This window comes from Erinaceus europaeus, chromosome 7, assembly GCF_950295315.1.
Source record: "Erinaceus europaeus chromosome 7, mEriEur2.1, whole genome shotgun sequence".
NCBI classification, from domain to species: domain Eukaryota; kingdom Metazoa; phylum Chordata; class Mammalia; order Eulipotyphla; family Erinaceidae; genus Erinaceus; species Erinaceus europaeus.
In genome coordinates this window covers 47,618,335-47,690,423 of record NC_080168.1, presented here as the reverse complement: position 1 = coordinate 47,690,423, position 72,089 = coordinate 47,618,335, and the positions used below count along the sequence as shown (strand labels likewise).

The following is a 72,089-nucleotide window of genomic DNA, read 5'->3' as shown; positions in this document are numbered from 1 at the left end:
AAAGGAGCAAAATCATGAAGTAAAATTCAAATACATAAAATTTTTCCATGAATTTGATGAGAGCTGATAAAATTAACAACTCACCAAATACACACTACTCAACTAGTTTTGTCTGCTTTAAAATAGAAACTTTAAATTGAGAGCTGGTCTATTTGTGCTAACTAAAACAATATTAAAGCTGCAAGTCCTAGGTCATATTTTTCTATTCTTGCTAACGTTGATATTAGTAATATTTATGAGTGAAAATAGTAGTTTAAATTATGGGAAAATACTTTTGAATCCTCCGTTAAATTTTTACTCATTTCACTTACTTTAGAATGTGTAAATTAAGTATTCAATAATATTTTTAAAGAATCTGATTGGATTTAGCATTTAATTCAGAAAATATGTTTTCTCTTGCCTTAGCTATTCAGTTCATATCTACAAGGCATGCACGTATGGATAATGAGTCAAAACAGAAATACTATGCTGGAAAAAATTAAATCTGGGGCAATTACATAAATAGATAACATTGTTTTATATTGATTCATTCCTGAGTAACCAAGGTTGGACAGTGGAACTGATTTTTCTTGAGTATATTTAAAAAGAGAAGAGATTCCTCTAACCCTATAGAAAGGTAGTTTAGATCTCTGCTGTTTAAGTACCTATTACAGTCCATGGGAAAATATTCAAAGACCCATGGCAAATGAGAAAATTTTGATTTTTTAAATTATTTTTTCATGAATATAAAGTATTGCTTTTTAAATTTTTAATATTTATTTATTTCCCTTTTGTTGCACTTGTTGTTTTTAATTGTTGTAGCTATTATTGTTGTTGTTACTGATGTCATTGACAGAGAGAAATGGAAAGAGGAGGGGAAGACAGAGAGATGTGGAGAAAGACACCTGCAGACCTGTTTCACCATCTGTGAAGTGACTCCCCTGCAGGTGGGGAGCTGGGAGCTTGAACCAGGATCCTTACACCAATCCTTGCACTTCACTCCACGTGAGCTTAACCTGCTGCATTACTTCCCAACTCCCAATATAAATTATTTCTTTGAAGCAACTGCATTTTGTTGGAAGGAAGGGCTAGTGTGCACATGGTTGCAATTTCATTATTTCTTTTTTTTTTTTCCAAATCTGCCAAGGAGAAAAACAAATAATTTTGACAAAGAAAGCTAAGACCATTTAGTAAACAGATTTATTTTAGTCAGCATATACTATTAAGGATATTGTTCTGAGTTTCTTTTTCATTGTTTATCCTTTCCTTTCCTCTCAGTTTCTTCCAATTCTTCTACTGCTCAGAAACTGTGCCCCTCCATGGACTGGAAGCTTCATGGAGGAAAATGTTACTGGGTCGCTGAAAATAAGAAATCGTGGAATGAAAGTATAAAAGACTGTGCCATGAAAAATTCACACCTTATAGTGATTGAAGACTCCATTGATATGGTGAGTTATTAAACTTAGAGGTTACAACAGAGGCCTCAACATTTGTAATGTGTTCTTTGTGCCTCAAATTCTAAAATGTCCATGACATTTTAAGACGACTGGACATTGGTTGAATGAATCCTTAAGGTACGTGTCTATTTCAGGCCTACTTTTGCTAAAGACAGGGAAAGTTCATTTGGCATTATTCACCTAAGATAGTCCTTACAAACAAAAAGAACCTTCATCAAGACAGAGATCAATTTTAAGACAGGGCAAGCATGTATCAACTTGGAATCTCCCAGCTAGAATGCTCTGATTAATAAAACATCACTGCAAAGGAGGACTGGAAGGAAATACCTCATGAAGTCATGAAGAACTTCAGATATTTCCTCTTTACCATCAAAGCGAAGAATGTTGAGATGCAGAAAGACATGTTCCCTGTGGTAATCAACAAATCAGTCTTGGAGATCAGTGAACTAGACAACATATCTCAATGAAATATTATACGAGATTATATAAATGTTTGTATATATGTACATTATGATATGAGGTTATACCTTATATTATTCCCTAACAAATCAATGAACCAAACATAAATTACCAAAAATAAGTAATAACCTAAAAGAAATCAGCAGAAGATTTATAGTGGATCATCTCTGTTAAATCTTATCTCAAAAAAAAAAAAACAAGGAACAGTCAAACAAAATACATATTACATAATAGCATAACAGTGATTGACCACAAGAAACAGGAAATAATATTTGAACCAGTTGATTTTAAACTCTCAAGTACTTAAATATAAAATTATCAAAAATATAATAACTTTAGTGTAATTGTAATACTTATGTGTAGTCACTGGGCAAATAAGAGTGAGGGTGGGGAATAGGCATTTATTTTCTATGCAGCACGTGGGAATAAACCTAGAGACTTGCAGCATCTCACTACTGCTAAGAGATCTCATCACCCCGATTATTCTATGCATATATTTTGAAAGTGTGTGCGCGCGCGCGAGCACGAAAGAGAGAGAGAGAGAGAGAGAGAGAGAGAGAAACCACAGCACAACTCCACTGTCCATGGAGCTCATATATGGTACCTGGGATCAAATCCAGGAATTTGTGCACAAAAAGAACTCATTCAATGGAGATACACTAACTCCTGCCCCCACAAAGCACATATATATTAAGAGACAGAGAAGATTTATAGTTTTCACTCTATGATACAAAGAGTTCAGAGAAATATAGCTCTCAATTTTGCAATGAAAAAATAATTCAATTAGCTTCAAGCTGCTAGCATTTTTCTTTTTTTCATTCTAAAAGTACTATTTTTATTTTAATTTTTTTATTTATTTAAGAAAGGAGACATTAACAGAATCATAGGATGGGGGCTACAAATCCACACAATTCCCACCACCCAATCTCCATATCCCATACCCTCCCCAATAGCTTTCCCATTCTCTATCCATCTGGGAGCATGGACCCAGGGTCCTTCTGTAATTGCTTCCCTGCTGAACATGGGCGTTGACTGGTCGATCCATACTCCCAGATCCATACTCTGCCTCTTTCTTTCCCTAGAAGGGTGAGTCTCTGGGGAAGCGGAGCTCCAGGACACATTGGTGGGGTCTTCAGTCCAGGGAAGCCTGGCCAGCATCCTGATGGCATCTGGAACCTGGTGTCTGAAAAGAGAGTTAACATACAAAGCCAAAAAAATTGTTGAAGAATCATGGACCCAAATGTTGGAATAGTGGAGATGAAGTGTTGGGGGATACTCACTGCAAACTCTAGTGTACTACTGCTTTCAAGTATATATTTGCCCTAGTTTATGGATACCTGTGAACATATGCTCTATATCCTGGAACCTGGTCTATATCTAGGTTTTGTGACTTTGTTAGGAAGTGCACCACCTGGGATGGAATTAGAGAATATTATGAAAGGAAAGATCTCACTTGAGTGATGAAGCTGAAGGTTGTCGTTCCACACCTGAAGTCTCTGGACACAGTCTGAAGTGAAGCATGCTGGGTGGCACTCGTCGCATTGATTAGGTTGCAATCAGCAGATGCAATATTATTTGATAAGAATTGGGAGAAGCATATGGGAAAGTGGGCCCTACCTTAGGGTCCCGGGACTAGGGGAAGTTTAGGCTCTATAGTGGAAATGTGAGGTTCCTGCTGTCATAGGGTTCAAAAAGACAATGGATAGTTACTGTTATCATTACATTATTTGGTAATTGGTTTAACTTTAAAAAAATCCCTTTGTTAGACATACAATCAATTTTTCCCCTCTTATATTAATTAAATAGTGATTTATATGACTACAATTTAATAGCTGCTAGCATTTTTCAAAGCCACTGGATAGCTGAGATTGCATGGTAAAGTCCATGGTAAAGTGAGTACCTGTGGGAGAGAGGGGACACAGCCTCACTTACCTGGGAAGATGAAACAAGCACCATAATCAGTAAGAGTCTCTACAGAATTATTGAAGATGGAGTTAAGCCTGAATGTAAGGTGGCAAAAAACCTTGGAGACTCCAGAATGTGATCCAAGAAATCTTATAATCGCTTGACGGTTATTTCTCTACAAAGTCATCTTAGATTCTTACCAAAAAAAAAAAAGAAAAAAAAAGAATCAGGGAGGTATCTCAGTCTGTCAGAGCATAGGGCCTGCATACATGAGATCCCAGAGGCTCCAGGTTCAGTCTCTGACATGGCTGTATATCAGCTCAGAGGTGCTATGATCTCTCATTAAAAAAAAAAAAAAACTATAGAGGAGAGAAAATATTTGAAAGAACAGTAAGAAAGTTTTCATTGTGGTGTAGGCTTGGGATAAAATAATAAAACAGCAGTGTTGCAGAAGTGGCAGGAAGTCTACCTAGGTTTTCCTCTACCAGTGTTGTTCACACTACGGAACAGAGCTTTTACACTGGGCTTCCTGTTTGTAAAAAGTGAGGCAATAGACAGACACAGCTGCCCTTAAGGAACTAGTGGTGAGAATGAATATCTGGAAAAATAGTCTTGTGGGAGGGCCAAGAATGCACACAGTGAGAAAACAGCTATTACTTAAAAGAACAGTAACTCCATTGTACTTATCTTAAAAATATACGTGCAACAAAATGGTCAGTTCTTACCACTCTGTCAAAATTATTTCATGTAATTACTGTCAATGAAAACTTGTGACCTGTTTTATTCTTTATGTGAATGCTTCAGCAGGTACTAATATTCTGTTAAGCCTATGTTTTAAGACTAAGATTACCTTTTACTTGTTACTGAAATGTACACACAGGGACAACCTTTTCCTGAGCTGAGGCAGTGCAACTAAGAGTCCTATGTTGTTGATGCAAGACTTAAGTGCCTGCTTCAAAATGAGGCATTATCAGAATGACACCACATATGTGCAATCACACACACACATCTTTTAATATCAAGCTAACAAGTGTTGGGAGAGGGATATGAATTTGTGAAGAGCAATCAAAGATAAAGCACAGGACTTTCATGATCTAAGTCCTAGGGTTTATCTCAGCCTAGGTGAAAGGTATTCTAATTTCTCTCTCCACCTCCTTTCTGTCTCTCTCTTGTAAAATAAATAAATCAGCCCCCAGCTCCCCGCCTACAGGGAAGTGGCTTCACAGGCAGTGAAGCAGGTCTGCAAGTGTCTTTCTCTCTCCCTCTCTGTCTTCCCCTCCTCTCTCCATTTCTCTCTGTCCTATCCAACAACGATGACGTCAATAACTACAACCACAAAATAACAAGGGCAACAAAGGGAAATAAATAAAGATTAAAAATAAATTAATAAATAAATCAACAAATCTTAAGAAAGAATGTATAAAGAGTTATCCAAAGCTCAGTGTGAAGGGAATCCTTAAATGTTAAATGCTAAAGGTTAAGAAGAGGTTTTTCTGACCAAAAAAAAAAAAAAAAAAAAAAACCAAAAAAACACTAACCACATGAAACACCAGATGTCGTTACAGGAATTTGAAACTTGTGAAGCACTGAGGCTAACCAGGACAACAACAAAGCATAAACCCAGGGTTACTTTTAGTTAGTATTAAACAAGGCTACTGGTTGTTTCGATTTGGTTTGTTTTATTGGGGAGTGTGTATATGTGTGTGTATGTGTATAGAACTGGGGTCTTATACATGCATTGTTGTTGGGGGATTAATGTTTTTCAGTCAACAGTAAATACATTAGTTTGCACATGCATAACATTTCCCGGTTTTCCACATAACAATACAACCCCTACTAGTTCCTCTGTCATCCTTTTTGGACCTGGATCCCCCCCCTCACCACCCCCAGGGTCTTTTACTTTAGTGCAATATATGAACTCTTTGAATGTTTTCTCTTTTGAGCTTGTTTTTCAACTTTTGCCTATGAGTGAGATTATCCCGTCATTTTTTACTTTTCTTTTGATAGACGAAACAGAGAGAGATAGAAAGGAAAAGAGCCACAATGAAAGAAAGACACCTGAAACAGTACACTCACAGCACTCATGAAGCTTCCGCCCCCACCCCTGCAGGTGGGAACTAGAGGCTTGATCCAGGATCCTTATGAATAGTAAAGTGTGTGCTCTACCTGATGTGCACTCCTGACCCAGCCAGCTTTTTCTTTCTTTTTAAATTCCACTGAGCTATTGCTGAAGCTCCATGATTGCAAGATTCCATTATTCCCAGTGCACTCTTACTATTTATTTGGTTTTTTGCTTATTTGCTTGTTTTGCTGTTGTTAAGATAGATATTGAGTTCCACCTTCTGCATCCCATAATGACTCTGGGCCCATACTCCCAGAGGGATAAAGAATAGGAAAGCTATCAGGGGAAGGTATGAGCTGAGGAGTTCTGATGGTGGGAACTATGTGGAGTTGTACCCCTCTTATCCTATGGTTTTGTCAATGTTTATTTTTTATAAGTAAAAAAATAATAAATCTATTTTTTAAATTATAAAAAGATAGATTGAGAGACAGAGACACAGAGAGAAAGAGAGATACCAAAGCACTGTTCCACTTCTAATAAGGCTTCCCCTACACAGGTGCTCACGTGTGGCAGTCTGCTAGGTGAGCTAACTCCCTTCCCAAAGGGCTAAATTTTGATTTATTAGCCCCCACATTAAAGACCTAGGACAAGGAACACTATGTTCATATTCAAGCTCAAACTTTGTTGACCTAGACAAAATGTCCAGCTTCCAACAATCAAATATCAGGTACATTAAAGATAAAAACCAAAATTCTCCAATAGGAAAAAGAGAAATATAATGATAAAGGTGTTTAATGAGTGTGTTATGATTTCCATGTTAACAGCAAATGACCCACAAACTTGGTCTTTTAATCCAAAGAAATTCCTCATAGTGCTCAATAGTCAGAAGTGCTAGCTGATGTGTTTTCTTCTGAGGTTTCTCTCCTTGACACCTTCATGCTCTACCTCATATGATTTTCTCTGTGTCCAAACTCCTTATACCAGTCAGATTGATTTAAGACCCACACTATGAGCTTTGTTTATGTTAATCACCTCTTTGAAGGCCATATCTCCAAATGCAATCACATTTTGAGGTACTGAGAACTAAGGGCTGCAATAGATGAGATCTGAAGATAATTTTTTTTCAGCTAGTATATACACCTTCTGACCACTGAAGTCCACATATGTGTATGTGAGGAAGACGTGGTGGGACTAAAGAGGCAGTGAATACATCTACAATTCTTTTTTAGTATATGTGCTGCCAAAGTGAGCACAACAATTCTTTAAATATTTGTTTTATTTTATTTATTATTGGATAGAGACAGAGAGAAATTGAGGCGGGAGAGAAGATAGAGAAGGGAAGAGACAGAGAGACACCTGCAACCCTACTTCACCGCTTGTGAAACTTCCACTCTACAGGTGGGGATAAGGGACTTGAACCTGGGTTCTTGCACACTGTAACATGAGCGCTTAACCAGGTCCTAAACCACCTGGTTACTAAATCCACAATTCTAGGTGGAGATGAAAACTCTTTTCTGAGTAAATAAGTGATAATATTAGTAGGGGAAAAACAGAGAATAACCCAAAAATTAAAGCTATAGAAAACATTCACTTCACTACTACATCAAAAACCTAATTTAAAAAATTAGTGGAATAAGTGCCAACAAAATGGGTTACTTGGATATTGCACTACTTTGCAACATGCATAACCCAAGTTCTAGCCCACCCTCCACCATATTGAAGGAAACATTGGTCAGTGCTGTGGACTCTCATTCACTTTTCATCTCTCTGACTCTATCCGAAAGCAAGACAAAACAAAACCAGATTAAGTCAGGAATTTAAAATAAAAAAAAAGTCAGTGGAATAGTTGAATAAAAATGGGTTCTTTTGGAGAAGATAATATATACTAGTTGAGAAGCTTGTCTAAACTAACACAAACTGTAGAGCAAGTTTCAGAAAGAGAAGGTGTGTGTGGGGGGGGGCTTCCTGTTTGCAGTGAGTAGAATTAGGGAAGCTCAGTTTTAGATGAAATCAGAAATACTTAAAAGGGAGAAGGTAAACATGTGCAGTTGTGAACAATACATCATATGTACAGAAACGGGCAAAAGAATGTCCTCAGAGGTGATTGCAAGAATGATAAGGAGAAAGGTGTTTATAGATTGAGGGGACCTTCATTGTGAAGCCTCTACTGACTAGTTCTGTCCAATCCAGAGTCTGGGATCCTGACCAGCACTGAAGTATTCATTCAAAAGGTTTTGTCTTGGGAATGTCAAAGCCAAAAGAATATAACACTGGCTGCTCCCAGGGAGAGGTTGTCATATCTACCAAACTACAAGTTTAGACCTATGTATTTATTTTTGCTTGTGTAATTCTAGAGAGAGAGGGAGAAGGGCTATACAAAATTTCGATTATATGATTACACATGTCATCATAATCACTAAGTTATGTAGTGAGCATTAGATGAGGCAGTCTAAAAATGCTATGTACAAACTGTTGTATTCATTGTCTACTGTAAAACATTAATCTCCTCGTAAAAAAATAAATAATAAAAAAGAACAACAACAACAGAAAAAAAAAGTCTCTGAGCTCTACTGAACCAGATTATCTGGAAACTAACTTCTGGATAATATGTCATTGTAAAAGATTCTTAGGTAATTCACTTGCTCACTAGAGTCGGAGAATGACCATTTCTCACTAGACTTTATCTCTCTCAAACTGAAGATCACTGTCTCTCCCTTAGAAATTCTCACAATTGATTTCCCACTAACAACTGCTCTAATAAATGCTACTCCCAGGGGAAAAATGCTATTTAACAAAATAACAGGGGCTTGACCTGTTGAGTGCACATGTTACAATACACAAGGACCCAGGTTCAACCCCCTGGTCCTGTCTGTAAGGGGAAAGCTTCACGAGCTCTAAAGCAGTGCTACAGGTGTCTTTCTTTCTCTTTCTCTGTTTCTACATTCCCTATTTCTCTCTATCTCTATCCAATGAATAACAAATAGTTTAAAAAGCCTCTTTAAAAACAACAATAACTTTGACATAAGCACTGTTATAATCTGCATTTTAGAAACTGGGTAAAACAGAAGCAAAAGGATTTACAAGGAATCCTATTAGGTCGTCTGCCTCTATAGTTAGTATCTACTACCGCTGAGCCTATTGCTTTCTTTCTTTTTAAAAAATTTTTTATTTATAAAAAGGAAACATTGACAAAACCAAAGGATAGGAGGGGTACAGCTTTACATAATTCCCACCACCAAAACTCTGTATCCCATCCCCTCTCCTGATAGCTTTCTTATTCTTCAACCCTCTGGGAGTATGGACCCAAGGTCATTGTGGGATGCAGAAGGTGGAAGGTCTAGCTTCTATAATTGCTTCCCCACTGAACATGGGTGTGGGCATTGACAGGTCGATCCATACTCTCAACCTGTCTCTCTCTTTCCCTAGTGGGGAAGAGCTCTGGGGAAGCAGAGCTCTAGGACACATTAGTGGGGTTGTCTGTCCAGGGAAGTCTGGTTGCCATCATGCTAGCATCTGGAACCTGGTGGTTGAAAAGAGAATTAACAATCAAAGCCAAGCAAATTGTTAAATAATCATGGACCTAGGGCTGAAATAGTGCAGATGAAGAGTTAAATTCCAAAGGGCCTGTGGCTATATGAGTTTTTTTTTTTTTCCTTTTTCTTTTTGCCCCTGAGCCTGAAATATGATATGCCAGTGGATTCAAGTTATTTTCTGGGGAGATGGTGTCATGGCTAGAAAAAGGAATAGAAAGCTCTATCAGGGAAGTGAGTATATCCCTAATATGGGAAAGTGTATAAATATTGTTGACTGTAAACCCCATCGATTTGATGTGATTTGGGGTCCATAATTAGTTTAGTAGCCTATGGGATCTCTGCATCCCTGTAGATCTGAGCTCACAATATGTGGTCATGAGTAGGAACATTCCAAGCTTCCCCAATATCAACTCATCTTCCTCAGTTGTAGCATAGAACATGTTGTCCATCCTCTGAATGGAGGATGAAACATTCTCTACCACTGTTGATGCAGGTTGAGGGCAAGGCTCTATGGGGGCCCACAAAGGGGTCTATTTTGTTGTTCCAGACATAAATGACTGGTAACAGTGGAGAAAGGGATTTGAGGTCTAGGACCATTATGTCTGTTTGGGAATCTCAGGACACCCTGAATATGGCCCCAGCTGATGGGGTGGCCTGATGGTGACAGAATCATCGTTAAAGTATGCCAGTCTCTTGCCCTTATTCAACTTTTGCAGTCCTTGCAAAAATAGTAATAGGAAGTAGATCAGGAGGGTATCCAAGTCTAAGTAGACAATATTTCATTATGAACTTGATGCTGACTCACTCCAGACTGTTGTGTACTTTTATTTTGCCCTAATTTATGGATACAAGTGAACATATGCTCTATCTTATGGAACCTGGTCTATATCTAGGTTTTGGACTTTGTTAGGAAGTGAACCTCCTGGAACGGAATTAGAAAATACCATGAAAGGAAAAGTCTCACCTAAGTAATGAGGGTGAAGGGTTGGCATTCTATGCCTGACGTCTCTGGACACGGTCTGAAGTGAAGCATGCTGAGGTGGTACTTGTTGCATTGATCAGTTTGGTATGACTTGAGAGAAGCATGCAGGAAAGTGAGCTTCACCCCAGAGGTTCCAGGACTAGGGGAAATATAGTCTATACAGTGGAAGCAGTAGGTTCCTGTTGTCTTCGGGTTTAAAAAGACAATATATTATATTATATTTAATATATTATTGTTATAATCACATTGTTTGGCAATTGGGTTAACTTTGAAAAACACCTTTTTAAGGAGTTGCTGTATCCTACACACCATCACCATATTTTATGTCCTTTGACATTATTTGCATATAGCTATACCACCGGTTGCTTCTGTTCTCCTTGGACAAAGCTTTTAAGAGAGTCAACATAAAAAAGACTCAGCCTATGTATTAAAAAGACTCAGTCTGTGCTTTAAAAACTTTGAGACATTCAATCAGTTTTTCTCCTCTCATATTATTTAAATAGTGATTTATATAACTACAAATTAGTAGGATTGTACATAAACACCATTCCCACCACCTAAAGACTGTGTCCCATCCCATCCTCCCTCCCCTTTCTCCCCCTCCTGCCCCAGGAAGCTGAACATCAACCCTCACCCTCAACCCAGGGTTTTCACTTTGGTGCCCTACTATAAATTTAGTCAGACACTGCTTTGAGTTTCCCTTTCTGTTATTCTTTCTCAACTTCTGTTTATGAGTGGGATTGTCACATTCTCATCTTCATCTTTCGAATTTAGCTCACTTAACATAATTCCTTCTAGATCCATCCAAGTTGGGTCAGAGAAGGTGAGTTTATTGTTCTTAATACCTGCATAGTATTCCACTGTGTATATATACCACAGCTTTCTCAGGATATTGTTTAATATTTTTGCATCTATGTTCATCTGAGATATTTGTCTGTAGTTTTCTTTTGGTATCAGGGTGATGTTGGCTTCATAGAAGGTGGAAGGGAGTGTTCCTGTTTCTTCGATCTTGTGTAAAAGCTTTAGAAGTATAGGAATTAACTGTTTTCTGAAGGTTTTGTAGAATTTCCTTGTGAATCCCTCTGGTTCAGGACTTTTGTTGTTGGGAAAATTCTTAATAACTGTTTTGATTTCTTTGTCTGTGATTGGTGCATTTAGGTTTTTTAGTTCTTCTTGGTTCAGTTTTGGAAGGGCATATACTTCTAGGAATTCTTCCATTTCTTCCAGGTTCTCTAGCTTGGTGGTGTATAGGTCTTCATAGAAGTTTCATATGATTTTCTGGATTTCTGTGGTGTCAGTTGTGATATCTCCTCTATCATTTACAGTTCTATTTATTTGAGTCTTTTCCCTTTATTTATAATGAGTCTGGCTAGAGGTTTGTCAATCTTGTTTAATTTTTCAAAGAACCAACATTTGGCTTCATTGATCTTTTGTATGGTTCTCTTATTTTCAATGTTGTTTATTTCTGCTTTAATTTTAGTGATTTCTGTCCTTCTGGTTGCTTTATTCCTCTTCCTCTAAGTCCTTAACGTGTGAAGTAAGGTAATTTATTTGAGCTTTTTCTTGTTGCTTAATATGTGGTTGTATGGCTATGAATTTCCCTCTCAATACTGCTTTAGCGGTGGCTCAAATATTTTGATAACTTGTGTCTTCATTTTCATGTGTTTCCAGGAACATTTGAATTTCTTGTTGAGTGTCTCTCTGACCCAGCGGTTCTTAAGCAGTATATTATTTAGTTTACAAATTCTGTGTCTTTTAATAATTTTCTGTTTGTTGTTAAATGTTAGTTTTACTCCACTGTGGTCTGAGAAGGTACTTGGGATGCTTTGAATGCTCTTGAATTTGTTGATGCTGTCTTTGTGGCCTAACATGTGGTCTATCCTTGAATATGTGCTGTGTGCATTTGAAAAGAATGTGTATTCTAGTTTTTTGGGGTGAAGAACTCTGAAAATGCCCAGGAGGTCTAGCCTGTCCATCTCTTCATTTAATTCTCTTGTTTCTTTGTTGATTCTCTGCTTCATTGATCTAAGTGTGAGAGTGAAGTTTTAAAGTCTCCCACTACTATTATATTACTATTGATGTATTTATGTAGTTCTTTCAGTAGGTGTTTGATGTATTTAGATGGTCCCTCATTGGGTGCATAGATGTTAATAATTGTTAAAACTCCTTGGTTGATTGATACTCTAATAAGTAATGGCCTTTCCTATCTTTTATTACTTTATTTAATTTAAAGTCTATTGTGTCAGAGATGAGAATGGTTGTTCCTGCCTTTTTTTTGTGGTCCATTAGCCTTTATGATAGTTTTCCATCCTTTCACTTTAAGTCTGTGTTTGTCTAGTTGGGTCAGATGGGATTCTTGCAAGCAGCATATGTTTGGGTTGTGTTTTCTGATCCATCCTCCCACTCTGTGCCTTTTAATGGGTGAGTTTAAGCCATTGACATTTATTGATGTTATGGATTTAATGTATTGTAGTGCCATTATTCAACAATTTTTTTTACTTGCTCTGATATATGGCAAGTATTATGGTGATGTTCTTGTTTATAACAGGTCTTTCAGAACCTCTTTCAGGGCACGCTTGGTGATGGTTGCCTTCTTTAACTGTTGTTTGTCTGAGAAGGTTTTGATGCCTCCATCTAGTCTGAATGAAAGTCTAGCAGAATATATTATTCTTGGTTGAAACCCTTTTTCATTCAGGGCTCGATAGATATCTTGCCATTCTCTTCTGGCTTTTAGAGTTTGAGTGGAGAAGTCTGCTGATAGTCTTATGGGTTTTGCCCTGTTTGTTACTTTTTATTTCTCTCTTTCAGCCTTTAGGATCCTTTCTTTATCCTTCTTTTCATTGTGACTATGATGTGTCTTGGTGTCTTCAGGTCTGGGTTGATTCTGTTTGGGACTCTCTGGGACTCTTGAATCTTAATGCCTTTTTCTGTTCTTTAGGTCTGGAAAGTTTTCTTTTATTATTTCCTCTAGAAAGTTTACTTCCCCTTCCTCTCTTTCTTCCTCTGGTAGGCCAATTATATGAATGTTACTCCTTTTGATATCATCTCATATGTCTCTGTTGTTGTTTTCAATGTCTCTCAATCTCTTTTTGAGCTCTTTCAGCTCTTTCTTAGTTTTCTCTAGGTCATCCTCTGTCTGGCTAATTCTGTTTTCTGCTTCTGTTAATTTGATTTCCCTTCCCTCAGCTTCTTTCTTCATTTCAGTTATAATATTATCTTGTTCTTCTAGTTTACCTTTTAGTTCAGCTATTTCATCTTTCATTTCTCTAATTACCTTGTGGTAGCTAGTATTTTCCTTGAGGGTCTCATCTGTTGTTTCCCTAATTCTGATAACCATTTACTCCATAGTTGTCTTCATTTCTGTGATTATTAGGTTTACTATTGCTTGTATACTTTTCTTATCTATGGTTACTTCTTGCTGATTTGGAGTTTCTTCTGGGATTGTATCTTGATTCATTAGGGTAGCAGTTTTATTTGCTCTTGATTTAACCATTTTTATTGTGTTTTTTTATTTTCCTGTTTTTTTAATATTTATTTATTTATTCCCTTTTGTTGCCCTTGTTGTTTTTTTATTGTTGTTAATGTCATCATTGTTGGATAGGACAGAGAGAAATGGAGAGGGGAGGGGAAGACAGAGAGGAGAAGATAAAGACAGACACCTGCAGACCTGCTTCACAGACTTTGAAGTGACCCCCCTGCAGGTGGGGAGCCAGTGGCTTGAACCAGGATCCTTATGCAGGTCCTTGCGCTTTGTGCCACCTGCGCTTAACCTGCTGCACTACCACCTGACTCCCTTTTCTGTTCTTTTGTTCTTTAGTTGTTGTGTTTTGAGTACTAGCCATACTATACTAAATACCTTTATGACAAATGCAGTCACCAACCTCAGAAATTACAACAATAGTAACTGAAGCAAGGATTGATGCAATTTAACCAATACCAGTTAGCCAAACAACACCTCCAGTCCAAGAAAAAACAACAACTAAATCCAAAAAAAAAAAAAAAAAGAGAAAGGAGAAATGAGAAATCAGGAATAGAAAATTATGCAAATCTACTGTCCATGGAATATTCTAGGGATAGCAAGAGGATGAAGGGAAATAGAGAAGAAAGAAACACACAAACAGCCACTCTGAGCCAGGTTTCTTCCCCAAAATAATTCACAAATGAGTATCAGTGAATTCAGAAAGCAAAAGAATGGGGAAGGAAGAAAAGAAAAAAAAGAGCTGTGAAAGGAAAGAGGGTTTATTTATTTATTTATTTATTTATTTATTTCAATTAGATAAGAGGAGGGGAAAAGGAGAGGAGAGTGGAGGGAAGAGGTAGAGTGAAACAAGATCTTCTCACAATGCATAGGACACCCAGTCACTTTGCAATGGAAAAAAAAATAACAGTTAATTTTGGTCAACCTGAAGAAGGAGAGGGAAAAGGGACACGTGCACATAACACACACACACACACACACACATTAATATAATATATATTACTACTAATATATATATATATATAATAAAATAGAATAGAGTAAAAAACACTAGCAGTCAGTTTGCAGCTTGGAAGGTTCTGGATTGGCTCAGGCAGCTTGAGCAAAGAGAGCCAATTGTAAGAAGTATCCAAAAAAAAAGTGTTTAGGCAGGGATGAGGCTCTGATTGTTCAGATATTTTGTCACTCAAATAGAACTTCAGCCACTTAGAAAAAAAAGAGAGATCGAAATCAAAAAGGGAAAGGATTAGAATGACATTCCTGGTGATCCAGAAATATTGGTAAAGAAAATAGCTCAGCAGGAAGCTTGCTAACCCCTAAGGTCTGGTTCTGGGGTCAGGGGTGGTGAGGTGAGCTTCAGAAATAATCAAAAGATTTCCTTTCTTTTCCCTTCATTTTCTAACCCAAGAGTGAGCTATAGGACCCCTCCTTGGTGTCGCACATAGGGCCCCTTATTCACCCTCCTGCTGACGGCCCAGTATCCTACCCTATCCTGAGAATCCTAGGTCACAAGCTGCTGCTTGTTGGAGCTCACACCAGCAGATGAGTCCAAGTCTGAGCCTATTTCTTTCACAGTCACAATGGTTTGTCAGTCTCCTGTGATCCATTAGACAACATGAAACTTAACTATTCTTTCAGGGTTCTGGGATAGTTCCAAACACGTGGAAAGGATTCTCAAGGATATTTTACTGGCAGCTATAAAAATCAGTGAGTTGTTTCTCATAACACTTTGCTGTTTTCTTTAGAGTTTCCTGTGGCTGCATCTAGAGAGAAATCATGTTCCTTGATGGGCAACAGTTCTTTTGACCCCACTCTGTAAGTTTATTATATTTTAGTTGTTGTTGTTGTCGTTGTTTTTGTTGCTGTGTGTGTGTGTGTGTGTGTGTGTGTTTGTAGTATTTAATCCCACAACTGTGTGGCAAGAAAATTTTGTTGGATGCTGTCAGCTTTGCACTAAGTGAAAGGATATATATTTCTTGACTTTTATAGCCTGCTAAGTATATAGAATGGTCCACTCAAAAAACTGATCAACAAACAAAATATTGCTCCACCCATTCAGATTTTTTGTGTAAAAAAAATTAACAGTTTTAACAGTTAACTTTGTTTGTCTTATTGTTTTATTTAAGAGGTAAACTGGCAAGCACACTCTTGTAAGAGTGCAAGTTGGGTCAAAAAAATCTAAATTTCTACTTATTTCTAAAATTGGTCAAAATTTTAAATAAATCAGAGGTGGTATTTTAGATTATGTGTAGCAATTCCTACTTAGTAACTATTAATTTTTTCTTGAGTGGTCTTGGGGAACTTAAGATACGTGTTGTTTAAATTGTTTTAGTGCCATATATTCATTAGACAGTGTTTTCTCAGCTCCTCTTTAGTTTCTGGGCATATATATATTTTTGTGGATAACTGTGTATTTTTCTTTCTGTAGGCTTAAAATAAGATTTAACAAATTCAATTTCAAGCACATGAATCATATCTTGCTGTCTGAAGTTATGATAATTGCAAAGAAAGAATTTATCAAGAAGCATCAGTGGGTTTGTCAACTGTAGTTCATTCTGCTGAAAACCACCCTCATTTCTCTGACTGAAAAACAGTATATAAATCTTAAATTCACGTCACAGGGACATCCAGAAGAATTGTTTGTACTTGAAAGTTCCATATATATATTGTGTACACTCTGCATTTGTGTTCACTTGTGATCTGTGTGAGAATAGTACTGTTTTTCGAAGGTATACATAAGGTGGTAGGGAAAAATAAATGTTACAGATATTTAGTAGGTATGATAAATATAGTTTACATTTGAATTCACAGTTTATTAATTCAATAACTAGTTTCATTACTCTTTATTTTTTCAATATCTATCTCTGTCATCTCTATATCCTCCATCTACAAAATCCTCATCTCTTTGCAATCTCACAGTTTCAAATACCATCTGTAAAGCAATGTGTATCAGATGTGTATATCTACTGCAGATTTTTCCTGATCATCTGACCCATGTGTCAAAGTGATTATTTAGTACACTGAATCGAAGTTCTCAATGCACTCCACCTATAAATATAATTTATTAGTTTTTCCTCACAAAAAGTACTACCTTCCAGTACCCTAAATCTCAGTGAATGTCAGGCCATACAAGATCTCCTCTCCCAAACAAATCTCAGCTGGCATCTGGATTCTACTCTTCACCTGAACATACCTTCTCTTGGGATATTACTGTCTCTCCTATTTGGGGAAACAGAGTCCTGTATCTACATGTTCCTCAGTAAAAGAGTGACAATGACAACTGGAGGAAACAAGAAACATTACAAGAACATGAAATCCAGTCGCCGAAAGGACTCTGTGACAGAAAGAAGCACAGTGATGAAAAAGAATCAGAGAAAATGACAGAAACTAGGATTAGTGGCTCAGAACAACCTGGTGACTTTATTTCAAAGGCATTCCCAGGATATTTTCCAGATGTGTGTAGACTGGTTAAGCTTGTCCAAGCAAATGAGCCTTGTAATAAAGCCAAGCAGTGTTGACATCTTCGAGCAGATGGAGCCATTAAACAAAGATGGTAAGAGTCATTTGTTGTCTGGGAACTTCTGCAATGGGCTGAGAAAATTATATAAATAACTGATTTATCCACTGTTGCATACTGAGGAAGAGGAGAGGAGGGGAGAGAAGAGGAGAGGAGGAGAGGAGGAGGGAAGGGCGGAGGGAGGGGAGGGGAGGGAACGGAAAAAGAGATGAAGGAGAGGAGAAGGGGAGGCATTAAGAGGGGAGGGGAGGGGAAGGGAGGAGAGGAGGACAGGCAGAGGAACAGCTGGTTAAGCACACATACAATACAGTGCTCAAGGACCCAAGATCAAGCTCCTGGTCCCTATCTGCAGGGCGGAACTTCACAAGTGGTAAAACAGGACTGCAGGTATCTCTCTGTCTCTCTCATCTCCTCCCCTCTCAATTTCTCTCTATGTTCAATAATAAACAAAAATATTTTTTAAAAAGAAAGCTTAAAAGTAATTATATATATATATATATATATATATATATATATATATGAAGAAGAAGGAAGGGGAGAAAAGGAGAGGGAGAATGAGTGGGTGGGGCAAGGGAAAGGGAGTGGTGGAGGGGTGGGGTATAACACCATACCATATAAGAAGGATGGGGGATGAAAAAAGACTTGTTTCCAAAATTCTAATCTTAGCAGAGACAATTTAATATGAAAGATAACGTAAACTCATGGCCTTATCTGTCACTGGAGCTTGCTAACTTATTGTGGTCTCCTTGGATTCCCAGAAAAAGTGGGTGCGAGGTATATATGTTCATGTACTGGCAGTAGGACGGTTTAAGCATGTCCTGGCAGTAGGACGTTTTCAGTGGACGTTTTAAGATCCCTTTGGGGCAGCTTTAATTATGGACTTTTTCTCACATATCTTCTCATGGTTCCAGAGTTACCCCACCTCCACCCACCCTTATTGTAATACCTTCTTCTGGGCATGCCCCCAGCACTCACAGACCAGATCTGATGATTTCTGTTGACACAGCACCTTAATTAACCCTTCCATCATCTTTGGAGCCATGTGGGAGCCATCTGTATTGAGGTTTGTATTTCAGTTCACACTATAATAGAGGCTGAGGTTTCTTCCTTGAACATTTTGTCTTAATCCAAGGGATTGTGGCCCCTTCCTGTGTCTGGTATTATTGTATTCTTTAGAATTTTCTTGCCTTCTCTTAGCAAATGCATGGTGATTCCAGGCCCTTTTTGATATTTTCATATGCAACTTTCCCTGTTCAAATTATTGTGATATTTAATCTCTCAATAAGAAGGGCCCAGGTTGATTAAGAAATGTACTTAATTCACTTTAGTTACTGCTAGTGCTTATAGAACGTCTTCCTAATTTTATTGTACTTCCAAAAGAACTTGATGTGTAGACAAAATCCCATATGAAACAGAAGCTGGTATGAAAGACAGGAGTGCTTTGTGTAAACAGATTGTCTTAATTTTTTTATTTTAATGTATTTATTTATAAAATGGAAACATTGACAAGACCATAGGATAAGAGGGGTACAATTCCTACCATGAGAGCTCTGTATCCCATCCCCTCCCCTGATAGCTTTCCTATACTTTAATCCTCTGGGAGTATGGGTCTAAGACCATTATGGGGTGCAGAAGGTGGAAGATCTGGCTTCTTTAATTGCTTTCCAGCTGAACATGGGCATTGCCAGGTTCATCCATACTCTCAGCCTGTCTCTCTCTTTCCCTAGTGGGGCAGGGGTCTGAGGAAGTGGAGCTCCAGGGCACATTGGTGGGGTCATCTGTCCAGAAAAGTCTGATTGGCATCATGTTAGCATCTGGAACCTGGTGGCCGAAAGAGAAAAGAGAGTTAACATATAAAGCCATACAAGTTGTTGATTAATCATGAATAAGGCTGGAATATTACAGATGAAGATTTGGGGTCTCTGTTTTGGAAATAGCTACTATGTCTATTTTAGGTATATTCCAAAGGGCCCATGACTTTATTAGTTATTGCCTGAACCTGAAATCTGATATGCAAGTGGACCCAGGTTATTATTTGGGGAGATTATGTCATGGCTGGAAAAAGGGCTAGAAAGCTGGATCAGGGAAGAGAGTATCTCTCAAATATGGTAAATGTGTATAAATATCATTGACTATAAACACCATCGATTTGATCTGGGGTTCATATTCAGCATAGGAGCCTATGTAACCTCTACATACCTGTAAACAGCTTTAAGTGACTGCATATCCCATGTAGACTTCCTTTTTCTTGTTCTTTATCCATGATGGTCTAGAGATAATCACACCCTGTCTTCCTTGGCTCAGACTGCCATACAAAAAATAGACATAAGTAAACATCTTCACTATAATAGAATTGTATTTCACACAGTCCTGGAAGTGGGAAGTCTCAGGTCAGGTTACCAGTCTGGTGGGATTAACCTTTTTTATGGGTCATAGGCACTTGGTTGTCCCCTCAGATGTTTGAAAGAAGGAGGGGACTCTGTGAGAACTCTTTTACAGAACACTATCCCCATTCATGAGGACCGCCACTACATAACCTAAACACCTCACTATCTAATAGCATAATATTTGATATTAAGGTCTCAGCACAGGAATGTGAGCTAACACAATCAGACCATATAGCAAATGGCTTGAGAAATAGTTCTGAAACTGTGTTTTAATGAAAAACAATGAAGAATCTCCAAATTTTACAGATAATTCATATGATAGGAGACAGCTAGATTCTACTTCTTGTGTTATTGTTGCTCTCAGGTAGTACTGGACATCAAACTAAGAACCTCACCAGTGTAAGGCAAATAATCTAATACTGAGCCACAATCTTTTATGAATCTTTTATGAATATTCATTGTGAACACTGGATGGATACCCAGTTCCTGTTTTATTCAAGAAACTAATTAATGCCCACTTTGATTTGGTATTAGAACAATAGGCTAGCTAGAGAAACGGGAACATAGAGATCTCTGAAAGAAACACCCCTGTTCCCATTAAACTAGAGAGTTAACATAAGAAAGGAGATACAGGGATGTGGCTGGAGGTTTAATGATTTCTAGTCTCAGTTTTCAGTATTAAAAAATATAAACATCTGGCTTCATTTCTTACAGGCAAGACCAGGAAACTGCCAGTGTCTCTTAGGAAAGTCCTTGCTCTTACTAGGCATCAGGAAATAAAAAGAGGGGCAGCTTCTCCTTTTTTGCAGAAGACTAAACAGTTGTTTCAATAGTTAACCACTTTCCCAGCAGAGTGCTTAGCTTGAAAATCCTTGACTTGGTGATTAAATATTACCCAGATTTTAGGTCAGAGAATGATGAAGTCTGAGATAAATCCATTAATATTCTAAATTTCTTTTTTACAATTACCTGACTTTCAGAATGGCTTATGTACAGCTCAAGATATAGTGACTATAGAGTACAGAGTAAGAGAGTATAAAATGAATAAAGAATGTCAAAAAAGTAAGACATCATTCTTCTGAGTCTTCCATGATTTCTGTGCCCAAGATGTAACTGTGTATCATTCTGCTATTAGTAGATCTATTGCTTATATAACAAAGCAGTCATGTACAAATACAGAAATACTTCTCTCCAGTTTCCATCACAAAGGAAACATAAGGAGGGTTGTATAATGTATAACTGGTTATTTGCATTTTGAGATCCCATGTCTGAAAGGGTAATGAATGACACAGTTTTCTGAATACAAACTAGTAAAATTAGGTAAAACTAGAATTAATTAGCATCGGTTTTGTTCTGACGCTGTACCACTTGGGAATGACTTTTTTCCAGAGAGAGAGAGAAGAACCACAACACTGAAGCTCTCTCCAAGGAGGTAAGGGCCAGACTTAAACCTAGGTAATGCACACCTAATACACACAACAAAGCAAATGTCTTTTTGACTGCTGAACACTGAAGTCTATATTGTCAGCTCAGTTGCTGTGTTGACACTGTGACAACTGAGAAACACAATGTTTTTCTGCAAAGGTCAGGAAGACACGTGAGTGAAGAGGACTTAGGGGAAATTGTGACAGTCTAAAGATATCCCCCATTGCAGAGGTTACACACGTGATAGAGTTTTTCTCCAGAGTTTATACTCTAATGGGTCACAGGTAGGGCCAAGGCATGTGTGTGTTTTAAAATCACACTATTTAGGGTCAGGTGGTGGCACACTTAATTGCGAACACAAGCTACAATGCAACAATGCACAAAGACCCAGCTTCAAGTCTCCAGTCCCCACCTGGTGGGGGAAAGCTTTACGAGCAGTGAAGTAGTGTTGCAGTTGTCTCTATCTTTCCTTCTCTATCACCTCCTTCCCTCTCAGTTTCTGGCTCTCTCTATCCAGTAAATAAAGATAATAATAAAAAAATTAAAATAAGCCAGACTTTAAAATAGTAATAATAAAATAAAACTGTTCCTAATATACTTGGAGTTATTAACTTAATGAACACTGAACAAACAGTTTCAAAGGTTGAGGACTCTTGTCTTCTAATATTCCAGCCCTTGGTCTCCACAGAAATCAGTTTAAGGGACAATTACAAACTCAATGATGTTCTATCTAGCATTTTCAGAAATGCAAATTTTTGTGCAACAGCTTTTTGATTTTCAAAAATTAAAGTATTGTTTAAACAAACAAAAAAGCATAAAGACTGAATTTATTTCAGAGACTACTTGATTAGAACTTGTGATTGGGAGAGTTGGTCAATAGCACAGTAGGTTAAGCACAGGTAGTGCAAAGCACATGGACTGCTGTAAGGATTTCGGTTCGAGCCCCCGGCTCCCCACCTGCAGGGGAGTCGCTTCACAAGCTGTGAAGCAGGTCTGCAGGTGTCTATCTTTCTCTCCTCCTGTCTCTCTTCCCCTCCTCTCTCTATTTCTCTCTCTGTCCTACCCAACAATGATGACATCAATAAGAACAACAATTAAAAAAACAATAATGGGAACAAAAGGGAATAAATAAATAAATAAAAAGAACTTCTGATTGGACATCTCCCCCAAATATAAGATATTCAAAGGTGAATTTGGCTTTTGAAGATAAGTGCAGTAGCTAACAATCATGAATTTTGGAATCAGACAACATGATGAACTCTGTGAAATGGAATGGTTTGATCCTTTAATTCCTTATTTGAAAGATGAATATAATAAAATAAAGCCTATAAACAGAACTTCCCTAAGGACCAATTATGCACACACACAGGAGAGCATAAATAAATCAACTCTGACTTCAGACTGGATGAAGGGACTCATCTGATTACTTCAGGGAGCCTGTATTTGTCTCTGCCCTTTTTTTTTTTCTTTTTCTGTGGGTCTGGGCTTCATTTGTATCAATAGCTACTTTCTTCATGAGGCAGAAAATAAATCCTATATAAGAATTCTTTACTTTTCCTAATCCTAGAGGAAGAGTGATATCTCCTTTCTACCTCCCAACATCCATATGTTAAATATCAGGTGAGATACTTTGTTTTAGGATACCATCTATGCAATAGTTGTGGATAAACGGTATTGTGGACATGGAAATGGTAATGCACATTGGTTTATGAGCACACCTTTTGGTTCATTTGGTAAAAAAGCAACACCATACATGACAGTCCCAATGAGTCCAGCTTAGAGGTTCAAATGAGTTCTGTGAACACTGTAAGAAGAGTTACAACTATCTTAAAAGGAATTGAAAATGAGAATTAAGGGAAGAGAGGATAATTGCATCCCCTAAAGAGTGAATGACTGTTAAAATTTGTGTTTTACTGACAAGGACTCAGAGGTTACACAGGCCCCTGTGCTCTGTGTCAGATCAATGGGGTAAAACATTTACTTGTGTTTATATATTTTTTCAATTTTGGGAGCTACCCTCTGCCCCCTAATTCAGCTTTCTCGTTCTATTCTCAACTTTGACACCGTCTTCCCAGACAATATTTTTAGCCTACTTGCTAGTTCTGTCAAGCTAAGACAAAAAGTTTCTATAGTTATGGCCCCCTTGGGACATACCTCTAATAGACTTCCCAGCTTCTTTTTCACCCCAAGATCCAAAAATATCATCTCTATTCATACTTTTTGGTTCCTGTTAATTAAGCACTTTGCCCTGCTTTATGTCTTAGTACCTTTCAGCCGCCAAGATGAACATGCTGCTATGATTCCATCCTGACCTCTCTGAGCAGACAACTACATTAGCCTTTCCTGGAAACTCTCCTTTCCAGACACCTATACAACTAGATAAAGATAGAAACAGGCTGGGAATATGGATGAACCTTCCAATGTCCATGTTCAGCATGGAGAAGCAATTACAGAAGCCACACCTTCCAACTTCTACACCCCCCAAAAGAATTTGTATTAAGCACACAGAGTGCTAAGCTCAAGAATCCATCCAAGGATGTGGATTCAAGCACCTGGTCCCCACCTGCAGGGGGGATGCTTCACAAGCAGTGAAGCAGGTCTTTAGGTGTCTGTATATCTATCTCCCTCTCTATCTGCCCCTCCCTTGTCAATTTCTCTCTGTCCTATCCATTTTTTTTTTTAAATGCCATCAGGAACAGTTATCATTGAGCCTCAGCATTAACTCTGGAGGCAGAAAGAAAGAAAGAAAGAAAGAAAAGAAAGAATGAAAGAAAGAAAGAAAACAAAGGAAGGAAGAAGGGAGGAAGGAAGGAAGGGAGGGAGGAAGGAAAGAAGGAAGGAAGGAAGGAAGGCAGGAAGGAAGGAAGGAAGGAAGGGAGGGAAGAAAAGAAAAAGGGGAGAGGAAAAATGGCCCCACAAAACTTGGTGGATTTGTAGTAGTGGCATCAATGCCAGAGCACTACTCAGTTCTGACTTATGATGGTTCTGGGACCTTTGCAACCTCTGCATGAAAATCTTGTGCTCTAACACACTGAGCAATCTCTCTAGCTCAACAAGACTCGTTAGTCAACTTAGCTTTCTTTCAGACATGATTATTCTATATTCTTTGTTTTTAATACAAATTTTAGAAACAATTTGGCAATGACCACAAGAACATAACCTGCTGAGATTTACGATATAGGATTATAACAAATCTATAATTTAATCATGCTAGACCTGACATTTTAGTAAGTCTGTGTCTTCTGATTAATGGAAACAGTATATTTATTTTAATCTGTAATGTTAACAATATTTTCTAGACTTCAGCATAAAAGTTTAGCATGTCAGATTCTTCTGTCAGATTTATACTGATGTATTTTATTTTTTAATTTACTTTTTATTGGGGGACTAATGGTTTACAGTAAATACAACTGTTGATACATGTGTAAATTTTTTCAGTTTTCTTAAAAACACTCTCACCCTCAGCTTTGGTCCTCCTGAACCATCATGCACCAAGACTTGAACTCTTTGTATGTGGTGGTCAGAAGTCCTAAAACTTTCTAAAGTTACATGTTATTAATGAAGAATTGCTTAATTTTTTTGTAGGAGCTGTTATCTTTTTCAGCTTAAACAGAGAGTCACAAGGTCATGCAAATGGGAATAAAAAGAAACATATCATCATCATCATCATCATCATCACCATCATCCTTTTAATGATTCTAACAACGTTTGCCATACATTTTTCACGTAAGTCTCCCATTACATCTCCAAATATACTCCTATTAACCTTCCTATAATTCACTAGATGTGTGGTTTTGCACTTTGGCTTATGATTAAAGGTAATTCTATGCAGTATTTTATATTTACATGGAGATAATATGTTTCCTGTCATATAAAATAAGAATTAAGAGCTATTAGGCATAAAATTATGATTTTTGTTCCATGACCTCAAGAGGAGTGACTGGGTGCTAATTTTTATGTATATGTATATATTAATTAATTAATTAATTAATTAAAGAAAAAAGACATTAACAAAATCATAGGGTGGGTGGGTACAACTCCACACAATTCTTGCCACCCAATCTCCATATCACATCCCCTCCCCAATAGCTTTCCCATTCTCTATCCCTCTGGGAGCATGGACCCAGGGTCCTTGTGGGTTGCAGAAGGTAGAAGGTCTGGCTTCTGTAATTGCTTCCCTGCTGAACATGGGCATTGACTGGTCGATCCATACTCCCAGTCTGCCTCTTTCTTTCCCTAGAAGGGTGAGTCTCTGGGGAAGCGGAGCTCCAGGACACATTGGTGGGGTCTTCAGTCCAGGGAAGCCTGGCCGGCATCCAGATGGCATCAGGAACCTGGTAGCTGAACAGAGAGTTAATATACAAAGTCAAACAAATTATTGAAGAATCATGGACCCAAAGGCTGGAATAGTGGAGAGGAAGTGTTGGGGGGGGGGTACTCACTGCAAATTCTAGTGTACTACTGCTTTCAGGTATATATTTGCCCTAGTTTATGGATACCTGTGAAATGTAAATATCCTCAGTGTTGTGAGGATAAAATTCACTTTATGTATGGAATTTTCATCTTTTTACACATTTAATAATGAGAGAGATTAGAAACATTACTCTGACATATGCAGTGCTGGGGATGGAACTCATGACCTGATACTGGCAAATTACCTAAAATCTTTACAAAGTAGAAAGACTACGTTGGAAAATGTGAAGCACCACTTTGTTTTCTTTCTCAAGAAAGTTTCATCACAGAGGATATCGAAACTACACCTCATATTTGTTGAAATCATTAAATTCAGACTCAGATTATTCTCCAAGTAGAGGTATAAATGATAGCTTCCAGTCCAATAAAGGAAGTAAATACTACTGCCAATCTTCCTATCTTAAATTATAGTATTTGAGAAAATTTAGTCATGTATTGATTCCAAAGAAAATAATAAATAGCAGTAAGAAGAAGAGGAAGAGGAGGAGAAAGGGAGATGGAGCAGTAAATTTCCTTTATAAAACAGAAGGATTTTATGCTTAAAATATTTCATATACAATGTCATTGGTATTTTTGATTAAGCTATAGGGGTTTTAAAAAGTAGTACATTTTGGGGCCAGGTGGTGGTGCACCTGGTTAAGTGCACATTAAAATGCTTAAGGACCTGGGTTCAAGTCCCCAGTCCCCACCTGCAGGGGGAAGGCTTCACGAGTGGTGAAGCATTGCTGCAGGCGTTTCTCTGTCTCTCTTCCTCCCTACCCCTCCCTTTCCTTCTGATTTCTGGCTGTTTCCATCCAATAAATAAATAATGATAATTTTTTAAAAACTGTAGTACATTGGGAGCCGGGTGGTGGTGCACCTGGCTGAGCACACAGGTTACAATGTGCAAGAACCCTTGGTGCCCACCTAGAGGGGGAAAGCTTTGCAAGTGGTGAAGCAGGGCTGCAGGTGTCTCTGTTTCTCTCCCTATCTCTCTTTTCCTTCTTGATGGCTAGATGTCTCTATCCAATAAATAAATAAATACAACAAAAAATCAGTAAAAAAAAAAAAAGTAGTATACTGTTGTGTCCTGGTAGGTGATGCAGTGAATAAAGCACTGAACCGTCAAGGACTTTGATGCCTGGCAGTGACGCTCCGGGTCATTGTTTCTTTTTTCATCTTTCATTAATTTAGAAGTAAATCTTTGTTTTTTTAAACAGTATTTATTTATTTATTTATTTATTTATTATTGGATAGAGACAGAGAGAAATTGAATAAGGAGGGGAAGACAGAGAGGAAGAGACACTTGCAGCCATGCTTCACTACTGCAGGTGGAGACCAGGGTCTTAAACCTGGGTCCTTGCACACTTTGATGTGTGTGCTTAACCGGGTGCACCACTGCCTGGCCCCAATCTTTTTTTTTTTTTAAGTAGTGCATTATTTTTTTTCTTTTGCTATATGTAATATAAGGTCATGAGAATGAGGGTAGTCACCTAGGTGGAATATCACTTGGCAAGAGTAGCAAGTCTTGAATTTAAGCAACAAGTATTTACAGGGTATCCATTAAGGAATTTATTTCAATCTACAAGAATAATATTTCAAAAGTGTAACAGCTGTCCCTTTGGGGAGAAAGCCAAAAACAGTGATTAATGAGATCCAAACCCTTCAGGCTAATAAATCAAAGCTCCTCTATAGAGATAGATGGATAGATGTTTTAAATTAAATTCTCCTTGGTTGCAGGAAAAGGCACTCAGGACTTTCCACTTGTATATCATTGACTCTTTTCTAGTTGGAAAATCTTCTACTGAACACACATCATGTCTGAATGACTGCATTGGCTATCAAGGAAAATGTTTCTATTTTTCTGAAAATACAACCAGCTGGGAATCAAGTCAGAACTTCTGTACCTCTCATGTTGCAAATCTTGTTGTATTCAACTCCACCAAAGAGCTGGTAAGATAGTTCTTTTAAGTATATTGATGCTTTCCATGGTTTCAGCTGACATGGAAAATTCACACTGAAAATGAAAATGGCTCAGAAAAGTCATAACCCAAAGTAGCAGAAGTCCAATTTCCAAATGAAAAAGCCAGAGAAAGAGTTCAAATGAAGGCTAGATGTCATTTCACATCCTTGTGACAGGTCAGGCAACTTGGACCTCCAGGGTAGGAATCATTAGCAGTACTTATAAGTGACTTCCTGCACTTTTTTTTCAACTAGAAGTGTGGATATTTAGAAAACATTTTGTGAGAGAAGAGAAATTTGCTTACTGTTGCCCACCAGGAATTTTAAGGAAATTATGGTGCATATACATAGTGGAGTACTATGCAGCTGTTAAAATGATAAGATCATCTCCTTTGCGATAAGTATCATGGTCAAAACTTAAAGGCATTATGTTGTGTGATAGAAGACAGAACGAAAAAGAGTAAGATCCAATAATCTCCCTTATAGGTGGAACTGGGATGCATTGGATCGACCTTCTCGTGGTGCATCCCGTGAGTACCTATTCATTGGGGAAACTGACGATCCTTCCTAGCCAACTGAATCCACATGGATCCCAGTCACTTTCAAAGCCAGCAACAAGCAGCTCCTGAAAGCTTTCAACCTGACCTGTTGACTGGCTACTGAAAAAGGGCAAACGCTAGAAGAAGAAGAAGAAGAAGAAGAATAGGTGGAACTTAAGAACAAAGAAAAGTAAGGGAAAATATAAGGTAGAACTTGGACTGGTGTGGTGTATTGCATCGAAAACAAACAAATAAAAAACACTGAAAAAGGAAGGAGAGGGACAGGATTAGGGTCAAAAGATATTGGGATTTTTGTTATATTTTTTAAACACCAATCAATTGGGACCTGAGATCTAGTGCCTATGTTTTAAAGATTAAACTGCAAACCATTAACCCCTCAACAAAATTTAAAATAAATAAATAAGAATGAAAGAGGAGGGAGTCGGGCAGTAGCACAGCAGTTATGTGCAGGCGGCACAAGGACCAGTTTAAGGATCTTGGTTTGAGCCACCGGCTCCCTACCTTCAGGGGAGTTGCTTCACAAGCGGTGAGCAGGTCTGCAGGTGTCTTTCTCTTCTCTCTGTCTTCTCTCCTCTCTAGATTTCTCTCTGTCCTATCCAACAAAGATGACATCAATAACAATAATAACTACAACAATGAAACATCAGGGACAACAAAAAAGAATAAATAAATATTTTTATAAAAGAATGAAAGAGGGCAGAAGTAAATAGCATAATGGTTATGCAAACAGACTCTGATGCCTGAGACTCTGAAATCTCAGGTTCAGTTTCCTGCACCACCATAAGCCGGAGCTGAGCAGTGCTCTGGTAAAAAAAAATAAATAAAAATAAAAAAATTTAAAAAAAAGGAAGGAAGGAGGGAAAGAAGGAGAAATTTAGCCAGATAGTTATGAACATCACAGTTTTTCATGTGAAAATCCACCTCCCAAGTCCAGGACAAGCCAATAGCTAACTTGGGAAGCTATGTTCAAGTTTCCAATAATGAAATGCTCACTTACATATTTTACACTAAATAAAAGTTAACTTTTGTAGGACTAGAAGAGATTAATTCTAAATATACTAGCAAATTTTACTAAGATTCCACAGATAGTTTATCCCTCATTTAAAAAAAAATGTACATCCTAGGAAACAAACAAGATTGAAAACTACTCAGTGCAATGTACTAGAGAACCCACAAATTAACCTATGAACCAAGTTAAACAATGTCTTCTCTAAGATAATTGCCAAATATCAAGCTCTTTATTTTTATATAATGTGACAAATTTAGTGAAAAAGTTCCAAGAGAAAGAAGCATTTACCATTCCTACTGTTTAAGGTCTTCCTGAAGTGATATTCTGACGGCTCTCAATACTGGATAGGACTGAATCAAAAATCAGGACAGGATTGGAAATGGGTGGATGGAACCATATTCACTGGTTGTTAAGTCCCCAACATGGAGTAAGATCAAAATTGTAATCAATACATACCATGTCTTATGGTGGAAACTCAAAAGAACCAGAGAAAATGTGGTAGACAAAACTTCAGTGCCTATATTTGTCTCAATACATTTATCTTTTCATCTCCACAATTGTTGGAGGTGGATCTTGATTTTATAGATGAGAAAGATGTGTGTTCAAGATGCTGATTAGTTACAATACTTATTAACATGTAGATAAGATATTTTTGGCATAGAATTTTGACTTTGGAGCATCAGACTTGAAAATCTCTTTGCATAACCACTATGTGATCTCCCTCACTTAGTCATAGAATTTTTGAATTTACAGAGTGGCAGTTTGAACCTGATAAGGCATATAAATTCGGTTTGCCTCATAATTAAACAAGATGATGTTGGTGTAAAGAAAAATTTTGAAGCAAATGATTTATTTTTCTATAACCCTTCCAATCAGTATCCACTCATTCTGTCATCTTTTCTTTCTGTCTTTTCTTTCAGGTTTAAAATAATTGTAGTTGGATAGTGTGCCTTTATACACAAAACTAGGATTAGCAGTGCTAGTACCCACTTGCTTAGAAAATGGATTTGCAGCAAGCCAAACACCTATACATTAAGAAGCTAATATGGCATAGATCTATGACAATTTATATAAAGGGCAGTTTTTATTCCTCTTGAAGGAAATACATTCACATCAAAGTATATGACATTCATGTTTTTTAATATTAATCAATTTTTCACTCCACACATCTAAGACCATTTTAATAAGTTAATTAAATTCTTGACATTCAGTAAGTATATGTGCCAATAAATTTTAAAATTTTCTTAAAAATAGCTTTTCTGATACTTCACACATTAAAATATGAATCAAAATATTTAATAATATTTAAAGGTATCTCATCATAAATTCAGATTATGATGAGATATTATGAAAAGTACTATTTTTCTAAAACCGATAATTTTGCAGTGTCTTAACTTTTAACATACGTACTTCCAGTTCCACTATATAGAAATTAATTTGAGAAATTCAGTGTGTTCCATACCTAAGAATAATATCTCCATATGTGGATTTATTGATAGATCTTTTTTTACAAAGCAATCTCAAAGCAACTAAAAAATAATAACAAATATTTCATGTTCAGACTGTCATAGAAAAGATCTTTAAGGTTATCAGTAAATATTCTGAACTCATAATATTCTGTTTGTGAATGCTAATGTGAGGAAGAGATGGGTGAAGTTCAGGCTTAGAACTGAACCAGTGCATTTGATTCTATGCAGATTTGAACAAATGTAAATTTGTTCAGAGATGTCTTCACACTTTCTCAAAGTTAGCAATATCTTTGTCTAAAAATCATATCCTTCTCATGAAGTTATTATGAAATCTGTGGTATACATCCTATAGATGTTCAATGTTTAATTCTCTGATAGAATTGAAACTGTTGTAAATAGAAAAGTGCATTTTGAGAATGTCTCTAATAAGAAATTAGGAAAATAGCTCAGCCAAATCTCATTCTTACATCTTCTTTCTAGAAGATGGACACCAAATTCTCCTTCTTTTAACCCTTCTCTAAATTTTCATCTTTTAATCTTACGTTATTCCCATTTCTTATAAAAGCCTATTTGATTATTTTAATCACAATAGGAATAGAGGAAATAAATGTTCATAGTCAAAATATTCTAAGTTAGGAAGAGACTATAAGAAGAAATTCCCATAGTTAAAATCTACTTTTTATGCTTTTTATGAAGATGAAGAAAACGTGGGACTTTTGTTATTAAGGTTTGCATTTTGTCACATTGTATTACATCACTTCATTGTTCTCCTGTACCAAAAATGAACTGTTTTAACTCAAAGTTAGAATGCACAAAACAGTGAAAAGAGACTTAGTATTAAATCTACAATGACCTTGGAAATTCAGACGTTGGGTAGATGGACTTTGATAGCCTGACTACCAAGCAGTGTAAAGACTGCAAATATAAATGTATGAGACATATGCAAAGGTTCAGAGATAGCACAAGATAGAAAGTCTTAAAAACGTATATAAGAGGCACCTAGCAAAAGTATTACAGGAAAATATTTATAAAACAACCATTAAAGAAAGTAGGTGTTTTTTTTTTCCAGGAAGATATTTCTCAGAAAGAAAATTGCCAGCTGAGTGAAAGTTGCACAAATAAGAAATTAAGGCAGTCTGAAAGCATTTGAATGAGAGGTGTAAACTTGGTAAAGAGGGAAAAATGAGGGCTGGGAGTAAGATGAGGAGGGAGATCAGGGTCACATCTGGGAGGTGAGGGAGTTATATTTACTATACTGCTAGCTTAGCATTGATATTCTGTGCTATATCTCTGATAGTTATAAATAGGACAGTGGTATATTCAAATAAGATAATTTAGAATAAATCTCATAATAGAATAGATAATTTGCCCAATAGATTAAGGACCTGATTAGAAATACTTTCAATTAACTAGAAGTTAGAGAGCAGCAACAGGGGCTGGGTGGTGGCACAACTTGTTGGGTGTACGTTACAGCATGCAAGGACCCGGGTTCGAGCCCCTGGTCCCCACCTGCAAGGGGAAAGCTTTGAAAGTGGTGAAGCAGGGCTGCAGGTATTTCTCTCTGTCTCTCTCCCTTCATATCACCCCCTTACCTTTCAATTTCTGGCTGTATCTATCCAATAAATAAATAAAGATAAAAAATTAAACCTAAAAAAAAAAAACGAGCAGCAACAGAAACAGTGGCCAGAAATGGGGTGGGAGGAGAGGATGGATTCAGGAACTGTTTCAGAGATAAATTCTCAGATAGGAAAATCGATAAACAGTGGTATTATAAATTAATTTAGAGAGTAAGATCCTTTTGAATGACTGAGTTATAGGAGTTTCTAGGAAATGCAGGCCAAATCATAAGCAGGAAGTAGAATAAACAGTTTTGGAATATAAGAACAAGACTGAATTGGAGATCAGAGCAGCAGAGATCTGAGGTGCTAACTTAATTGGATTAGGAGACAAGTGGGCAATTTCAAAGGAGAGGCAAATATTTCAAGAGCAAATTACCTTTAGACAATATGCTTATTCTTGATTTTTCTTTTTATAAAAAGTTTAGAGGACTTCTAAATTAAGGTCACTTAGGTTTAGTTACAGAACTGAGACTGTCTGTAAGAGGATGAACAAAATAATAGTTCAATGTCAAACGAACAAATGAATTCATGTGTATGTATAGAAGTGCTGAATTGAGAGAAGTGCATATTTGTCACAAGACAACACTGTCATACTAAAATTATTGTACTTACAAAGCTTCATATATTAGTGTCCAAGATCCAGTAGGAAAATGTACAATCTTTTTTGTTTGTTTAAATTAGAGTTTTTTAAAACCCTGCCATAGAATAATGCTAAGAATTCCTTTGTATGATTCATTGATTTTTTTTGTACTTAATACAGCTTCATGTACACATTGATTTTAAAAAGTGTCTCTTCATTCATTCATACTGAAATAAAGTTGTAACTTTAAAGAATAATTGTTGAATTTGGATATTGTTTTAAAAATAAAATCACAAATAATATCATGGTTCTATTTGGGTTATAAATTGATAATTTTTATGAATTAAAACATTTCTATGGTTGAGTATAATTTTTGTTACACTTTCGCATAGAATCTATATGTGTCTACGTATAAACACTTACTTATGTTGGTGAATATACATATATAAGTATATTATAAATTAGATTCATATGAATGTGTTGATATTAAAATAATTATTTTATTAAATTAAAATAATTTAATAAAATTATTAAAATAAGCACTATTAAAATAATCCCCAGTTCCCCCGGCTCCCCACCAGCAGGGGAGTTGCTTCACAGGCGGTGAAGCAGGTCTGCAGGTGTCTATCTTTCTCTCCTCCTCTCTGTCTTCCCCTCCTCTCTCCATTTTTCTCTGTCCTATAGAAGAATGAAGACATCAATAACAGCAACAATAACTACAAAAACAATAAAAAACAAGAGCAACAAAAGGGAAGATAAATAATTATTTTAAAAAATCCCAAATTGTCTTAGTTGTTAGAAAAGCAATCAAACTATTTTCTGCAAATACATAGATGAAATGAATGAGAAAATAACAATGACAGAAAGAATAACCAAAGGAGAGCAGAAAAGAAAAGGAGTATACAAATTTCCTCCGCTTTAGTCAAGGATGTTCAAACACTCTAAGAAAATTAGTGTTGTGAGAGGTAGCATTCAATAAGATTCACCTTATCCTGCAATGTAATGGTAGAGAGACCTGTGTGTAGGATTCCAAGATGGTTAGCAAAGGCCCATATTGGGATTTCACCAATTAGTGCTCTATTATATGGGGATTTTCCCATTTTACTTTAGAATCTACAACCATGTAAATGTTCCTTAAATGTGTTATTAAATTCTGGATTTTTCCAACTTATCTGTCTTAGGCAAACTTATTTGTTCATCTAACCTCAGAAGAACCCAAATGGGATAAAGGGATTCCCCACCTCCCCACCTGCAAATATACCTTGGAAGCGGCAAGAGTGCTGGCATGATGTATGTTTTCCTTAGTTTCACACTTCAGTCTATCTAGTGTTAGATTTGGCTGTTAATAGCGATACATTAGATAAGGTGAAATTTAGTATCATATAAATCTTTTTAAAGAAAGGAACAAGAGTGAGGGTGCAGTAGGAAGAAGAAATAATAGAAAAATGAATATTTCACTTGGCTCAGGTGGTGGCACTAGAAGTAAGTTTGCATGAATGAAGTTCCAAGTTGGATATTCCTATACAAACTCTTTCTGCCTCTTTTTTTTTTCAGAAATGCAAATGTTGATATTTTATTTTTTTGCCTCCAGATTTATCACTGGGGCTCTATGCCTGCTCTATGTACTGCTTCTGGAGGCCATTTTTCCCATTTTGTTGCCCTTGTTGTTTATTGATGTTGTTGTTGCTGTAAACAAGCTATCACACTGATATAAGAATTTTTCTTTTTTTTCAATTAATGCATTACTTAAGTCTTATTCTTAATGGACTTAATGGACTTATTCTTATTTCCTTAATGCAATTGTCTAAATTCTGTTCTCAAAATCGAACAATAGCCTACTAATAGTCACTCTTCTAAGGATGGCTTCCAGAGCAGAGAGAAGTATAAATAATTAAAAAAAAAGATTAACCAATTAGGGTATTGAATGTATGGGGAACACAAAGGCCCATATAAAATCCATATAGATTAATCTGTAATGGAAACTGGTCAAGGAAGTATCCTCCTCCAATTTATAGTTAACTAGCCACCTAAAAAGAAGGGAGAGATAAACAACTAAGTCATAAAGGGAAGAATATTTGTTAAATGAGGAAAGCAATATGTGACTATTTTAGAGGTCAGAGAAATGATGAAACATTTGAGGAACCATGCAAAAATTTAGTATGTTTACATCATTACAAATGGAGAAGTAAGAAGCAAACAAAGAGGAACAAAGACAACACATTTGGAAGAGGATGGTGAAAGCTTTGAGTCCAGCACCCAATGCATTGAAGGAATCCTCAGTGCTATGTTTTTTTTTTTTCACTATCTCTGCCTCTGTCTCTGTCTCTATGAGAGAAAGGAAGAAAGGAAGGAAAGAAGAAAGGAAGGAAGGCAAGAAGGAAGGAAGGAAGGAAGGAAAGAAGGAAGGAAGGAAGGAAGGAAAGAAAGAAGGAGAAAGTTAAAGAAGGAAAGAAAATATTGTATGAAAAGTCACTGTGGTATGAAAAGCCACTGAGGTAACAACTACTGTGACTATGTGTGTTTAAAGAGTCATTATAGTTACTATATGGATAATAGGCTTCAGTAGGAAAACTAGAAATAAGTAAAGAGGCTATTATAACCCAAGAGGATAGTAAGACCTAAAGATAAAAACAAGAATTCCAGAAATTTTTGTGTGGTTGATTTGACATGATTTAAGTGAGTATTTGAATATTAACGGGAAAAAAGAAAGGGGCCTTAGCAATGACACAGCTGGTAGAACACACATGTTACTATGCACAAAGACTTAGGTTCAAGCTTCTGGCCCCCACCTGCAGGGAGGAAGGTTCCTGAGAGGTGAAACTGCTGTAGGTAACTCTCTTTGGGGGCTGGTTTGTAGCGCACCTGGTTGAGCACACATGTTACAGTGCCCAAGGACCTACAAGGGGAAAGCTTCATCAGTGGTGAAGCAGGACTGCAGATGTCTCTCTATTTTTCTCTCCCCTCTCCATTTCTGACAATATCTATGCAATAAATAAATAAAGATAATAAAAATATTTTTTAAAAGTTAACCCTCTTTCCCTCTTTATCTCCCCCTTCTATCTCAGTTTGTCTCTATCAACAAAAAATATTTTAAATTAAAAAAATAGTCATGGTTTACTCCAAGATTCTGACTTGTACTAGTGTGAGCATACCACTCTTGTTCATTAATTTAATGGGCTTAATTTTTACTATGTAGAAATTGGGATGTCTATATAGAGTTATCAATGGGAAAATAATTTTAATTAGATCTGAGGTTAAAAATGGGTTTGGGAATTGTCAATTGCTTGATGACAGTCACAGATAATAAACAGATGAGTTTAGCCAATAATTATGTATAATCTAGGACCCCCATAAAAGTCTAAGACAGGGAGTCAGGTGGTAGCACAGCAGGTTAAGCACAAGTGGCATGAAGCATGAGGACCAGCATAAGGATCCTGGTTCGAGCCCCAGGCTCCCCACCTGCAGGGGAGTCGCTTCACAGGTGGTAAGCAGGTCTGCATTGTCTGTCTTTCTCTCTCCTTCTCTGTCTTCCCCTCCTCTTTCCATTTCTCTCCGTCCTATCTAGCAATAATGACAACATCAATAACAACAATAACTACAACAATAAAAAGCAATAATGGCAACAAAAGGAAAAATAAACATTAAAGAAAAATTTTAAAGTCTAAAATAATCAGTATGTAGGAGATCAGAAGAAGAAAGAAAAGCGAGGGAAAAGAAGACTAAGAACAAATGATGGAAGAGTTAGATAGAACTTTAAGAGGGCTTTATATCTTAAAGAACATTTCAGGAAAAACAGACAGGTCAATAATAATCAACATTCCACTGAGTTTAAGACAGTGGGAAAGTGGCATAATGGTTATGCCAAAAGACTTCCTGACTTTGTTGCCTGAGGCAACAAAGGTGCCAGGGTCAGTGCCCAGCACCACCACAAGCCTGAGCTCATCAGTGCTCTGAGGGGAAGAAAAGAAATTCCTTTTTATGTTTAGTCAGAAAAAATTATTGGTGGCATAGTGAGAACTATTTGTGAAGCAAGTAGGAAAAGCAGAAGTTAAATTTTAGAAATTGGATATGGGAAACAGAAAGAGGAAAAGCCAACTAGTAACAGTTTTTAGGAAGTCAGACATAAATGTCTTGGGAGAAATTGGACAGAAACTAGAAGTCACATGTGATGTAAGCGGATTTTTCTTGTGATTTTTGTTTAATTGTTGGCATAAATAGAGGCTTAAGAAAAGAAAAGATAGCGAGGAGATGATCAAGGAAAGAAACTTCTAGGGAAAAATTAAAAGGGATTCAGTGTCAACACAGATTCACAGATTTGGTCTAGGGATCAAGAGGGACTCCCTATTTCTAGAAACATGAGAAAAGGAAACCTTAATGAGCAGGATGCAATGTGTTGACTTAGTAGTAGAAAGTTTAGGAGTACATCCTGCTTTTTCTCTCCCAAAATATAAACAGATCAACAAAAGAAAAATTCCTTGGCTAGTCATGACTAAGAAATATACTGAGAGATTTGTTGAGGAGATGAAGAATAGTTTCTGTCTGAGGGGCACACCTTGTTGAGCACATATGTCACAATGTGCAAGGATTCTAGTTCAAGCCCCTTGCCCCCACTTGTAGGGAGAACGCTTTGCGAGTGGTGAAGCAGTGTTCCAAGTGTCTCTCTCCCTCTCTATCAACTCCTTCTCTCTTTATATCTGGTTGTCTCTATCCAATAAATAAATTAATTTAAAAATCTTTGAAAAAAATTAGTTTCTGTCTGAAACAGCCACTATTGTGAACAGGAAATGATTATGAAAATACAGTGTAATTAGCCAAGTAGAGCTAAAGTCATCTGAATTTGAATGCCTGCAGACACAGTATTACCATTATAACTTTGATATTTATTGTAGAATGCTTGCAGACACAGTATTACCATTGTAACTTTGATATTTATTGTAGAAATAGTGATTCTTAATGGGAAATATACCTATGGTCTATTCAGAGGTCATCATCTACAGATGAAGGAATCACACCCTGACAGATCCAGTAATTTGAAACAAGACACTTTTCAGAGGAAAATGCCCTTCTTTGTTATAAAAGCACAGGTGTTATCTTCCACATGACTCTGAACTTGAAATCTGTAAAAGAAAAGATCACCTGTTAGTGACTCTTACGAAAACTGCACCTGTTCTTATTCTAATAAAAGCACACACGTGTATATTATGTGTTATTTCTTGTCTTTTTTATGGAAAATATACTGTTCAACATTGTGGTCTATTATAATATTGGGTTGTTGAAAAAGTCATGAAGTTTTTTTTTCTGTTTTTCAAAGGTCATTTATTAAAATAAAGATCAATCAATGGTAAGATATGGTGAAAATGTACAGTGTGGTTTTCCATCTTCAATGTGCTGTAAAATAACCAAAACTCAACAAAATTATTCTATTTTCATTTTAGAAAGAGGCTAGAACTGTCAGTTGGCAAGTGTCAAAGTGATAATATAGATACAAAGGACTAGCTCTTCCAAAAATGAACTAGTGCCATTTGTTGCAAATACGCATCATGATATTTCCAACAACCCAATATTTAGAGAGGAAAAACACATTAATAACAATTTACTTATAGGAGAAACCATAAACATTTTATTAACTAAAAATTATCACCTGTAAATAGAAATATTTTACAGAAGTAAAATGAAAACTGTATTTTGGGACTGGGTGGTAGTGCACCTGGTTGAGTGCACATGTTACAGAAGTAAAATAAAAATGTAAATACAAAATTCTGGTTTCCAAAGTCTACAAAAAATTAAGTCCTTAGAGGAGTACTGTGTTTATGTCTCCCTAAAATGCTGCTCCTTAAAGTGATGATGTTAAGAACACTCATGAATAAGATCAATTATTTATTTATAAATGAGATTCCAGAAACATCACTAGCCACTTCCACTATGTGAAGACAATATGAAATGCTTCAAGTACAAACCAGGGTGAAAAAAGTTAAATATTTATTTAGTTATTTTCTTTTTGTTCCCCTTGTTTTATTTTCTAATATTTTTTAAATATTTATGTACTCACTTTTGTCAGGCTAGTGACATGAGAAAGAGATGACCCAGGAACCAAGCTAGTGGCAGTGAGGCCGTTCAAATCTTTATTCGTCAGAGCACCCCAGAGCGGTAGCACACAGGGTCAAGACACATGGTGCAAATAGCAAAGGTCTGCAGCAGCCTCCTGGTCCACACATGAGTGCTCCTCGAGGCTGGAAAACGGAAGACCCAAGTTGGAAATGGAAGTGGCTTGACAATACCATACATGGTTAGGAAAGGGGCTGCGGATAAAGGTAAAAGGAGGCTGGGAAAGGTAGGGATTTCCTTCTTCTTCTTCTAGTGATTTCCTAAGCAACTGTTACTAGGGGTTTAACTGGTAAGATTAATAATACCCTGTGGGGAAATAGGGAGCAGATCTTAAGTCACTTGTTAGACAAAGCAGAACATTGATATGTAGATAATAAAAGAGCAGGCCATTGTATCAAGGAATGCAGGGTGAAGCAGGGGAGCTGGCTTAATGTTCTAAGGAATGTGGAGCCCCTGGAGGCAGAAACATGCAGGGTTTCTGGAGACCACGAGTGGCTGACAGGGAAGCAAAAACTAGGACTTGTATTTTCTCCCCAGCTTAACAAGAGGTAGTCTGACAGGGAGATTCCTTTCCTCAGTTCTCCATTTTTCAATGGGAAAAGCCTCACTACACTCAACCTGTATTCCTAGCACCTTTTGTTTCCTTTTGTTGTTTTATTGTTGTAGTTATTACTGTTGTTGTTATTGGATAGGACAGAGAGAAATGGAGAGAGAAGAGGAAGACAAAGAGGGGGAGAGAAAGATAGACACCTAAAGACTTGCTTCACTGCTTGTGAAGCAACTTCCCTTCAGGTGGGGAGCTGGGGCTCGAACCAGGATCCTTACACCAGTCCTTGCACTCTGCGTCACTTGTGCTTAACCTGCTGTGCTACCACCCGACTCCCCTCCTTTGTTGTATTTATTGTTGTAATTATTATTGTTGTTGATGTCATCATAGAAAGGACAGAAAGAAATGGAGAGAGGAGGGGAAGACAGAGAGGGGGAGAAAAAGATAGACACCTGCAGACCTGCTTCACCACTTGTGGTGCGACTCTCCTGCAGGTGGGGAGCTGGGGACTCGAACCAGGATTCTTACGCTGGTCCTTATGCTTTGTGCCACGTGCGCTTAACCCAATGCACTACCGCCCAACTCTCGGGGTGAAAAAAAATTTTTAATCCTTTAAAAACATGATGATAACAGAGTTTTAATATAAGAATTGTAGCCTCCAGAACAATGGGAAACAAATTCCCATTTTTAAGCAATCAGCCTATGATATTTTTGTTTTTTAAAAGCAACTTAATTTTAATTTTGTCTCAGAGTGAGCAAAATAACACAATACCCGTTTCTGTGGTACCAGTGATCAAAACCCAGGTCTCATGCACATAAGGCATGTACTCTGCCACTGGTTCAGCTACCCTGAGTCCTAAATCTGTTATATTTTGTTATAGCAACCTAGATAAACTAAGACAGGTAGATTGTTCTACAGTTTTAGAAAAAAAAATTCAATTTTATACCAATAGCTCCTGACTCAAACTTTTTGAATCTCTACAGTCACTGAGTGATAACAACACCCTAAAAGACAACCCATAATTATCCTTTAGGAGTGCCAACATGCCCCAAAATATCTGGTTTTAAGAAATTATTAAGCCAATTTTCTGTGCAGGTTAAATCAAACCAGCCTTTTCATATTTCAAAGCTAATAGTCAAATATCACATTTTTGAAAAACTTGCCTGACTGTAATGCCGAGCTACATTACTTCTACAAAATTTACTAAGCAAGGACATGGGTCCATCTAGATGACACACACTAAACCTTACAGGAATGGACAAAGCAATCAGAGTCAAGAGTGAGGACAAAGAACATCTCCATACCTTAAAAAATTTAAGTGCACACAGAATTAACTAGAGAATTTCTGTGCATATGTTGAAATCTACGTCTTACCCATAACAAAAAAAGAGAAAACTTCCTTTAAATTCTGCTTTTTTCATGATGTTTGAATCAACTATTTTTTCTTAGATAAATAAGCAATAATGTATCAAGCATCAAACCCCAGAGATAATCCTGGAGGCAAAAATAAATAAATAAATAAATATAAATAAATAAATAAATGAAAATATCTAATTAAAATGAGCATATTATGGCAGCAAGTAGGTCACTTTAAAAACATAGTAAGAGATTCTGGTGGTGATAAAAATGTACATTAATTTTAATGTGTGATAGAAAATAGGACACAGCTAAATATACTACCCATTTTAACAGAATGTGTAAATAATCTCTAGGTATGAGAACTCATTTATAGTATGATTCAGTTTCAAAGTGATTTTTATTAATCCTCACCGTCAGAGTGCCAGGAGTGTTGTCTCAGTCCACAGCTATTTTGCTTAACCTCTGATAACCTCATGAAACATTGCAAAATAAGAAATTTCCAAGAACTGGAATCCAAACATTGATACTGAAAGTAGAAGTTTTTATCCCAAACTCCCAGAACCTTCTGCTTATGTTTTAGGGGTTACCATTCTCTAGCCATGGAATTTAAATAGAAAGAAATAAGGTACCTAGAGATAGATACAGATGTTGGCTAGTGAGGTGACGATTAAAAAGGTTCGAAAGGTTATTTTGGCATAAATATAACTTGCTCCTTAATGTGACTTAATAATTGAAGTGCTACTAATCCAGATGAATGTTATTCTATAGATCTTAAGAAAGGCTTCATGATAATTTAGACAGCTTTTCAACTGATTGCAATTTTCGACTTAGACGCTATAACTAAATGTAAAGAAGCTCAAATACAAAAATTAACTAGCTCTGCTTTTTTTCTCTAAAGGAAATTTACCAATCATTCACACATTTATAAGGATCAACCTATGGGAATGAACTGGCTGCCAGCAATACTGGCAGTTCTGGTTAGGGAACAGATGCTGAGTTCATATTGTACCAGTGAAATTCAAATACCAAGCACTCACAACTGTAGATTTAGTGGTGTGCCATCCAGCCAGGTCCATGTCTTTGGTGGATGTGTAATATTCAATCCAATCCAAAAATAAATTCCATCTTGCTTATTACTCTGAATGAAATCCTGTGAAAGGGACCCAGAAGAGATTAACTCTTCAACAAATTGAGATAATTTCTTTGACTTGCGTCCTGACTTGAAAAGGTTTTAATCCTTAATCAGACTGAAATGGTTTTCTACCTTTAGGGAAGGAAATTAATGCAGAAGGCATATGAAAACACCTGATTTCTGTATACATTACACAATGTCATGTACTGCTTAGTGGAATTCATGAGGATTACAATGTAAACAAGAACTAATAAGAGACTCAAAGATCAACAACTAGCCATTGGTGACTTTGTCTACCAATGTGTCATCTTGAATAAAATTGGTACTTGTGGTGAAGCTATGAACAAATGAAACTACAAAGCCTCATCTTCCCTGCCCAAGAGACTAGAGATGTCAGATATTTAGAACACTTGTTAAATGCACTTCAAAGGTCTTTTATCTTTTTTTTTTAACTTTAATGTTCCCGTTTTAATTTTATTTTATTTTATTTGTTTTGGCTAGAGACAGAAAAAATTGAGAGGGAGGAGGAAGATAGAAAGAGAGACATCTGTATCACTGTGTCACCACTTCCAAAGCTTCCCTCCTGCAGGTGGGGACAAGGGGCTTGAACCTTGGTGCTTGTGCACTGCAACATGTGCACTCAGCCAGGTTCATCACCACCTGATCTCAGGTCCTCAGGTCTTCCCTCTTTCTAAGAAGTAATAAGAACAGAGGTGGCATTCCTGCTTAGCAATTTATTTCTGGAGTGAAACAGAAAAGTTATACAACCTGTCAAGTTTTTCCAATTCCTAATATGAAAACTATGAGAGATACTGTCCTATCTTATGGGATATTGTAAGCACTTAAATAACACTTAGGATATGCCTCCCCGGCATATGGTGGGAATTCAATAAATGATAATAATTGTTAGTGTGATATTTTTATTAGAAAATAAAACTTTTATTCCCCATTTTGAAAAGGCTAATTTTAATAGCAAATTAGATGTTACCAGTTCAGAATGGTCTTGAATCATCAAGAGATGTAATTTCAATTTTGAACAGGAGTTTTGACTGTCAGTCCATGATTTAAAGGTTTTGAAGTTATAGCATTTTCCTTGCCTTTGCAGCCCATCACTACGATATAAGTTTAGCCCAGGCTTTGCTGTAATAGAAAATAATTTGGAAGAAATAACAATATAAACAGGATTTCAATAGTGAAAACAAATTTGTATTAATTTTGTAAACCATTTCCTTAAAAGTAAACCTCAAGATATGAAGACCTGAAATTGTTAAACTTGAAAGATGACAACAGTTAGAGGGAATAATACAGTGGCATGCCTGGTTAAGCACACACATTACCATGCAGAAACATGGGTTCAAACCCCCACTCCCCACCTTCTATGGGGGAACACTTCCTGAACAGTGAGGCAGTTCTACAGGTGTCTTTCTCCCTCTCTAGCTTCCCAGGTCTTCAGGTGATTATCATTCTCTCCCTCTTTCAATTTATCTCTGTCCTATAGAATAAAATAAATAAAGGGGAGGGTGGAGAAGAAGAAAATGGCTGCCAGGGGCTGTGAATTTGAAGTGCAAGCACCAAGCCCCAGCAACAACTCAGGTAACAGGAAAGAAAAAATAGAAAATGATAACTGTTAGTGCTCTGTTAATCATTAATAAGCTAAAGCTGAACTCAGAAAACAAAAGGATAATAATTATGGCTGTATCTCTCACCCATTCCTGTTACCTTGCTTTGCTCTAGGAGGAAGTTCAAGGAGGAATCATCTGAATCTATGATAACAGAAGGCCATGACTGAGAAGGCTGGAGGGAAGATCTGAAGAAGATCTCAAATCCTTCCCTGCTTGCACTTGAACCTACCTCCTGGGATCTCAGACTCCCCTTTACCTGTGTAAATGTTCCCTGAAAAGAAATGGAAGAAGAAATAGATTGCCACATTAGTCCATCCTCCACTGTGTGTTGGAGCTTTAATAAACGAGCATATTTTTTGTCCTCCACATAAAAACTGATGTGACAGTGTCTGGCTTTCTGAGCCACTGGGCAGTAGGTCCTCCTTCAGCCGCATAAGGGAAATAGGTAGACAATTAAATGTAGTCCCAGAAGTGTGCCTGAACAAAGAGGAACCTGAATTAGATTTGGAATTCAAAAGCCATCCTCAAAATACTAGACAGGAACTGAATATGTCAGGCATAAACTATTTTGAGGAAAGGATTATTTTCAGTTGAACGTGTTAATATTCAGCAAGTCAGGAAGAAGCATCCTGAAAAATTCCTTTGTCTGCCTAAAAAGAGGGGGGGAGGAAGAAACCCAGAAATAAGATTTATCTCAAGTTAAAAAAAGAGAATAAATTTATAGTAAATTCCTTCGTTGGGGAGAGTTGATGGCCAGTGAAAAGGGAAAGAAAGACTACTTAGATATATATAGACTACTTAGATATCATTCTCACAAATGTTCCTATTCTGAAAGAATTCTTTTGCCTCTCCTTAAAGATTTATTTATTTTTCTTTCTTTATTTATTGGATAGACACAGCCAGAAATCAAGAAGGAAGGAAGTGACGGAGAAAAAGAGAAAGAGAGAGACACCCACAGCAGTACTTCACCGTGACTAGCAAAGTTTGCCCCTTACGGGTGGGGACTAGGGGCTCGAATTCCTTGTGTATTGTAACATATGTGCTCAACCAGGTGCACCAATACCTGTCCCCTTAAGAAATTTATTTTCATAAATAAAATTATTTATTTTCATAATTAGAGCTTTTTCTCCTGTTAAAGTCTTTCTTGTTGATTTAAGTCATAATCCCCCAGTTACTTAAGTAAATAGGGTAAAAGGAAAAAAAAATTGCCATTCTATACAAAGAAACAAAATCACTTACTGCTGAAGTTTATGTTGTTCTGTTGATGCCCCGGAGGAATAGCCACACAATTACAATCTTTAGTTTTATTCTCACTGCCCAACATTTTCTCTGTCTTCTCACTATGCTTATCACAGGAGGAATATGTACTTAGATGATGTGCTGAGAAGTAAAGAAAAGTAGTGGTGCTGATTATATTCCTATAAATTGGAGATTCTGCCTTTTAAAATTATTCTGTAAAATGAAACAGGACAAATGCACATACTGCTGGTTTAGAGAAGGACTGTTTATGGCACTTAAACCCTCTAATCATGGGAGGATGAATAAACTTAAGAGACTCTACTTATTTTAAAAAAATGGCTAGAAAGAAACAGTAAAACCAGATTAGATAGATAATTAAAATGTGGGGGGCCAGACAGTGGTGCACCTGGTTAAGCACACACATTACAATGCACAAGGACCTGAGTTCAAAACCCTGGTCCCCATCTACAGGGGAAAGCAAGAAAACAGGTGTCTCTCTGTTTCTTTCCTTCTCTATTTCCCCCTTTCCTTTCAATTTCTCTCTGTCTCTATTCAATAATAAATAAAAATATTTTTTAAATGTTAAAATAATTAAAATGTGTTTAAATTTGCATCATTTTACAGGTTAAAATTATCTTGAAATATGAGGCAGTCTGTCATGTTTGGCATACTCATTAGGAAATGAGTATAAAATGGGAAATGCTGGACTTCTGGAGGCATGTTTATGGAGTAGGAGACATTTCAGATTGCTCTCCTGATAAAGTAGGGGGGGGGGAAATCACCTGAAAACTCAACAAAATACAGCCAGGATCTCTCCAGAAACTCACTAAGCCACAGTCACCATGTTGTGAATGCAATTACCTTTTCATCCTTAACTCCCTGGGCAGATGACCTCATCAATGTGTCCTAGAACCCCACCTCTCTAGGGTTTGACCCCACTAGGGAAAGATAGAAATAGGCTTGGGGTAAGGATCGACCTGCAAACGCTCATGCCCAGTGGAGAAGCAATTACAGAAGCCAGACCTTCCACTTTCTGAACCCCATAAAGACCTTTGGTCCATACTCCTCAAAGGATAAATTTAGGGGAAGATGACCAGAGGACTCTGAACTCCAATTCTGTCAGGACCCAGAGAGAAAAGAAGGGGGGGGGGGGAAGTGGCAGAAGAGGACACTCAGAAATAGTAGGTGTAAGATATAAAAGAAAGCAGGGCAGTAGAAAAAAAAGGCAAATATATAAAAATATAGATCATTATAGAAATAACAGTCAAGCCATATCTGATATTGGGAAAACTAATGAAGTTTCCAGTGGAGGGAATGGGAACACAGAACTCTGGTGGTAGGAAAGGTGTAGAATTATACCCCTGTTATTTTGTAAATTATTAAATCAAAATTTTTTAAAAATGAAAAAAAGAAAATGCTTAACAAACTTAGTGCTGTTATAAAGCTAATGGTAATTTACATAAAATGTTCATCATCAACTAGGGCAATAAGCGCTGACAGATAGCACTTAAGAATGACATTGAGAGGTCCTGGGTTCAGTCCCTGGGACTACCAACAGTCACAGCAGAACAGTGCTTTGGTAAAAAATTAAATTAAATTAAATTAAATTAAATTAAAGTCCGGGAGGTAGGTCAGTCCATAAAGCACTGGGCTTGTGAGCATGAAGGGTCAAGTTCAGTTCTTGGCTTTGCATCTGACAGAGTGATGCTCTGGTTTTCTCTCTTTTTCATGTATATATATAAGTCTCTAATAAATAAAATGTTTGTTGTGGCTCTTAACTTATAGTAGGTCACAAGCAGAGCAGCATATAGCTATAACAGAAAAAACTGACTATAGCTCCTTTGTTGAAGTAAAACTCATTTGAAGAACAGACCTTAAAAGTAGCTTCACCTAGATTTCCAAGCAGTTAATACAGTTCTTTGAAGCATCAAACTATCAAGTCACCTGTAACAGCCAACAATTTTATTTAAAGGGTCAAATCAGTTTCCACAAAATGGAATACTCTCACCAAAATATAAAACTTCAATTAAAATAAGCATATCAAACCCAAAATGGCTCATCTAGACAGTACACTGTTCTGCCATGCATATGTACCAAGTTCGAGCCTCAGTCTTCATGGCAGTAGGGGAAAGATCAGTGCTCTGGTATCTCGCTCTTGTGTTTCTCTCACTTTCACTCCCTGTCTCAGTCTCTCCCTCTCTTTCTCTCTCTTATCATACAAAGTCAACCAAGAGTGGTGAAGCCCCAACAATGACAAAAACAAAGAAGGAAAAGAGAGAGGAAGAAAAGAAATAAAACGAGGAAATACAGGGTGGAACTTTAATGAACAGGGATACATTTCAGAGGATCAAAGGACTAAAGGACTCAAACTGGGGAAGATAAAGGAAGCTAAGTGTGGTTGAAAACCCTGTGTCAGATGGAGGAGGAGCATGACAGTTAGGTGGTGGGAGAAGTGTACTAACACCTACTTGGGAGAGATGTAAACCCATCCCTCTGAGACAATGACAGTCTTGTAAATCAACATTTTCTCAATACAGCAGTTTAAATAAAGAATTCTTCTTCTTCTTATTATTATTTAGAAAGTGTAACTTTGAATTTACTCACCCCAAATCTTAAGTCCTAACACTGCCAAGGAGGAAAACTAGTACAATAATGCTCAGTCTCAGGGCAGCCTGATGCCACCTGGGACATTCAAGGAAATCTGTAATGAATGATTATTTCTTTTAGAAACATTAGACATTTTTCATGAGCTTAAAACTATTTTATTGATATTTAAAATTATGAGGGTACATGTTTTTCAGGGTAGCAGATAAACATCTCTGTTTCATTTATCTTTATAAGAACACAGATTCAAATAATTTGTTAAAGTTACACTTATTGAACCAAAGAAGTCGGTATATTCTATCTTCTATTGGCTAAATAAAATTCTTTGATTTTTCTTATTTTATTTATTTATTTATATTTAAATTTTTATTTATTCCCTTTCGTTGTCCTTGTTGTTTTATTGTTGTAGTTATTATTGCTGTCATCATTGTTAGATAGGACAGAGAGAAATGGAGAGAGGAGGGGAAGGCAGAGAGGGAGAGAAAGATAAACACCTGCAGACCTGCTTCACCACCTGTGAAGCGACTCCCCTGCAGGTGGGGAACCGGGGGGCTCGAACCGGGATCCTTACACCAGTCCTTGATCTTTGTGCCACATGTGCTTAACCTGTTGAGCTACCGCCCGACCCCTCTAAATAAAATTCTTATGCTGACACTTATTTTTCAAAACTATAATTCATATAACAATATAACATAAGGATATTAATAGATTAACTGACTTGTCAAAATATTATCACTAAAGCACTTGATTTATTTTCATTTGTATCTTGACTGAATTTCATAGGCATTATTCAGTGGAATAGAAACTCCAAGAAGAAAAAAAAAACTTGTGTTACCAAACTGAGTGATAGTAAAATTGAATTTCTAAAGGAAGAATGTAAAGAAGATGAAAAATTGCAGTTATCTTCCCAAATGTTGTGCATTCATATCAATTCTTAAAATAAAGCCCCAATGTTAATCTTTGTAATTACACACTTTGCTTCAATAATGTAACCATCATCTTAAATTCAGGCAGGACTGCAAAGATCAAAAACAATACAACTACGCTGGGGGGGGGGGGCATATATGTAAACATATTAATTAAAAATAAGATACCAAATTTTCTGAAGAACAGTGGACTTTAATTTCAGTTCTTAAATGTTCTTATTAGTTTTCTTTTGTGGGTTGTACTTTTTAATTTTTTTTTTTTTACCAGTGCACTTCTCAGTTTTGGTTTATGATGATGCAGGGGATTGAACCTGGGACTTTGAAGCCTCAGGCATGAGGGTCTCTTTGCATAACAATTATGCTATCTATTGGTATGAGTTATACTTTTAATATCACCTAAATTAGTATTTTGATATTATTCAGATATTTTCTTCCTGTTATATTTTAGAAGATTTGAAAGTCTTGCACTAATTTAGTACTGTAATTATTTTAGTTCTATAGTTGCATTTGTTAAAAAATGTAAAGTTATTGTATAGATCATTTTCTTGTATATGTACAGCCAATTTTTTTTAAATTTATTTTTTATTTAAGAAGGGATAAATTAACAAAACCATAGGGTAGGAGGGGTAAAATTCCACACAATTCCCACCATCCAATCTCCATATCCCATCCCCTCCCCTGATAGCTTTCCCATTCTCTATCCCTCTGGGAGCATGGACCCAGGGTGGTTGTGGGTTGCAGAAGGTGGGAGGTCTGGCTTCTGTAATTGCTTCCCCGCTGAACATGGACTTTGACTGGTCGGTCAATACTCCGAGTCTGCCTCTCTCTTTCCCTAGTAGGGTGGGGCTCTGGGGAAGCAGAGCTCCAGGACACATTGGTGGGGTCTTCAGTCCAGGGAAGCCTGGCCGGCATCCAGATGGCATCTGGAACCTGGTGACAGCCAATTTTCTATCACCATTTGGAGATACAGACAGATAGATAATTTCCATTTTCTTTTGAATTACTTCTTTGTGTCTCTCAAAAATAAATTGATTATACTTAAAGACGAATTAACTTTTTGGGTCTCCATTTTGTTCTGCATATGGGTCTATTTGTTCACCAATACCCTGCAGGCCTGGTTACTTCACTATATTTTATGTAGTGTGAATCTTATTCCTACTCTGCATTAAATTGGCCTAGATGTGTTGTTTTTCTTATGTTTTATATACAATTAACAACACTTAAAAATTGTTTGAAGAGATTTGAGATTGGACACAATAGGCGAAGTGAAAAATAAATCAGTATCTGTACAATAAGCCCTCCAATCTATGAGCATGGGAGCTTCTTTCATCTTATCAGTGTTTTTCATAAATAAATGAATCATTTATTAGATTGATACTTAAGTATTTCAGTTTTATATACTGTTCAAAATTATATATTTTTGTCAATTAGAATTTAAATGATAAGTCCCAGTTTTTCACTGCTTGTATAAATAAGTATGTATGGCACTTTATGCTAACTTTGAAATTTTACTAGTTTTCTTTAGTCATTTTGTTTGATTTTTGTATGCATTATCTGGGAATAAACTCATAACCTCCCACATGTGTGACACTGCTCAACTGACTGCTGGCTTGACTTTTCATTCTTTAAATTTGTATATAGAAGAGGGAAAGACACCCAAGTACCACTCCTCTATCCACAAACTTCCACTAGTATTGTTGCTGATAATCTCATAAGAACTCAAACCCAGCACCTGAAGCATGAGAACACATATGCTATAACTACTGAGTTAAATCTAACTACTTATTCATTTCTTAAGGTTCAAAAATATTTTGATGTTGACTCACTGGGGGCTGTGCAGGCAATCATGTCATCTGATAAAAGAAAGATTTTCTTCATTGTAATGATATATGGCACTGTGAGTAGAAATTTTTGTAGGTGTTTTTATCAAGCTGAGAAAATTCCCTTCCGTTTGCTCACTATGATCAGTAGGTATTTGATTTTATCGTATTTTGTTCTGTAGTGGGAATGACTTTTTTTTCTTTCATTTTTATTCTATACTATTCTATCTTTGGCCACTTAAGATAGTGATTGTACTATTGATTTTTGAATTTTGTACATATGATAGTATGTATTTTTGCATAGTTTGAATTTTAGTACATATGACAGACTTCATTATATACTTCTTTTGTTCATTTTAACGTTTCATTTTCTAGCATCTTGTTGAGGAGTTTATTAGTATATTCATGAGAGATATTGATCCATGGTTTTACTTTTAATGTTTACAGTAGTATAGAAAGGCTGGTTTCGCAGCATGGGTTGAGATGTTTTCTATTTAATTTAAAAGATTCCAGAGCATAGTTATATTTTTCCTTTTTTAAATATTTGTTTATTTTCCCTTTTGCTGTCCTTGTTGTTTTATCGTTGTTGTGATTATTATTGTTGTTGTTATTAATGTTGTTGTTGTTAGATAGGACAGAGAGAAATCAAGAGAGATGGGGAAGTCAGAGAGGGAGAGAAAAGGATAGACACCTGCAGACCTTCTTCACTGCTTGTGAGGCAAACCCCCTGCATAGGACAGACAGAATTGGAAAGAGGAGGGGAAGACAGAGAGGGGGAGAGAAAAACACCTACGGACCTGCTTCACCACCTCTGAAGCGACTCCCCTGCAGGTGGGGATCCAGGGACTCGAACCAGGATCTTTATGCCACATGTGCTTAACCTGCTGCGCTACCAACCAACTCCCTTGAACCGGGATCTTTACCCGGGTCCTTGCACTTTGCAAAATGTGTGCTTAACCCTCTGCACTACAGCCTGACCCCGTGTTATATTTTTCTTACATTTTGGTTAGAATTTGTCAGTGAATCCATTTGTTTTTTTTTGGAAGTTTAATTATTATTTATTTAATTACTATAGGAGATGTGAGATGTTCAATTTCTCTATTTCACCTTGAAATGAGATTTCATGGGGCCCTAGTCAGGGAGTTCTGAGATTCCCAAACAGACATGACAGGCCTCGACCTAGAATAAACCCCTCTCTCCTTTGTTCCTGGTCATCTTTATCAGGAACAACACAATAGACCCCTTTGTGGGCTCCCATAGGACCTTGCCCTCAACATGGATCAACAATGGGAGAGAATGTTCCATCCTCTGAAGGAAGGCTGGACAAGATACACTATTTGACACCTGAGGAAGATGGGTCAGCTGAAAGTGGGGCAGCTTGGAACTTTCTTACTCATGACCACAGATTGTGAGGTCAGATCTACAGGGATGCAGAGGTCACAGAGGCTCCTAAACTGAATATGAGCCCCAGATCACATCAAATAGATGGGGTTTACAGTCAACAACATTTATACACCTTTCCCACATTTGAGAGCTACTCTCTTCCCTGATCCAACTTTCTGGTCCTTTTTCCAGCCATGACATCATCACCCCAGACAATAACTTAGACCCACCTGTATATCAGAAGTCAGGCTCAGGAAAAAAAACAAGAAATTAATATAGTCATGGGCCCTTTGGAATATAACTAAAATAGGCCTACTAACTATCTACAATACGGAGACCCCACAACTCATCATCTGAACATATTACAGCCTTTAGGTTCATTTTAAGTACACAATGTGTATGGTTTTACATGTTAACTCTTTTTTCAGCCACCAGGTTCCAGATGCTAACCAGACTTCCCTGGTAGAGGACCCCACCAATGTGTCCTGGACCCCTGCTTCCCCAGAGCCCTGCCCCACTAGGGAAAGAGAGAGACAGGCTGGGAGTATGGATCCACCTGTCAACACCCATGTTCAACAGGAAAGCAATTAGAGAAGCCAGATCTTCCACTTTCTGCACCCCATAACGACCCTGGGTCCATACTCCCAGGTGGATAAAGAACAGGAAAACTATCAGGGGGAGGAAGGGATATGGAGTTCTGGTGGTTGGGATTGTGTGGATTTGTACCCCTCTTATCCTATGGTTTTGTCAGTGTTTCCTTTTTATAAATACAAATTTAAAAAAATAAATAAAAGGAAAAAAAAGAAATGAGATTTCAGTAGTTTGTGTATTTCTAGGAATTGGTTTCTCTGTCACCAAATGCATGGGAATAAAATTTTCTTTTATTTTCCAATGTTATCTGTGAATGCCATGAAGTATACTATGTCTAATATTAGTCATTTCTCCTGATTAGTGTTTGATAAATTCTATTAATATTTTTTAAAAAAAACTATTTTGGTTTTCTTCTCTCTCTCTTACTCTGCCTCCCCTCCCCCCAATCCAGGTTTATTTCTGGGGCTTGGTGCCTGGATTTATGAATCCATTGCTCCTGGAGGCTGTTTTTTTTTTTTTTTTTTCGGATAGGGCAGAGAAATTGAGAAGGGAGGGGAAGACAGAGAGAGAGAAAATAGACACCTGAAGACCTGCTTCATAACTTGTGAAGTGACTCCCTGCAGGGGTGGGGGTGAAGCTTGAACTGGAATCCTTCATACTCTGTGTGCTTAATCAGGTGTACCACCCATCCCCACCCTCTCTTATTTTTCTTTATTACTTTCAGTGTCACTGATTCCTGCCTAATGTTTATTATTACATTTTTCTACCTCTTTTAAATTTAAATTATACTTCTTTTATGCTTACATTTTAAACTTAAAAATTTACTCTAGTTCTCTAAGAGGAATTTAAGATTGTTGATTTTTCAATATTACTTTTTTATTATAATAGATTTATTCAATGGTATGCTTGTTCAACCTTACTGCATGATAAAAAAGATATAAGCTGAATTTACATTTTCATTTAAAGTTATTTTTAGTTTTATCTATATCTGTGGGTTACACATAAATATTATTTAGTTCTAAATATTTGGAAATACTCCACTAATTATTCTAGTATTGATATATGACTTAACTTTGCATCACAAGATGTGAAGTAGAGGTAAAGGATTTAAATATTCTGGGAATCAGGCAGTGGCGCACTGGGTTAAGTGCACATAGTACTAACAGCAAGGACCCATGTAAGGATCCCAGTTCAAACCCCCAGATCCCCATCTGCAGGAGGGTTTGCTTCACAAGCGGTGAAGCATGTCTGCAGGTGCCTATCTTTCTCTCTCCCTCTCTATCTTCCCCTCCCCTCACAGATTCTCTCTGACCTCTCCAATAAAATGAAAAAAAAAAAAAAAGGCCTCCAGAAGCAGTGGATTTATAGTGCAGGCTCTGAGCCCTAGTGATAACCTTGGATAAAAATATATATAAAATATTGTTAGGATAAATGTTATGCTATATTTTAAAACATATTTGCTTCAATCTTCCAAGAGATATGCGTACATTTTTGATTAAATTATTTTTGTACTTCAAAGAAAAGTAGTCATGTCAGGACAACCAGAATCTTTTGCTTTACCATTAGTTGATTTCCTCTTGGTAGTGGTTACACATTTATTGGTCATATTTTGAAAATAATCTTACCTAAAATAATTTTATCATATATTTGCTATTCTGAATTCTTTTGTAATTTTTCACAAAAATAATAATAGATGAGGTCAGAATGTATCTAAGTAGATACAAAGCAGCAAACTTCGTAGGAAACAGTTATGATATGGAAGCATACAAAAAAGACAAAGTATGGAATTTAAAGCAGTTTCTTCAGCAATATCTTTAATGAGTATCTATATTTGAAGAAACTGCTCCAAGTGTCTCTAGTAGAGTGTGGGAATGCCATACTATACCACGTAAGTGAAAACTACGCCATGTTAAGTGAAGAACATAATTAAATAGATTAAATTAAATTAAGTGATAGCAACATCACAACAGAATTTAGAGTAATTGAAAGGGCAGAGTTAAAAGCCAAAGTTGACCTTAACTTTCCCTTTATACTATATCATTTTTAAGAACTACCTTAGTCTTACAATGTTTTGACTTATACAGTGAACCTAATGACAATGACTGTTGTCATTTGAAAGATTTCCACATAGGGAAAATTCTCATACATTTAAACAGAGACCTAGAATATTACATCTGTTATAGGCTAAATAATTTTCTTGCTAACTATAGCTATAAAGGTGAAAATGGTGCTTCTTGTCTTAAATAAATATCAGATTTTCAGAGTGAAGCTAAAACCAAATTGTTCTCTATATGACAGTGTTCCCGTGAGGACATGACTTAAAACATGATTAGAACCTAGGGGAACTCCTTCGTCCCTGGCACCTCTGAATATGTTATCTTCTTCAACAAAAGACACTTTGTAGATGTGACTAAGGTTAAGGACTCTCAGGTGTCAAGAGAGAACACAGCAGTCTTATATGCTGAGACTCCACAAGTCCCATGTTCAAACCACCATACATCAAAAGAGAAAAGCACTGGGTCTCTCACTTTAATAAAAATAAATCTTAAAAAAAAAAATATTAACTCTGATGTAAAACTATCATAGCTCATCTATGTGGATCTAATTAAATCACACTGATCATAGAAATTAGAAAATAATGGCAAAAGAAGTGGAACATGAGAAGGATTCAAAGGAAGCAGCAACTTCTAAAATCTTGGAATGATCTTCGACAAATAATTACCTAGAAAGTAAGAGATCTGTCCAATACAATATTGGATGAGAGAATCCCAGCCTCCATCTCTGTCTGCTCAAAATCAACTACAAGACAGATATGATCAAATAAAATCAGTTTGAGAAAGATCAGTAGAAACTTCAGCAACTTAGTGGGGAAAAAAAGAAATCAAATCCAAACTGATGAATAACCATATAAAAGGGAAAAGAAAATAACTTCCTTCTGTTTACACCACTGGATCCCTCTGGCCCATACTGCTAAGCACCAAAAGGGAATTCTCAGCTGGAGAAAGTGCCCCTAGCTAGAGAGGAAATATGGGGAGGGGGATAACCAACCACATCCCCCAGCCTTTCTGAGCACTAAACCAAGGATTTTTGTTTCCAAGTTTCACACAATCACCAATGAGACCAAGATCTGCTTAGAACCAAGAAGAAGGGAGTCCAGTGCAAGGACCAGCATAAGGATCCTGGTTTGAGCCCCTGGCTCCCCACCTGCAGGGGAGTCGCTTCACAGGTGGTGAAGCAGGTCTGTCTGCAGCTATCTATCTTTCTCTCCCCGCCTCTGTCTTCCCCTCCTCTTTCCATTTCTCTCTGTCCTATCCAACAACAACAACAATAACTACAACAACAATAAAAAACAATAAGGGCAACAAAAGGTAAAAATAAAATAAATATTAAAAAAAATTAAACTATATACACATACAAAAAAGAACCAGGATGAAAAGGAGGGTCAACCAGTAGTAGCCACAAAGTGGGCAGTGACTGGTTCCCAGAGTACTGCTCTACAGAGAACTGGGAAGTTTTCATTACTAAAGAAACTACAGCCAGCACACCTCCATGAACCTGGTTACCCTTTGAATACTCCAGTCTCCAAAGTTTCTCCTAACTCCTTCTCCTCACTCACTGCTAACCTTTTTAAAGCCCTGGGACAATAAGGCAGACAATCTAGGTTTCTGGTTGTATAAATGCAAGACACCAAACAAGATCCCTAAGGCTATTGCCTACCAATGTATTCAGAGCCAGCACCTGCGGCTATACACCTGCATACCCCCAGCCTCCACTAGTGTGTGCACACTCATAGCAAAAACTTACGGCTAGGGAGTGGACAGCTGTTTCAAAGCTCCTTGTGGTGCTGTCTCCTTTCCCTGAGCTATATACCAAGGGGCTCCTCTGCAGCTAACCACTCCAGATATTGCACTACATACCTTCAGCCTCAGCCACATCTGACACCAATCTCAACTATCAATCACTGGTGTTGAGAACCAGCAGGCATAGTGTTGCATGATAGTACCCAGGGCTATGCCAGCTGCTACTGCATTAGCAGTTAGCCTCAGCCCTTACTGATGTATCTACTATATACTGCTGCTTCTTCAACTACTTACCACTGTGCCTATGATGCTGGATTGCCATGCTAGCTTCACGAGCAGGAGAGAGACGACCAGGGACTCATGGCTGAGCTGGGAAGCAGTATCTCTTTATTGACGAGCAGGGATGCGGTTCAACAATCTAATCTCTTCTAATCACAACACAATTCTGTCCTGCATCTCTCCTGAGGTGGAAGAGTCAGGAACAAGGAAGTACGTAGGATGGGGGTGGGGAGAAAGAAAAAACTGAACCAATGAGGATTAAACCAATGTCCCGGAGGCAGGGGGGTTTTCAGTCAACAGTGGCTATGTAAACAGAATACATCATAAGTAATACAAGCGAACCTAACGTGATGATCAGAACAGAAGGTCTTATAAGCAGGATTTAGAAGCATACCAACAATTCCCCCTTTCTTTTTAACTAATGGCCATAGTATCAGGAGTGTGGGGTGAACAGAAACCTATATCGTACAGGCATTTTCAAAAGAACTGGCACAAGACATGGAGGAGCAAGTAAGAGAGGAGCAAAAACCATTATGATGCCAAGGAGAGGCCTGAGGGGGGTGTTTCTTGCTTCAAAGGGTAAGGCCTATCAGGCTAAAGGACGTTTCCTGCCTCTGTGGGCATCTCTTGCCTCTGGGGGGCGCTTCATGCCTCAAAGGGTGTTTCCTACCTCTGTGGGAAGCACCTAGCAAGGAGTGGGGGTGGCCTTTAGATTCCCCAAGGCTGTTGGTTGCAAGGTCCATGAATTACTGAGGGTCAGTCTATGAAAAAACCAGCAGCATGAAGGGAAGGAAGCTGCTGTAAAATTGTGTAAAGTGTCCAAAGGGTATACCAGCAAGTCTGATAGAAGTCTCAGTCCAAAGTAGATGGCTAGGGGAAGAAATGCCAGGGGATGAAATGTTGCATGTCTGCCTCGATGGGGAAGATCAACCACCGGAATTCTGCTTTTCTGTAGAGAGTGAGCTTTGGAGTCTGTGAATCTGTTTCTTCAGGTCATGTCAGGTCATATCATTGGTTTTGGGGGGCGCATGTCCAGCGGTGGCCTCTTGCCCAACTTCACCTCTAGGAAGTGCAGGGGTGCGATCACTGCACAGATGTCTGCATATTTCAGCTCCTCTGCTGTCAGAGCCAAGCTGGGGATCCCGGCCAGGGGGCCCAGTCCCGGCAGGGAGCCCTCGGTCACTGAGGGGTCTGGGACCTGCCCAGGCATCATAGCAGGAGGGCGGACTGGCCAGCTGTGTAGAAGGCACAGGCCGAGGCTCCCCAGGGCAGGGGCCATGATGGACCGCAACCCTGCAACCCTGCCCACCATGCCCACTGCCCTGCTCCAGGCTGGTGGAGGGAGCCCATGCCCAGTGCCCCACGTCCTGTGGCAGAGAGCAGGCTCCGGACGGCAAATGGCAGGCTAAAACCAAAGTGTGGCCCAGAACAAAATGTTCCAGAGACAGAGAAACTGTCTCATGAAGAAAGGGTAGAGGCTTTTGGAAACCTCTTCATAAGTAGAAAGGCGGGCCATCGTGGCTTTACTTTTCTGGTCTCCTTTGGTCTGCTGCATGTGTGTGGAGCTGAGATTCATGTCCCTGTTCAGGTGCCATTTTGTCCTGCTAGCTTTGCAGGTGGGAGAGAGAGATGACCAGGGACTCATGGCTGAGCTGGGAAGTAGTATCTCTTTATTGATGAGTAGGGATGTAGTTCAACAATCTAATCTCTTCTAATCACAACACAATTCTGTCCTGCATCTCTCCTGAGGCAAAAGAGTCAGGAACAAGGAAGTACGTAGGATAGGGGGCGGGGAGAAGGGAAAAGTGTGAATCAGTGAGGATTAAACCAATGTCCCAGAGACAGGGGGGTGCTTAGTTAACACTGGTTATGTAAATAGAATACATCGTAAATAATACAAGTGAACCCAATATGATGATCAAAACAGAAGGTCTTATAAGCAAGATTTAGAAGCATACCAACACTGGATCTTATGTATGTGTCTTCATCCAGTTTCTGCCAATGCACAAGATTCTTGCAAAAGGTCCTAGCTAGCAGTTGGTGCATGTACAACGTAGGTTACAAGTGTAATGGTTGCTCACTGTGGTCCCTCAATAGTCATAGAACCTAGAGATGCCACTGAGAATCCCAAAGACCTCACAAAAAAACACTCAATAAGGAATGGAAGTTGTCAATACTGTAGCCTTTGTACTCTGAACCACAGAGATAACACCCTTCCAGGACCCTGAGCTGCAGCATGCCATGTTCTTGGTGACCTGTCCCAATAGACCCAGAATCACAGCATCTTCTAACATCTCCTTAGTTCCATGTGAAGATCTTTCCCTACCAAAGGGACTCTGTAAAGTTTGAAAGGGATTATATTTTTCCCAAAATGTATAGACAATACTTCATGGAGCACAATGAATGTAGTAAGTATACCCCCCCCACACACACACACATACACACAAGAAACACAAGAAATTTCTAATATAAACTCCAGAAAAGTAGAGATCCATGAATAGTCTAACTAATGTTTGACTTTTGTAACTTTATCATATAATATGTCATTTCTTCAGAAAACAAAACAATAATAAAACTTGCCAGCTTTTAATTTTACTGTAAGTATTGCTTCATGGTTCAATTCACCCTCCAACTGAAGCATATACCAACCTGCTTAGTGTACCTGCTGATTTCCTATGTTTAAAGTAATTTCTGTAACTCTGTTGTTCTCTACCTATCAGTGAATTTGCTTGTGATTTGTTTTTATTCTTCATGTGAAACCTGGAAAAGAGCTCAAAAACTTTAATGTATACAATAAATACCACTAAGCCAGCTTCCCAGACTAATTTTTCTTTTACATATTTAGAGAATGAGGGGGGAAAGGAGATAGAAAAAAGGGTGAAAGACACACCAAAGCACCACTGCACTATTGGCAGAGTTCTTGGTACTGTTTATAGTGGTCCCCCGTGGTACTGGAGATTGAGCCCAAGGCTTTACACATGGTACATTGTGCATTTTACCACACAAGCTACCTTCAGTTTCTGTCAGCAAATTAAATAAATGTCAAAAAGTATTTTCAAGACTTTCATAAAATCCTATTTTGACAGCAGTCTTAATATGCATAGCACATTTTATTAGTACTATATTATCAAATTTTAGCTTCTGAAAGCTTGTGAAGAACACTTGTAACACCCTGCCTGTCATGCAAAAGATGTTAATGCAAAGTGGGAGGGAAGCTTAAATGGGTGTCAGTATTATGTCAATTCATGTAACCTCATAACCACAGTCATTCTATTGATATGAATAAAAGAACTTTAGAAAATTAGTACTTGCTGTATATTATGTTATCAATACTTTAAGACAATTTTAAGTGGTTCTCACAGCTCTGGTGTGATTTATTTCGAGACTCCCATTATTGCTACAAAGCTTTTGACTTGGAAAACAAAGTGATTAGTTCAAAACCACAGTTATTGAAAATTATAGCTGAAAGCTATGCTCAAATCTGTTTCTGCAGGCAGTGTGCTGTTTATTTTAGTGAATCATGCTGCCTCCCTGTGGTATGACTTAATATTCACATGCATCTGTATATGAAGTTATTTTATCTTGGAGATCAGAGAAGGTTAAAAGTATATTAGTTGTCTAAAGACTTCTTTCCTAGGCCCTAAAATTGAATTTGGAAATCAGGAGGATAACAATAGAAGGCTTATACCCTCCAAATCATCTCTGTTTGCCTTGGTTCTTGAAAGCAATAAGTTTATAAAACCTGTTATAAGTTTTGTTTTAGGAGTCAATTCTCTTAAAACCCACCATGATCCAAGAGATAGGAAGATTTGATAATCTCAGGCTCCCATCCTGTTTGTTATTCTAGGTCGTGCCCGGGATTAAATTCAGTTCTCTTGCACCTAAATCCTACACTATCACTGACCCATCCCCTCAGCCACCCTGAAAGTAATATTTCAAGAGATAAGCTGAAATGAACAGAAATCGTTTTGAGGTTGAATCAAATCTTTTACAATTAAAAAGATACAATGTTACTTAACTATTCATCTGTGTATTTTTATTCTTCCTCTTAATATTAAAGATAAAAACAAATTGCTTACCATTAGATTCCTGCATCGAAGGAAATAAGAATCTTAGTTGAGGGGGAAAAAGTTAACTTTGTCAGGTCCAGAATTGGCAGATTTCCTTTTGCAACAGATGTTCTGAGATCTAACAGCTCTTTTCTAATCCACTGGTAGTTTTGGCTGTCTCACATACAGGATCTAAGATAATGTAATTATATCAAGGTAATATGGATGCCTTAAACGGAAATCTGATAGCTCTGTAAACATGTTTTTCTTTTCTGTTGTTGCACATGATTTAAATGTGTTTTTCACTTACTAGTCCTGTACATGATCACTTTATGAGGACAGTTTGACCACCCAGACCTCTGGGTTGGTTATTTGCCCCTTTTGTGTAATTTGGTATAAGTCTATTTGCTTTAGGCCTGAGACAGCAGCATCTGCCATCATGCTTCTGGACCCAGTAGGTGGTATCTGCTTCCCAGGTTCTTGAAGTAAGGATCTGTTGCTACTGCTACCCTGGGAGCCAACCAAGGCTGAGAGCAGCTGCTAAGACTTTGAATTGCTGAACAACGACTGAAAAAAGAGAGAAGAAAATTTGGACAGGTTCCTCTCTAGAATAAATATACACCTGTACTGTTTTGCAACCCAGTGTCTCCTTTCAGCTCCTACCAACCCTGCATTCCAATGAAGTGTCCCCCACATGACAAATGGAGGGACATAACATGTCCCCTCTGGGTTCTTCAGAGACAAATAATCATAATAATAAAAGTATGAGATCAATTAAGAGAAGAGTAGTCTTCTTGAGAAGATCAGCTATGAAAATCTGACTTGAGCACTTTCAGTTTCATTTCTTGTTTATAAACATAGCGTGCTCCAAACCATTCCACAGGCTCATCTATTACAATTCAGCTTTCCCTGAACAAATAGACAAGAAATCTGAGCCTGTAATTATAGCCTGTTCCAGTTTGCTTCTTCATTTAAAGTTGAAAAGTCTCCTTTTTGTATGTAAATCAGCCTGTCATGACAAAAAGTTTTGGCAGAGGAAATGACTCAGCAGCACAATGCTGAGCTTGCAAGCCTGCAAACACAAACTCCTTGTTTGATTCTGGCTCCAGCTTATGCCAGGAGTGGCTGTGAGGTAGTTTCCTTCAGCAAATAACAGAACAGTTCAAAGGTCATCCACTACTTAAACTCCCTAGTTACTTCATGAAAAAGTGTGTGACTGAGCAAAATGGAGGCACCAGCTCTGAATGGATCAAAGACTACCTCCAGAAATGGCAGGAAGAAGAAAGAGTCTGGTAATGTTAAATTGATGAAATTTTTCAAGTGGGGAGGGAAATTTTTCTTCCTCATAGGAGCCTGATGAAAACTCCATTTCAAGACTGACAGCTAGGGACAAACCAGGTCAGTTGGAGGGATTAATTAATTAATTAATCAATTAATAAAAATAAACAGCTAAAACTCTACAAGGTACTTCTTGCAGATAATGTTTATTTTCCATGAGAGTTGAGAAAACCTCACCAGGAGAAAAATAGTGCTAGAAGATGAAAGTGGGTTCTAAAGGAGAGTATATGCAAGTAAACTTTCATGAGTATCACTTTACCAGTCTGTAAATTATTTCTTTGTGGTAGTCACCTTTAGATATGTGACAAGGAAGGTACAGGAATAAAATTGCCCCCAATTGATGGATAACAAAAAGTTCTGTGTACTTCTTTGGGAGGAACTGCATTTCTTGTTGCCTTTATCTGCAATCATGCTATGTATCAAGGTCTCAAATAATAGATAATGACGGGGCTGGGTGGTAGGGTACCTGGATGAACGCACATATTACAGTGCACAAGGACCAGGGTTCAAGCCCTCAATCCCCACCTATAAAGGGAAAGCTTCAGGAGTGGTGAAACAGTATTACAGGTGTCTCTTTGCCTCTCTCCCTCTCTATCACCTTCTTCCTCTCAATTTCTGGATGTCTCTATCCAATAAATAAATAAAAGACAATAAAAGATAATGAGATTACCTGATGTTGGGATCCTGGGGGGAAATTCTCCACATTTTGGACTAAGACTGTGCCTTCAAGGAGATAAAAGCAAAGAAGAGTTGTAAAGAGTGTCCTAAAGAATGGGTTTAGAAGGGGTCGGGAGGTAGTGCAGTGGGTTAAGAGCATATGGTGCGAAGCTCAAGAACCAATGCTAGGACCCTCTCAAGGACCAGTGTAAGGACCTCTCTCTCTCTTTCTCTCTCTCAGAGATTCAGCTTTGTTTGACTGCTTATGGAGCTTCCTCCTAGTATATTGGGGACTGGAACCTGGGTCCTTTGTGCACTGTATGTATGTATTCTACAAAATATAGCACCTCCTACCCCCTTCTGTCTTCAGTGTTATGAAAAATATATTTCATTTTCCTTTATATTTTATTTACTTATTTGTGTGGTTTTTTTTTTTATTTGTTTGTTCTTGTCCTCTACGGAACTTCACCACAGTAGACTGGCTTTTTCTGAAAAGAAGAGCTAGAGACAGAAATTGGTAAAGACATCACAGCACTGATAATCCCTACAATGAGGTTGGAGTCCAGCTTCTACCTAAGTCGCATAGCAAAACAGGCTCACTAACAAAGTAAACTATCTGAGTTTAGCAGTGCACACAGAAATCTGATGAAAAAAAAAATCCTGATTATTTTGAGAGACTTAAAAAATATCAAACAATGGGCTAGGTAGACAGTATAGTGGTTACCCAAAAGACTTCTTTTTTTTAAATTTATTTATTCCGTTTTGTTGCCCTTGTAGTTATTATTGTTGTTGTTATTGATGTTGTCGTTGTTGGACAGGACAGAGAGAAATGGAGACAGGAGCTGAGACAGAGAGCAGGAGAGAAAGATAGACACCTGTAGACCTGCTTCACTTCTTGTGAAGTGACTCCCTTGCAGGTGGGGATCCGGGGGGGCTCAAATGGGGATCCTTAAGCTGGTCCTTGCGCTTTGCGCCACATGCACTTAACCCAAAGTGCTACCACCCGACACCTGCAAAAGACTTTTAAGCCTGAATATTGAAGCTTCCAGGTTCAATGCCCAGCACTACCATAAGCCAGAGCTGAGCGACTTTCTGGTAAAAAAAAAAAAAAAAAGAGGTGTGTCTGTGTGCGTGTGCATGCGCCTGGCTATAACTTTCTTTTAGGATAATCTAAATTAAACCTCACTCTGGCAATGACAAAGGGGAAAACGGATTTCAGAAAAGCTATTGGAAATAGAAAAGGCCTTGGTAATAATTAGGAAAATGATATACTCCTAGGATAAGGGTGTTTTGGTAGCCGGGTGGTGGTGGCGCAGAGGGTTAAGCACATGTGGTGGAAAGTGCAGGAACCTGCATCAGGATCCTGGTTAGAGCCACAGGCTCCCCACCTTCAGGGGGTTTGCTTCACAGGCAGTAAAAGCAGGTCTGCAGGTGTTTATCTTTCTCTCCCTCTCTCTGTCTCCCCTTCTTCTCTCTATTTTTCTCTGTCTTATCCAACAACAATGACAGTAATAACAACAACCACGATAAACAGTACGGGCAACAAAAAGGGAATAAATAAATAAATAAATAAATAAAGTTTTTAAAACATTTAAAAAAAAGACTAAGGGTGTTTTGAGGAACTGGAGAGAGATGACTTCCCATTTGGCCCACACCTTGGATGAAATCAAAGTACAAATCCAAAATATGAACTTTTTATTGAGTTAATAGTTAAGATTTGTTAGCATGAGTGATTGTTTAATTTTTTTACACTATATGTCTATATGTATTGAAATTATCATATGTTGTCTCTTTCATAATTCAACTAACACAATGGATTACATTGATCTGTATCTAATGGTTTCCTCAGAACTATTAGTCAAATTATCATGCTTATGCTAGTAAACCAGGTTTGTTTCATATTTCTTTTTCATCCTGATTTCTACTCTTTTTGTTCTTTACTCTTGCATTAACTCTTCTTCTAATAACTAGTATAACTAATATCATGTATAGACCCAACAATCTGTGAAAGAGGATGGCAATAAAGATAATTGGTACTGTTGCCCTTAGAGGTGACTAAATTTAAGATTTTATTCCTAAGATCTTCCAGTGATTCATATTTGAAATTTATATTTCATAGGTGATGATTTCCACAGAAAAAATATAAATAAATATACTAACCCTATTGCCAAGATTTTTGGTCATCTCAGAAGAATTGTAGGATTCTTATTATTGGCAGCTAATATATGTTGTATTGTTTGTACAGGTAAGTTACTTGTTCTCCAAATATTACTGTTCTTGACACATTTATATTGTAAAAAAGAAAGTCCCATGATGGCCCAGGCAGTACGTAAAGTGCTTGAAGTATATCAGTAAACAAAGCACAATAATTCCTCCTTCCATAGGCTGGCAGGAAAATGAAAGTATCATGATAAGTAAAGGTAGCTGTGGATCATTTTAGGATACATAGAGGTAACAAAGTCAACCACCTTGGAAAGATTACTCTTCAGCAAAGTTTTGAAGAAGATAGAGAAACCATGTTGCTAACTGAGAAAGGATTCCAAACAGAGGGAGCAAGTAGAGCACATTTCCAAACTGCAAGAGTATCCCTTGAATAGCCATGAGGAGTTTGATGTAACTAAAGCAAAGCTAGAGTAAGGACAGTGATGTAATGGGGGTCGGAGAGGGAATAGCATTGAAGATCACCTTGAAGATCACTTGAAGATCTGTACTTTTACTCTAAGCATAACAGGCAAGGTCTGGAAAAAAAGAGCTAAAGGAGAGAATTTTTATGTTCAAGTTTTCTTTATAAAATAATTATTTTAACTGCAAGATTGAGAACAGCATCTCAGAAGACAAGAGTAGAAGCAAGAGACCATCTTATAAGACAAGGGTAGAAGAAACAGACATCTGGGATTGCTTTGTGATAGCAAAGTGAGAGATGAAAATGATTTGGCCTGGTGATCACAGTGAGGATGGGGCAAGATGAGCATTGTGAAAGTGGGTATACTGAATGTTGAGTTATATCTGACTAGTTATGAAATATTATAGAGAAAAAAAGTTAAAATATAACTATGTATGTGTTCCTCTGAGCCATGGCAAGAAGTGTTGCTACTATGACAGCAGAAAGGCTATAGGTATAGGAGTTTTCTCTGTGGAGCTATTTCTTGACATGCACAATCAGAATTCCCATATAAGGATGCAAAAATCATTTGGAATCTCTGAGCTATTTTAAAAATTCTTTTAAAATGATATTTATTTTTTATTATTTTAGTATAGAGACAGAAAAATTGAGAGTAGAGGGGGAGATAGAAAAGGAGGGAGAGAGGGGCCAGGTGGCATACCTGGTTGAGTGCTTACAATACAGTGTGCAAGGACCTAGGTTCAAGCCCCTGGTTGCACCTGCAGGGGAAAACTTCAAGCGGTGAAGTAAGGCTGCAGGTGTCTCTCTGTCTCTCTCCTTAACAACCCCTTCCCTCTTGATTTCTCTCTGTCTCTATCCAATAAAAAATAAATAAATATAATTTTTTTAAAAAAAGAATGAAAGGGGAGTCGGGCTGTAGCGCAGCGGGTTAAGCGCAGGTGGCGCAAAGCACAAGGACCGGCATAAGGATCCTGGTTCGAACCCCGGCTCCCCACCTTCAGGGGAGTTGCTTCACAGGCTGTGAAGCAGATTTGCAGGTGTCTATCTTTCTCTCCTCCTCTCTGTCTTCCCCTCCTCTCTCCATTTCTCTCTGTCCTACCCAACAACGACAACAACAATAATAACTACAACAATAAAACAACAAGGGCAACAAAAAGGGAATAAATAAATAAAATAAAAAAAAAAGAATGAAAGATAGAGAGAGAAAGGAAGGGTGGAAGCAAAGGATGGAGAAAGACACACCTACAGCACTGTTTTACCACTAATGAAACTCCCCCCACACACACACGGGGACCAGGGGCTTGAAACCAGGTCCTTGTCCACCATTATATATGCACTTAATTGGAAGCACCACCATCTGGCTCAGTGAGTTATTATCTTTCACTTACACAGATTGAGAACACACAAAATACAAGATAACTATAAGCTTTCAAGGGAAATTCCTTTGTGAAGAGAATAGGTCTTCAGTATCTGCATGTTTAAGATCTATTCAGGAAGCACTGATTTATCAGTATTGATAAACTGTTAATTTTTTTAGATAGATATAGAGAGGTAGAGAGAAAGGGTGGAAGAAACTATAGCACTAAGGCTTCCTTCAATAAAGTGGGTAACAGGCTTGAACCTGTGTGCTGAGCACATAGTAAAGCAGCACACTATCCGAGTGAACACTCTTGCCCACCCAGTAAACACTTATGTGCTTTCTGATTTTATTAATGGTCTTAAATTTGTTTTATTCATGATATCCCTAAATATATCCTAATTTTTTAACATTGACTATTCCTGGCAAAGTCTTCTGTAAAGTTTTATCAGATATTGGAGTAATTTGCAAATGGTATAATTTTAACATCTGTAAATACTGACATTTAAAAAACATCTAGTTTGAATTGGAATCTAAACTTGTGATTTTATGTCATTGACTACTTGTTATTAAAAAACACAGGGCAAAAACTTTTTTACTCTTGAAAAGTTCTATATCCACTTTAGATACGTCATTTTTTCCTTTTTTTATCAGGTAGGACAGAGAAAAATTGAGTGGGGGAAAGGAAGATATAGAGAGGAAGAGAAAGATAGACACCTGCAGACCTGCTTCACCACTTGTGAAGCGACCTCCCCCCCCCCAAAATCTGGGGAGCCCTAACTGGCATCCTTGCACAGGTCCTTGCACTTCATGCTATGCCCTTAACCCAGTGTGTCACTTCACAACCCTAAGTCATTTTTATAAATGGTCTTTACACTCTAATTTTATTACAGTTGTATATATACTATTTTTCTATTACTAAAATTCATTCATCTTTTGTCATTTAATGATTTTTATCATGATTTCTGCTATAAGATGTTTATATGATGAAACTGATTGCTTAATTCATGTGACTGTAGGCCACTTATAAAATAATTTGTTTGAGTTATAGCCACAGTTTTCAGTAACAAATGATGTTTTAAAGCACCACATATTATGATTTATATATCAAATAGAAAAGCCAGCTTATATTTATTGATGAATTAGAGAAAGAATTCGTATTTATGCTACTGACAATGATATTCCATATTTCAATGCCTTTCATGTCTAGTTAAATTGAGTTATTACTTGGAGATTATGGCATAAAACTTGATTCAATGGTAAATGGCTATACATACTGCATTGAAAACTAGTATTTGCCTTTTGGAGTAATTAGACTGCAGTCATCTATAAAACATATAGTAGAAGGGAGTCGGGCAGTAGTGCAGTAGGTTAAGTGCATGTGGCGCAAAGTGCAAGGACTGGCATAAAGATCCTGGTTCCAGCCCCCAACTCCCCAGTTTAAAGGGAGTCACTTCACAGGTGGTGAAGCAGGTCTGCAGGTGTCTTTCTCTCCCCCCTCTGTCTTCCCCTCCTCTCTCTATTTCTCTCTGTCCTAACAACAACATCAATATCAACAATAATAACTACAACAATTTAAAAAAGGGCAACAAAAGGTAAAATAAAAAGAAAGTATAGTAGAAAATTGATACTATAGAAGTTGTTTTTCTTGACCATTAATACCATGAGCCCTTCAGAAAATTAAGTGTTCAAGTAATTATCTGAAACCCATTGAGCTGAAGACGATTGTGCTTGTGATAAGATCTTATTGTTGAGTTAGGAAATTAATAGTTAAAAGTACATGCTTCAGTAATGATCTCAAGATAGGAAAACAGATAAAAGTGATATGAAAATTGACTTATCATAATGCATTGTGACAGTCCAACATTTAGCAAGTAATAATAAGCGGACTGTGGAGTATTATGACTGCCCGGAGACATGGATTGGAATTGGAAACAAGTGTTTTTATTTTTCTGATGACACAAGGAATTGGACGTCCAGCCAAGATTACTGTGCCTCCTATGAAGCTAATCTTGTTCATATTGAAACAGAGAAGGAAATGGTAAGAGTTCTCTGATTTTATTAATGGTAAGAATTCTCTGTTGAATACTTGTTCCCTGAACATTAAAGCTGAAAGATAAAGAAGGGTCTTACTCCAGGTTGACTTGGAATCTTGGGGTATATACTAGTATGTAACATTTATTGTCTTCTCTGCCTGGAACCCTTTAAGGAATTTGAGATACATTGCTCCATGCAATTCTCACAGTTAATTTACAAGATAAGATTTATTGATCCAATGTACAAAGAAGTACAAGGACTAATCATATCTTTTGCTATCTAGATTGGGCATTAGGAGTAGTGAAAGTGACTTTTTACTAATACTGTCCCAGACAAACTGGAACTTACAGTTACTTTATTTTTTTTCAACAGGAAATAAATCAACAAGTTTATTTAAATGTAGTTTGACATTGGATGCACTCTAGTCACAAAGTTACTAACAAAGAAAAACAAGTCTATATACTGAAAAGTTAAGCAATAGCTATTATACAAAATTTTCATTCCTGACATTCTAGGGTTCCAAGTTCATTCCCCTTTACAACCATAAACCAGAACTACATAGTAGCTAATGGTAGTAGGCACTATTTAATTGCTAGTAATGCTAACATGCACTATTTAATTGCTGATATAATCAATAAATATAATATGAACATTATTATTTTTTCTTTATTAGGGGTTAGTGGTTTATAGTCAACAGTAAAATAGAGTCGTTTGTACGTGTATAAAATCTCTTAATTTTCCACATAACAATCTAATCCCCCCTCCCAGGTCCTCCTCTGCCATCATGTTCTAAGACCCGAACCCTCCCCCAGTTACTTTTATTTTTTGACTTTCTTTGTTGGTTTAAAGTCTATTTAATTTTTGATACTAAATTAAGTTCCAGTACAGAAAATTCTAGTTTGTGAGAGTAGTAGCTGTGCACACTATCTGATCACATTCCTTCCTACTCTGTCTGCATTTCAGATAAACAGCCCCAGAAAGTATGTAGTAAGACCTCAGCACAGCCAATAGTTATTTGAATTGTCTGAGCTATAAAACTGAGATGTGTGGTTACTTTATATCTTTATTTAGAGGATGACTATATGATAATCTGAGAATCTGGAGTTGATCTTACTCCAAAGTAAACCTCAGCTTCTCAGTTATCACGCAACCATCCAAAAAAAAGAGAAGGCTGCAGTGAAAATAGACTCTGGATTAACACATGAAAAAGATACATGTTTTCACTCTCTATGTTTTATAATAGAATTTCCTAAAATGTCTCAAAGGCCCTTTTGACCACTGGATAGGCCTCCGCAGAGAATTTTCAAATCACACTTGGAAATGGACACATGACTCTAAACTTAGTATCTGGTAATGTTTCAGATTTCCTTCTACTATGTTTATGTGTTGTTTTATATGCAAACTGTGTTTTGAAATAATGGGTTTAATATAATTAAAAGCTTATATGTACTATGAGTTAGAAACACACATCGTTTAATTTTCTTCTCTTTAGTTATGCCTTTGAAAATTATATCATGCTTTCTATAGAAATCTTACACAGGATGATGACATAGTTCTTACACTTCCATCCACTATTTTAAATCCTTCTCTGCTGAAATCCTCAACTAGCATATAGAGAGAATAGGTGATGTACTTTTTGGGCTAAAATTTTATAGATGTTCAATGTAGAACATTAAACACTTTGGGTTTTGGTTTTAGGTTTGAAATCAAAGGAACTGGGGAATGTGCCTTCCTGAGTGACAGAGGAGTCAGCAGTGGCAGGATCTATGCAGAGAGGAGATGGATTTGTATCAAGTCAAAGAGGATCAATAGGTGCTAAAGTATTTGGAATTCTTTATAGGGACTTTCCTAGACCATTTATGAAATATATATTGTAATTTGTTATATGAAGTTGCTATTTCATTATTTGCTTTACCATGAATATACTATTATGCACTGATAGCATCTATTAACAGATGCAGTCAAACTTATATATGTATGTACCTGATACTTTGATGTTTCTTTTAGTAAAAAATCACCAATACATTTACAATATCTGTCACAGAGAAAATGCAAAGTCTCACAGAGTGACATCATTGAGTTTTATAAACAGCACTTGTAATTATGGCACTAACTACACTGTTCTGATTGAGTCACTAAAAGGCTGAAATAATCATTCACAACACATCTTCTGTCTTTCCATCTCTCCATTTTATTGGTATACAAAAATATTTATGATCTCTTAAAATTTTATTTATATATTTTGACATTGTAAAATTTTATCTTTATTCTCATCAGATGCAAGTGATGAAACTCAAAGCCTTACCCATGTAAAGCAGGTGCTCTGTTACTGAGTAACATCCTACACTGATGATTATACAATACATGCATGTATTTTATTATGTGATTTTTAATGTATTATGTATAGTGTATTTTAAAAATAAAGTAAGTATTTTCTGAATGTGTTGTTTTCTGAATCACATGTTATAGATTTAAAATCCATTATTTTTAATAAAATTTATAGTGCAACATTCTAAACTCCCATGTTGGTCAAATTTTCTGTCTCTTTTTTTTTTATTTAAGAAAGAATTAATGAACAAAAACATAAGGTAGGAGGGGTACAACTCCACACAATTCCCACCACCCAATCTCCATAACCCACCCCCTCCCATGATAGCTTTCCCATTCTTTATCCCTCTGGGAGCATGGACCCAGGGTCGTTGAGGGTTGCAGAAGGTAGAGGTCTGGCTTCTGTAATTGCTTCCCCACTGAACCTGGGCATTGACTGGTGGGTCCATACTCCCAGTCTGCCTCTGTCTTTCCCTAGTAAGGTGTGTCTCTGGGGAAGCTGAGCTCCAGGACACAATGGTGGGGTCTTCAATCCAGGGAAGCCTGGCCAGCATCCTGGTGGCATCTGGAACCTGGTGATTGAAAAGATAACAAACGAAGCCAAACAATTTGTTGAGCAATCATGGATCCCAAGCTTGGAATAGTGGAGAGGAAGTGTTAGGGAGGTACTCACTGCAAACTCTAGTGTACTTCTGCTTTCAGGTATATATTTTACAGTAGTTTATGGGTACGTGTGCACATAAGCTCTCTCTCACAGAAACTGGTGTATATCTAGGTTATGGGACTTTGTTAGAAAGTGAACTACCTGAGATGAAATTAGAGTGTACTATAAAAGGAAAGGTCTCACCCGAGTAATGAAGCTGAAGGGTTGTCATTCCACACGTGAAGTCTCTGGACATAGTCTGAGGTAAAGCATGTTGAGGTGGCAATCGTTGCGTTGGTTAGGTTGTGATCGGCGGATGCAATATTATTTGGTTTGGATTGGGAGATGCATACGGGAAAGTGGGCCCTATCCAAGGGTTCCAGGACTGGGGGAAGTAGGGGCTCTATAGTGGAGATGTGGGGTTCCTACTGTCTTAGGGTTCAAAAAGACAATCGATAGTTAATGTTATCATCACATTATTTGTTAATTGGGTTAACTTTGAAAAGTCCTTTTGTTATGGTTTGCTGTACAGTACCCAGTATCTTGTATATAGCTGTGCTATTGGATGCTTCTAATCTACTTGGTCTAGGCTTTTGAGAGAGTTTGCATATCAGATACACAGCCTATATATTAAAAAGATTCAGTCTGTGTTTTGAGAAACTTTGAGACATACAATTGATTTTCCCCCTCTCATATTAATTAACTACTGATTTATATGTCTACATTTTGCTAGGAGTGTACCTAAACACCATTCCCACCACCAAAAGACTGTGACCCATCCCTCCTGCCCACTCCCACCCCCCACTGTCCCAGG

General features: G+C 37.4%; 2 protein-coding genes across 2 annotated transcripts in view; both read left to right on the top strand.

Annotated features, from left to right (window-relative positions):
- Positions 1 to 1,903, top strand: part of LOC132539338 (putative C-type lectin-like domain family 1) — a 5,946-nt gene extending 4,043 nt beyond the window's left edge. Inside the window, exons 2-3 of the mRNA XM_060193498.1 lie at positions 1,258 to 1,427; positions 1,745 to 1,903. Of these exons, the coding sequence (XP_060049481.1) occupies positions 1,258 to 1,427; positions 1,745 to 1,903 (329 nt within the window). The remainder of the gene's footprint in view (positions 1 to 1,257; positions 1,428 to 1,744) is intronic.
- Positions 1,904 to 61,485: 59,582 nt separating this feature from the next.
- Positions 61,486 to 70,667, top strand: LOC103107060 (C-type lectin domain family 2 member D-like). The gene is made up of 5 exons (XM_060194371.1): positions 61,486 to 61,584; positions 64,407 to 64,532; positions 68,127 to 68,308; positions 69,548 to 69,654; positions 70,003 to 70,667. Exons 1-5 carry the CDS (start codon positions 61,518 to 61,520, stop codon positions 70,121 to 70,123), a joined length of 603 nt encoding a protein of 200 aa, XP_060050354.1. The 5' UTR covers positions 61,486 to 61,517; the 3' UTR covers positions 70,124 to 70,667.
- Positions 70,668 to 72,089: the final 1,422 nt, after the last annotated feature.

Bases quoted from the DNA above. Each gene is read 5' to 3' on its own strand.
- LOC103107060 (XM_060194371.1), top strand. From the start codon at position 61,518: ATGGAGGCACCAGCTCTGAATGGATCAAAGACTACCTCCAGAAATGGC. The intron at 61,585-64,406 runs GTAATGTTAAAT...TATATTTCATAG, and splicing joins CAGGAAGAAGAAAGAGTCTG to GTGATGATTTCCACAGAAAA. The intron at 64,533-68,126 runs GTAAGTTACTTG...GCATTGTGACAG, and splicing joins ATGTTGTATTGTTTGTACAG to TCCAACATTTAGCAAGTAAT.